Source organism: Pelophylax lessonae (genome assembly GCF_965119305.1).
Source record: "Pelophylax lessonae genome assembly, chromosome: 6".
NCBI classification, from domain to species: domain Eukaryota; kingdom Metazoa; phylum Chordata; class Amphibia; order Anura; family Ranidae; genus Pelophylax; species Pelophylax lessonae.
In genome coordinates this window covers 181,061,394-181,133,482 of record NC_138773.1, presented here as the reverse complement: position 1 = coordinate 181,133,482, position 72,089 = coordinate 181,061,394, and positions in this window count along the sequence as shown.

Sequence of the window (72,089 nt, the reverse complement as noted above, 5' to 3'; positions counted from 1 at the left end):
AAAGTCCAGAACTTAACTCCATAGAGAATCTTTCGGATGTGCTGGAGAAGGCTTTGTGCAGTGGTCTGACTCTCCCATCATCAATACAAGATCTTGGTGAAAAAAGAAATGCAACACTGGACGGAAATAAATCTTGTGACATTGCAGAAGCTTATTGAAACAATGCCACAGTGAATGCGTGCCGTAATCAAAGCCAACAAAATATTAGAGTGTGTGACCTTTTTTTTTTTTTTTTTTGGTGGCGACTTTTTTTTTGGCCAGGCAGTGTATTAGGTTTGTCTGCATGCAGCCTGAAGCAGCACTGATTGTTCAGCTTCTGTTTATGTGCATGCAATGCCCTGTCTTAAGAATGTAGTTCTGGTTGTGTACTTGGAAATGTATCATATAGTCCGTCAGACATGGCAATGTTTGGAGTAGAGCCTATTTTAAAAGAATAAAGTTTTTTTTTTTTCATTTGAAATTTTTATAAAAAAGGATTCTTTATTCATCTCAGGTGTGTGTCCGAGACATATTAAAACTCTTCATGACTAAAGCCCCATACACACGGTCAGATTATCGAAAGATATGTCGTCCGTTTTTTGTGGCATGCTAGTCTGACATGGAAAGTGAAGAGGTTTTTGTCATACGAATTTTCCCGTACGACAGAATTCTACTTCAGAAGTGATGTCATGTGTTGGATTGCTTTGTATGTGTTCTTTCGTCTCTGAGCATGCCTAGTCTTGCTCTTAAGATTTTTTTCCGTCGAAATCTGTACTAATGAGACGAAAATTGGATGTTGTATTACGGACAACAAAAATTTTATAGCCTGCACATCAGGATTTTGTCAGCCAAAAAGTCGGAGTCGGCTGTCGAAAGCACCATATTAACAATCCGAAAATCGGCAGATCGGTCGTCGGACGAAATTTCCCTTCAGATTTTCTTATCGTGTGTATGGGCCTTTACACTATTAGAAACGATAGACAGTCACATCCTGGAAAAAATGAATAGACCTGAAGTTATATAGACATTCTAGACAGATCCGTCTGACACACAGGCAACATCCTGATGAGTTTTACTATAACTAGGGCTTAGTCAAAGGGATAAACTTAGCGAGCATGTTGGCTTTTTTTTTTTTCCATCAATACTTTTTGTTGAATATAAGAAAAAGCCAGAGGAACAATATAGACATCAGTATAAATGATAATACTTCACATCATTAAAAAATGTAGAATCGGGATAACACATAGGACATCTGGACGACACCAATATCTTTCAACAGATAAACTACCGAAGTCTATGAAAGTAAAATGTGGTAAAAGAAAGCTAGACCTCTAGCGTACAAAGTACATATCAACTTGTATTAGGGGAAAATAAACAGAAAGAAAACAGAGGCAACAATATACATTTTCATCGATCAAGGAAAACAGCAAATCCAGTCACTCCAAAGTTTTCATGGCTTTTTAAATCTGGAGAAGGAATTGTTTCTAATGGACAACAGACGTTCAATGTTATATTTGGGTAACCATGGTAGTAAGTTCAGAGATATTAGGAGGTAAATCCTTCCTCCACATCTTAGTACTTAGAGATTTTGCTGCAAGTAACACATGTGAAACAATAGTGCCGTGATGTGTAGGAAAACGCTCAAAACCTATATTGAGCAGTGCTAGAGCTGGGTCAGAGGAGGTCAAAACTCCTGTCACTTTTTAAATCAATCTGAACGTTTGGTGCCAAAAGCTGGTAAGGCTTTTGCATAGTCATGTAGTAAGTTACCCACCTGGCGGCAGCCTCTCTGGGGGGGGGGTGGATGATTAGGGGAAAACCTAGCCAATCTATAAGAGGTATGATACCACAACGATATAATTTTATGGTTCAATACCCACTGGTTAATGCATTGTGAGTTACTATAGGAGTAGTGTATTACTTTAAGCCATTGTGTGTCAGTAAAGACAGATTGTAAGTCAGGTCCCTAGTGTTAGCATGCCTGCTTTGAAGGGGAAGATTTACTAAGCTCAAAACTGTCAGCATGCAGCATAACCTGCTAGCCACCCACAGGTAAACACCACAGAAGCCCGCTGTACAACTGAACATCGACAGTGTGTAAAGCCTAATACTGTACATACTATTCTTTTTTTTTCATTCAACCCAGCTGGCTGAAAAAAACAACTGAAGAGCTCGGGAGGAGCCGCTGTACTAACTATGTGATGTTAGTACAGTTATGTTCTGACAGGGGGGCTGCCTCTGCCAGAGCACACCGGTCAGCGTTCTCAGCTATTGGCTGACAGCGCAGATCAGATTTTGATCGGCAGACCTTTTTTGATCATGTCCCTTCAACAGAAGTTGGCCTGAATGGCTGGCTTCTGTCAAACTGGCTGCCTTACACACGGGCCAAAAATCGGCCAATGCCATCCAATTTTCAGCCATGTGTATGACCCATAATATATGGCCCATGTGTATGGCCCTTAAGGCTGCTTGCTTGCTAAATTAGGTCCTATTTGTAAACAAAATGCATGGCTAAAGTGGCATACCTTGGTGTATAATTGGCATTTTGAAAAGCAGAATGATGAGAGTAAAGAATGTTTTAGAAATATATAATTAAAGTGGAACTAAAGTCTTTTAACAAAACAATGTTTGCAAGTAGGCTTTTAATGCAGAGGAGACATGCAAAGCCAACAATCTTTCTCATGAATGTAGACTATGCTGGGCATGTGCAGCTAAGTATACATTCTTGGCATACCTTGGGTGCCTGGATGAATTAAAGAAGTTTGGGGTTTTCAAAAAAACATTGGCGGGGGGCTAGGGTGAGAGCCTGGTGTGGCGGAACAGAGTTGGCCGAAAAAAAATCCCTGGGTGCGAGGGCCCCGTGAAATGGCCTGGCGGCTTGGGTTCGGCCCATGGGCCATGTGTTTGACACATGCTACGAGATGCCACTGGTGCCACAGATGCCACTAAAGATTCTTGCCAGTTAACAATGCTGCAGGATGTGACTTTTAGGCCTCAATCCTACGGACTATCTTTGGCTCCGGCAAGTAAATAGAGCAATGCTGCAGCCACCTGGCAACTGGTCGCACCGCCCATATTGCCTCCCAGCTGCCTGCCAACTTCCCCTGAAAAGCAATCCACCGTGAACTTCTTTTCAGAAGGGCATCAAGGGCTGCCGCCCCTGTGAACTAGGCCTTATAAAGAGGCAAGTATAAATCGAAGGTGGGTGGTTTTAGTGCAGGTTAGTTCAGGACAAAGAGGGATGGTTTAGAGGTTTTAGGTTAGAAATCTAGCTGTTCTTTAACCACTTCCATTTTGGACTGTTTTACCCCCCTCCAGTCCAGGCAATTTTCCACTCTTCAGCGCTGTCACATTTTTAATGACAATTACTCAGGCATGCAAGATTGTACCCAAATAATTTATTATCTTTTTTTTTTTTTTAGATAGATAGAGCTTTCTTTAGTTGGTTTTTAAATACCACTAGGTTTTTTATTTATTGCTATACAATACATTTTACAATACATTACAATACAATACATTTTGAAAAAAAAAAAAAAAACGTTTTTCTTAGTTTCTGTTATAAAATTTTGCAAAAAAAAAAAATCTTTCTTCATAAATTTGGGCCAAAGTGTATTCTGCTGCATTTCTTTGGTGGTATAGAGTCTACAACCTATTGTACATATATTTGAAAATGTATCGATCCTGCCTAATGAAATAGAAATGTGAAATGCATATGCAAAGTTTTTATTTTTGAAGATATTTTCTTCACACAGCACGGGCATAATTAGAATTACAACCCAAAACACATTATGCTATTCCTCCTGATTATGAAAATACCACATGTGAGACTTTTTCACTATTTGAACTGAATATGTACCGGACATTGTATCTTGTTTATCACACTAAACAACCAATTTTATTTATCAATGTAATGGTCACCTCTGTAAGAGTGATTAGGTAAAATAGCTCAGTGTAGCATCACCTATAGCAGTCTCTGTTCCTGTAAGCCAAGCAAGCCTAGTCTACTAGCACATGGCTGTCCTTAGGAATGCCATGTTTACTGGCCAGGAATTACAGGTGGCTGAAGGAAGAAAAAAATAGTTGCTGGGGTTCCAGAAGTGCAGTTATCTGCAGGGGATGGCTGGACCTGGTATCTCTCAGGAACATAGTCATTTGGACATGCAGATGGGTCAGTTCAGGTGGCAGGCAGAGATAAGCTCAGCAAACATGTAAAGGATCATTCCAGGTAGCTGGCAGAAATGTGGTCAATACACAGGCCAAGGTCAGTAGAGCCAGCAGACAGAGGCAACACTGCAATGTGGCAGTGAACAGGAACATATATTTGAAAATTGATCAATCTTGCCTATCTCATTTCTTGAGACCCTAAAATACTAAGACAGTACAAATACCCCCAAATGACCCACTTTTGGAAAGTAGACAGTCCAATGTGTTTTTTGTAACATGAAGAAACTAAATAAAATGTGTTACAAGTTTTTTCTCACACACAGCCTAAGCATATTTATAATTACCCCCCAAAACAAATTATGCTACTCCTCCTGAGTACTGGGAGATACCAAATGTCTGGGACTTTTTCACAGCCTTGCACTGAGGGACCCAAAATCCAAGGAGCACTTTTGGGCTTTCAAGGAGTATAAATTATGTGTCTAATTTCCTAACTACCTACCGCATTTATGGAGGTTCTGGAGCACCAGCACTGTGGAAACACTCACAAAATAACCATATTTTGGAAAGCAGGCACCCCCAAGGTATTTTCTGAAAAGCATAGTGAGTTTTTTTGAAAATGTAATTTTTTTGTCACAAGTTTTTGGAAAATGCAGGAAAGAAAACGTATTTTATAACACAAAGTTGTCAATTACAGTAAAACCTTGGATTGAGAGTAACTTGGTTTGAAAGCATTTTGCATAACAAGCAAAAATTTCTATAAATGTTGACTTGATAAACAAGCGACGTCTTGAAATAAAAGTAGCGTCATGTCACAACGGAGTATAAAAGAGAAGAGATGCACCTCTAAGTGTAGCAATACGGTTACATATATCGAAGGTGCACCATTTAGCAATTCACATGGTTGATGATTAAAACAGGCACATCTAAGTATGCAGGCATTTGGGGTAAAGCTGTCCCCGTAGACCATCCTCCGCACCGCCATCTGCGTCATCCCTTCCACACTGCGCTCCGCGCCTTGCTTTCAGATCGCTCTAGTGCAGGGTAGTCTTCCCAGTCACGACTACAGACTGCCGGCGGTGAGGAGGATGGTCTAAGTGGACAGCTTTACCCCGGATGCCTGCATTCTTAGATGTGCCTCTTTTAATGATCAACCATGTACATTTCTAAATGTTGAACCTTAATTAAATGTAACCATATTGCTACACTTAGAGGCGTCTCTCTTCTCTTTTATACACTGTAGCTCCTGCTGGATTTTGCTTGTAATCCCCTTGTGGAGGCTGCCATTTGTGGATTGACCTTTTATGGTTACACAACCTATTACATTGCTATGATATTTTTATATGGACTATAAACTGAAGGATTTATGAATAAATGGTTTTGGAACTAATCATCTGAGTTTCCATAATTTCTTATGGGGAAATTCGCATTTATATATGAGTGCTTTGGATTAGAAATGAAATTATGCTTGCAATCCAAGGTTTTACTGTAATAAGATATTTCTCACACACAGTATAGGCATACTTAGAATTTCACTCCAAAACAAATTCAGTGGCTCCTCCTAAAGATTGGCGGTTTCACATGTGTGAGACTTTTTCACAGCCTAACCACATAGAAGGACTCAAAATCCAAGGAACACCTTCCGGCTTTCTAGGGTCATAAATTATGTATTTTATTTCCTGACTACCTACCACATTTTTGGAGGCCCTGGAGCACCAGGACAGTGGAAACACCCAAAAAATGACCACATTTTGGAGAGTAAGCCCCCCAAAGTATTTTCTAAGAGGCATACTGGGTCTTTTGAAGACTTAATTTTTTGCCACAAGTTTTTGGAAAATGCAGAATGAAAATTAAAGTGTATTTTTTTTTTTTTTTTACACAAACTTGTCAATTAATAAGATATTTCTAACACACAGCCTAGGCTTTCTAAGCAGAATTTATCCTCCCTCCACCCTCCCTGCAGTCTTCTGGAACAGATCACAGATCCCAGAAGACTGCGGGACCATTCACAAAGTGCAGCACGGCTCACTTTTGCACAGTGGGCACCTCGCTGTGTAACCGCAAGCTGGATGGAAAGAGGGGCTCGGGTGAGCACATCGCTGGATCCTGAGACAGGCGAGTGTCTGTTACAGTTTTTGTAGCTGCTGACTTTTAATAAACACTAATTTGACTGGAGCTCCACTTTAAATATTCTGAAAGATAACAGAATTTTTTTATTAAGAAGGTAAACTGTGCTGTGTTGTAAGAATACTGGATATGTACAAATAATCTTATAATGAACTGTATGTGAGTAAAAATAGAGATTTATAAAGGAGTGAATTTTTTAATTGGAGTCTTTAGAGATCTCTTCAGAGTTACATTTTAGTTGGGTGTTGCAGCATAGGTAACCGGATTTCAAGTTGTCAATAAAATATATGCACACTCTAACAATAAATGTATCTTATTTTCTCCTTTATGGTCTGTTAAATATACAATTAAAGCATTTTGTTATATTTGTTTACAAGTGCAAATAAAAAAGTTGTTCATCCAGCCAAGAATCGCATGAGCTGACAACTTCCTGTACTTTCTTCCTCTGTGGACAGTCATCAGTTATTGTTCCCAGCTCTCACTGTTAACTAGAAAACACTTTCCCTATGTTATGGAGAGGGAGATGTGCTATACAGTACTAATACACTCCCTTCCTAAGGTGCAGTAAGATTGTCATTCTATCCATACAGTGCTTGTGAAGTGTTCCTTGGTCTATTGGAGGGTTGGATTAGTTGGGTTAGTGAAATGACTGTTTCAGACCTCTGCATGTTGTTTGGGGCTCCTTCATATTCTCAATATATTTATATCCTTTGAAAGCCCTTGTTTATGTGTTATTTTCACTGTTACCTGTGTTGCCTGACGCCATGTGTCAGGCTTGAACTTTTTCAATATCACATTTGGCTATTCACGCAGCATGGTTTCTGGTGCTTCTTGACACCATTTGGTTGCAGTGGTGAGCACTGGGATTTTAGTCTTTTTCTTTTGTTTAACACTCTAAGATGAACTTGCCCAGAGCATGCACAGAAATGTGCCAAGATAGTTATAGCAGTAAAAGCACAAACCCTCATTCAACTCTGTATCTATAAGAATTGTGGAGAAAATCCTTTTTAAATGTCACCAGAGAGGTACAGCTTATTTTCTATGAAAAAAAACACATCTTGGCAGGCTGCAAGCCCTATAATATAAGGTGTTTCTGAGCTGTTAGAAATTACCTGACTTGGGGGCTCATGTACACAGGCACAGGGGGCCGTACAGAGTAAAAACCAGCATTATTTCTGTAGTCGCAAGTGTTTCAAACATCCACCTGTACAAAGCAACAAAAGGATGCAACTGTACACTTATAAATGCAGATCCAAATATATACATCAGCCATCACAACTTCCACTAGCCTGCTCGCATTAGGCAAGTAGAAATAAGCTGAAGGCAAGTGGAGGTAGCAGAGGCAGCCAGGATCCTGCTGAGGGAAGAGAAGAGGCGCCCAGTGGATGCTGAGGGCATACCCCCAAACTGTCCCGGCTTTCCGGCAATCTCTGCCCCCCCTCAATGCAGACATTAGTTGCTAGGACCACTGGCATCCTAGCAACCAATGGCCCAATTTGGCCAGCTCCGCCCTTCCTCTTTCGCTCCCGCTTTCTGCCTCTGAGCAGCTCCTCTGGTAAGGAATCCTGCAGCCCTGCATTGTTTAGCTTGTAACACAGAGGTAGAGGCTTTTGTGTGACAGCTTTTGTGTGCGAGCACCAGCCATCCAGGGCAAATGCCCCACATTTACTTCTTTCCCCACCTGTCAGGAATGTAGCATGGAGCCGAGTGAAGTGCTGTTAAACCCCTCCTCGGCTCTGTGCTAAAGTTCTGGCAGTCGGAGCTGTAAGCGGCACTGTGCTGAAGATAAAAAAAAATCCACATATTTCTAAGGGGTGAAAGAGCTGGGGGCGAAATTAGGGAGAGAACTGGGGGGATGGCATGGGTGTGAAAGCTGGGAGTATTTGTGAGAGGTAAGAGAGTTGGGTGTCATTTGTAAGCGTTGAGAGAGCCGGGGGGCATTTGTGACAGATGAGAGAGTTGGGGGGCATTTATGAGAGCTGGGGGGACCTTTGTAAGAAGTGAGAGCAGGGAGTAATTAGTGTGAGCTGGGGGGGGGGCATTTGTAAGAGGTTAGAGAGCTGGGGAGCATTTGTGAGAGGTGAGAGAACTGGAGGGCATTTGTGAGAGCTGGGGGGGGGATCTGTGTGAGGTAAGAGAGCTGGGGGGCATTTGTAAGAGCTGGGGGAGGGAAATTGTGAGAGGTGGGATGGCTGGGGGGTATTTGTAAGAGCTGGGGTAGGGAAATTGTGAGAGGTGGGAGGGCTGGGGAACATTTGGGAGAGCTGAACGGGGGGGGGGGGGGCATTTGTGAGAGAACTGGGGGCATTTGTGGGAGCTGTACAGGGGGGGCATTTGTGAGAGAACTGGGGGCATTTGTGAGAGATGAGAGAACTGGGGGACATTTTTGAGAGCTGGGGTGGCTTTTGTGAGAAGTGAGAGAGATGGGGGGGCATTTGTGAGACCTACGGGGGGCAATTGTGAGAGCTGTACTGGGGGGGCATTTGTGAGAGGTGAGAGAACCGGGGGACATTTTTGAGAGCTGGGGTGGCTTTTGTGAGAAGTGAGAGAGCTGGGGGGGCATTTGTGAGACCTACGGGGGGCAATTTGTGAGAGCTGTACGGGGGGGGGGGGCATTTGTGAGAGGTGAGAGAACTGGGGGACATTTTTGAGAGCTGGGGTGGCTTTTGTGAGAAGTGAGAGAGCTGGGGGGGCATTTGTGAGACCTACGGGGGGCAATTGTGAGAGGTGAGAGCACTGGGGGACATTTGTGAGAGCTGAGGTGGCATGTGTGGGAAGTGAGGGAACTGGGGGGGGGCATTTGTAAGAGCTGGGGAGCATTTGTGATCATGGCATACCCCTTTATGATTTGGGCATACTCCTGTATGATCTGGATAGAATAAGATAATTCATGTGGGTGTGTTCAGGGGCAGAATTAGGGGCGAGGCAGGGTAGGGGTTCGGGTGGGGCAACTGGTGGCGATTAACTCTTGGCTAGTAGCTCAGGACATTTTGAGCCATGATATACATAGTTATATTATAAGTCAAGTTGAAAAAAGACACAAGTGCATCTAGTTCAAGGAACTTCCATATACAAAATCCTATACCCATAGTTGATCCAGAAGAAGTAAAAAGAAAAAAAACTAATAAAGAATGGTACAATTTGCTCCAGCAGGGGAAAAAAATTCTTCCCTGAACCCCAGAAGTCAATTGGATGTTCCCTGGATTAACAATCACTGGTGGTACCTCCCAACTTTCTACGATAGGAATGAGGGACACCTATTAGCAAAAGTATGCTGGCATAGGACACACCCCCTTAACGGAGAATAGTACAAAAAAACTTTGGTTAAACCCACAAGTGCTTTTTTATCACTACTATTCCTTTATATTGCTTTTTGGAATTTACAAATACAGCAATTTAGAAATTAATTGATGGTTTAGCACTGGGAAACCCTTTTTGATAGATAAATAGTTAATTATTCTTTACAGCTATAAACCTGTAGATCAGACCAAAATGAGGGACAAATGAGGAGGAAAGAGGAGCAGAGGGACTTTGTTCCGAATGAGGGACAGTCCCTAGAAATCAGGGACAGTTGATGTTAATGTTCAGTTATATTTTGTGTATTTAGGAATGCATCCAGGATGTACGCCCTTTGACGCAGACAAAGCAATAACCAGAATCTAAAGTTCAAATCCCAGGCTCTATGATTAGTATATCCATCTGGTCACCAAATAAGTATGTTTTCTAGGAAGACGCAGCTTTATCTAAAATAGTGGGATTATGCTATATGTCTTTTCTGCCTACAAAGAAACCAATCAGATTACAGTTTCCTAAAATCAACAAATTAGAGATTCATTCTGAGTGGTTCCTACTCTTTGCAAATAGCTCTTTGCCTTGCTCACTAATAGGGCTTAGTGGAATTCTATGGAATGACTAATTTGTGCATTGCTTATTAGGCTAGGTTCACACAGTTGCAATCTGATTTTGATCCGATTTTCAGTGTGACAAACTGATGTGCTGCAACTGGGATAACTTGGATGCGATTTGCATGTTCTTTGGGGGCCACAATCGGGCTTGAATCACACCAAAGTAGTTTCCAAAATCGTGCCATGCTGAGCTGCATTGATGTGAACAGGCACCATTGAAAACAATGTGATCGCCATTGTGATGTGAGTCTGTGCATCTCAAGTCGCATATGAAATCGCACTTGTGTGAATGAAGCTTTAATGTGAAAAATCAAAGACCAAACAAATAAGTGTGTTTTCTTTTAAATTAAGTTAGAAAAACATCTGTGCTTGATAAATCCTATTCATCTACCTCCTGCTCTTAAGGTGACATACACTATACAATCTGATTGTACGATCAGAGGATGATTATATTTAAGGATGCACATATCATATCACTTGACGCCCAGGACATGCAGTTCCTGGGTGCAAGGCATGTGGGTTTTTTCACATTTAGCCCTGGTACGAACAAGCAGTCCATTTAGCCTGGGCTCACACATATGCATGCTGAAATCGCAATGCAATTTAGGCTTTTGTTTCTTTATGATTACCATTCTGGTTTGTGGACGATTTCCGCACAGGTGCGATTTTTCAGGCTCTTTTTCTCCACAACTGCCTCCCACTGATTTCAATGCAAAACCATACTCCCATTGACTTTAATGCAAAATTGCCTCCTATTGACTTTAATGCAAAATCGCCTCCCATTGACCTCAATGCGCAATCGCCTCCCATTGACCTCAATGCAAAATCGCCTCCCATTGTCCTCAATGCAAAAACGCCTCCCATTCACTTCAAAACAAAAACGCCTCCCATTAACTTCAATGCAAAAACGCCTCCCATTCACTTCAAAGCAAAAACGCTTCCCATTCACTTCAATGCAAAAATGCCTGTCAATAGCAATCCCATGTAAACACTTATCTCCGCATGCCACTATATTCTATCATTTGTGAGTCTCCAAACTTGCACAGGACCCTTTTTGTATTCTCACTCAAAACACAATGCGCGTGGATCGAATCTATGTGAATCACCTCTATAAGAAAACATAATATCTAGCCTTTCATGCGAATCTGTGCGTTTGAATACACATCAAGATTCGCATATGTGTGAACCAGGGCTTAGGCTCTATTCACACCTGGGCGTTTTGGGATCACAGCAGAATTGCTGCAATTCTGCCCACGATCAGAAAACGAAGCTTCAGCTGCCATTATTTTCCATGGCAGCTAAAACGTGGTACGGTTTTGCCGCGATTGTTGTGTGATTTATTGCGTGGCAAATCACATTGTGTGAAGCTTGTGACGAAAAGAAGCTCCTGCCCTTCTTTGGGTGACAACAAGTTTCAGGAGATGCAATTCCTCTATTGCATTTTTGGTGAAAATAAGGACACTTGAACCTGTGTTTTGTGATTGTAGTGCGGTTTGAGATCGTGGGCAGAATCGCAGCGATTCTGCTGCGATCCCAAATGCCCAGGTGTAAACGGGGTCTAACTGAACAAACACCGGAGCTTGATTTGGCTGCTTAGCATGCGCTTTCATTAGGGCGGGCGCCTCATTTACTCACTCAGCAGATGCACTTCTGCTGAGCATTAAGCGAGCCCGACATTTCCCTTTCCTGAGAAGCACCCAATCGGTGCTCGTCACACTGCAAGGTCTCTCCCCTCCTGAGTAGGAGATAAACAGCGCAATATTAAAAAACATTAAAAGTTTGAATCGCCATTAAGCAGCCATTGTTTTTTGTTTTTTTTTTTTAATTTTAATTTAATTTTAATTTTTATTGGAATTTTTCTTTACCAGAAAAAGCAATAACAAACATAAAATTGATAACATTGTAGGTAGCAAGACAGCGTTCACCATATAAAGTAAAGGAATTGTCCACCAAACTATATGAAGGAGCAAGGCAGCCTACGGGGGGGAGGGGGGATAGTAGGAAGGCAGGATTCTATACCTGGACCCCCGAGGGGCCAAGGGGATGACCTTAAGCTGCGTCTTGTAAAAGGTAATACTCAGAAATCTAAATCCAAATATAAATTTAGCCATGTAAACAAAATAACTGTTTTCTCTCAGAGGAGTCTAAGGGGAGAAAACCTATCAAAACTAAAGACCTTGAAATAGTGCAATTAAAACAACCTATGCTCTAGACATAGAAATATCATATTGAGAAGAATAACAAGGCCTGAAGTCTTCTGACTACTAATGAGTAGTTAGGAGAAAAGGGTAGAAGGGGAGTAGGGAGGAAGGGGTAAAGGGTGGAAGAGATAGGACAAGTCACTCCTCCCAACTCAAGTCGAAGTATGCCAAGAGAATTGAATGTGTCAGCCTTTCGGTACCAGTCCGTATAGCGGAAAGAAGACATAAGTGCAGTTATTTCCATGCTGGAGAAAGAATGCTCAATAAAATTCTGCCAACGAGAAATTTTTTTGGATGGGAGCATAGTTTTGGATTTCGGTGTCCAATTTCTCCTTGAATAGAAAATCTATTAGGTCTTTGCTTACCATGGAAACCGTGGGGGAGGTTAAGACAATCCAAGTTCTCATAATGGCCCACCTGGCAGCAAGTAGGCATATATAAGTCCAAGGTGAGTTAATAGCCGTGTCATGCCGGTCACGGGTATTAGATTGGGGGGGATTTTCACAGCTGAAAAGTTAAAGGAGGGGGGGACTTGGGAGTGTTCTTTCTAGAAATGTTGGTGAGATAGATGGATATTTGGTCCCAAAAGTCCGCAATAGGTGGGCATTCCCAAAGCCTGTGTAGTAAAGAAGGTTTATGAAGGCCCCCTTTATTTTTAAAAGCCCCAGGCATTCCTAAAAGTACCACTTCCTAATAATAAAAACATCAACCCTTCATTTTTTTTTTTTTTCATCAGGACAAGTAGATTGTCATGGGGGCCTCGTAGATTGGGACCCTGATTTAGTCTCTTGCACAGGTAGTTTTTTAAACATTTCCACACCCCAGTATTTTTTGAAAAGATGGTCAGCCACTAGGCACTGGACATAGAAGGTTGCTATCATTGTAAACATGGCGACCACTAAAGTGAGCTGAATCTTCCCCGGTTATCACTCAGGTATTATATATGAATACTAATGGCCATTTTTCACTGCAAGTATCGGCTCGGCTCCACTCGGCACTGCTTGGCCCTGCTTAGCTCGGTTTGCTTTTCCACTGCGTGGTACTAGTCTGCACCTTTCGGCACTGTATAGGCTCTACTCGGCTCGGTTTGCTTTTCCACTAAAGTAGTAAGTGGGTGGGATTACAGGGATTCTCTGACCAATCAGTGGCTAGTAGTGACAAAAAATCAAGGCTGCATGCAAAGGATTGTGGGATATGGTATAGGTACGGAATGCTTGGAACCACAACCGAGGTGGTACTGTTTAAGCAAGCCGTACCGAGCCGTACAATGTAGTGGAAAAGCGCTGCCGTACCAAACCGCACCGAACCGTTCTATCACGTACCATGCGGTACCATGCAGTGGAAAAGCGCCAAAGCGAGCCAAACCGATCCATTCCATGCAGTGGAAAAGCGCCATTACATTGGTCTAAGCTAGACCAATGTAACTGTGCAAGAACATAATACCTATACTTCAGCTTTAACACCTCTATCAATATCAATACAATTATGGATGTGTGCTCACTTTTTAATGCTAAGGCCGGCCATACATAGGACGAATTTAGAAAGAATTTTCTTTCAAAAATCTTATCTAAGAATTTTCATTCTAATTTGGCATCATTAGTGGGCTGCAGCAACGGTCGATTTTCGTGCAGCCACTGAAATTGAGTAATCGAGCATGTTGGAAATTTTTTGAAAAACAAACAATTTTCTAATCAACGATTAGGGAATCGTGTGAGAATTATAATAAAAAAAAGAAATGCACATGAGAACAAGAAAAGACAATTCCTGGAAAGAGAAAAAAAATCCTGGAAAGAAAATTCCAGCCACGAAAATACTTTTCTGTAATCAACATGAGGTAAAATTGAAGGCTTGGTTGGTCAAATGTCGAAATCAATGGTGGCATCATTGAATTACAAAGCTCAAGAAATTTCTGATTTACAAAAGACAATTCGCTCGGAATGCGACCCATGTATGTAGAAAGATGATCCGCACACCGGTAGTTGCCCTTAAAAAGTCTTCATCTTTATTCAGGAACCACAGAACACAACTGCTGATAACATCCGATGACGCGTTTCAGCCTATGAGGCCTTAGTCATACGTTATGACTGAGGCCTCATAGGCTGAAACGCATCAACTGATCTTATCAGTAGTTGTGTTCTGTGGTTCCTGAATAAAGATGAAGATTTTTTAAGAGCAACTACCATTGTGTGGATCATCTTTCTACATATGTACTCAGTTAAACGGCTGTGGATCGGCACTCAGGAGCTCTTTTATTGGTGAGCTGTATAGGTAGTAACACTGCTCCTTCTGTTTGCACTACGACCTATGTATAACCTGCATAAGTGCTTCTTCATTAGCACTTCTCAGGGCCATAACTATGTACGATGGGATCTCATAGCAAAACGTCAAAGGGGCCTCCCTGCCTCTCTAACCTCCTTCTTATAGACAATTCCTACACAATATGAATTGCTTGCATTTCATTTTTATATAGTTTTCCAAATTATATACGTCTTAATTTTATCCAGGTTTATTTTCTAATTGCCAATTTTTCAGTCCCTTCCTAGAAAGGAACGTGGCCGTTCAATTCTGAAAAAATTAAGCCAAGAAATTGGAAAGTAATTGTCTGCTCAGATTCTTGGCAGTAAAAAGTTGTTTAGGGACAGTGGCAGGGTAGATTTGTTTTAACCACTTAAGCCCCGGAGGATTTTCCTGGGCCTATTTTGCGATTCGGCACTGCGTGAATTTAACAGACAATTGCGCGGTCGTGCGGTGCTGTACCCAAATTAAATTGACGTCCTTTCTTTTGGTGGTATTTGATCACCTGTGCGATTTTTACTTTTTTGCGCTATAAACAAAAAAAGAGCGACAATTTTGAAAAAATAACAATATTTTTCACATTTTTTTTATATGAAATTCCCCCCCAAAAAATGTAAAAATCTAAATTTTTTAACATTTTAGGCCAATTTGTTTTCTGCTACATATGTTTGCAAATGCAAAAGAAATTACTACCAAATCTGAAGATACATTATGGGGTACTTTGACGCAGTAGTGGGCTTGAGCACGATATGGCCATATGGTGGGACCAAACCCCCATTTTTATTTATGGACTCTCTTCAGATTTGGTAGTAATTTCTTTTGCATTTGCGCGCCATTCTTTTTTAATATACATGTCTTTTGGTTCATAGCTGCAGCAGCTTTGGAAATACATGGGTATGCTCCCCCAAATTTTTTGCCTGTTTATTATGTATTCGGTCTGACCAGACTATCGAGGTTGAGCAGCCCTCCCCACCCCCCACATACACCTGTACTCAATCAGTGTCCACCATCAAGTGGATATAGGAGGAGTCCCCTGTAGTGCATTTGCACATTTTTTCCCAGCAAGGAGTATTATCTCCAAGGGTTAGAAAGGCTGGATTCATCTCTTTTTCATGGATAGTGTAGGACCCACTGATAATGGGGTACTTTGACGCAGTAGTGGGCTTGAGCACGATATGGCCATATGGTGGGACCAAACCCCCATTTTTATTTATGGACTCTCTTCAGATTTGGTAGTAATTTCTTTTGCATTTGCGCGCTATTCTTTTTTAATATACATGTCTTTTGGTTCATAGCTGCAGCAGCTTTGGAAATACATGGGTATGCTCCCCCAAATTTTTTGCCTGTTTATTATGTATTCGGTCTGACCAGACTATCGAGGTTGAGCAGCCCTCCCCACCCCCCACATACACCTGTACTCAATCAGTGTCCACCATCAAGTGGATATAGGAGGAGTCCCCTGTAGTGCATTTGCACATTTTTTCCCAGCAAGGAGTATTATCTCCAAGGGTTAGAAAGGCTGGATTCATCTCTTTTTCATGGATAGTGTAGGACCCACTGATAATGGGGTACTTTGACGCAGTAGTGGGCTTGAGCACGATATGGCCATATGGTGGGACCAAACCCCCATTTTTATTTATGGACTCTCTTCAGATTTGGTAGTAATTTCTTTTGCATTTGCGCGCTATTCTTTTTTAATATACATGTCTTTTGGTTCATAGCTGCAGCAGCTTTGGAAATACATGGGTATGCTCCCCCAAATTTTTTGCCTGTTTATTATGTATTCGGTCTGACCAGACTATCGAGGTTGAGCAGCCCTCCCCACCCCCCACATACACCTGTACTAAATCAGTGTCCACCATCAAGTGGATATAGGAGGAGTCCCCTGTAGCGCATTTGCACATTTTTTCCCAGCAAGGAGTATTATCTTAAAGGGTTAGAAAGGCTGGATTCATCTCTTTTTCATGGATAGTGTAGGACCCACTGATAATGGGGTACTTTGACGCAGTAGTGGGCTTGAGCACGATATGGCCATATGGTGGGACCAAACCCCCATTTTTATTTATGGACTCTCTTCAGATTTGGTAGTAATTTCTTTTGCATTTGCGCGCTATTCTTTTTTAATATACATGTCTTTTGGTTCATAGCTGCAGCAGCTTTGGAAATACATGGGTATGCTCCCCCAAATTTTTTGCCTGTTTATTATGTATTCGGTCTGACCAGACTATCGAGGTTGAGCAGCCCTCCCCACCCCCCACATACACCTGTACTCAATCAGTGTCCACCATCAAGTGGATATAGGAGGAGTCCCCTGTAGTGCATTTGCACATTTTTTCCCAGCAAGGAGTATTATCTCCAAGGGTTAGAAAGGCTGGATTCATCTCTTTTTCATGGATAGTGTAGGACCCACTGATAATGGGGTACTTTGACGCAGTAGTGGGCTTGAGCACGATATGGCCATATGGTGGGACCAAACCCCCATTTTTATTTATGGACTCTCTTCAGATTTGGTAGTAATTTCTTTTGCATTTGCGCGCTATTCTTTTTTAATATACATGTCTTTTGGTTCATAGCTGCAGCAGCTTTGGAAATACATGGGTATGCTCCCCCAAATTTTTTGCCTGTTTATTATGTATTCGGTCTGACCAGACTATCGAGGTTGAGCAGCCCTCCCCACCCCCCACATACACCTGTACTAAATCAGTGTCCACCATCAAGTGGATATAGGAGGAGTCCCCTGTAGCGCATTTGCACATTTTTTCCCAGCAAGGAGTATTATCTTAAAGGGTTAGAAAGGCTGGATTCATCTCTTTTTCATGGATAGTGTAGGACCCACTGATAATGGGGTACTTTGACGCAGTAGTGGGCTTGAGCACGATATGGCCATATGGTGGGACCAAACCCCCATTTTTATTTATGGACTCTCTTCAGATTTGGTAGTAATTTCTTTTGCATTTGCTCGCTATTCTTTTTTAATATACATGTCTTTTGGTTCATAGCTGCAGCAGCTTTGGAAATACATGGGTATGCTCCCCCAAATTTTTTGCCTGTTTATCTTGCATTGCATTGTATTGTGCCTGCCCTCATGTTGTAAAGTGCTGTGCAAACTGTTGGCGCTATATAAATATTGTAGAATAATAATAATAATAAAGGTACAAACTGTACAGGGTGTATAGGCATATGAGCAGCCGGTGAAGGGTTCAGCTGAGCTATAATGGGAAGTTTAGAAACCCAATGCTAATATTACCCCAAGGAGAGCCATAACCTGCATCACTGTCCCTGGTTATATTGGACCTTCCTAGAATTACAAATATGTACTTCTCTGCAGATACGTTTCGATGATTAAAGCCAAGCTCCAGGTAAACACCTCTTCTTACGCCAACCTACAGCATAATGGATCATAGTCACAGTTTCCTCTATAAGCCAAACTAATCTCTTGCCCTGAGTACCAGACACTTTTCTTTGCTTGTTATCTCTATAGGCACTGGTCTCCTCACTGCCCCCATGAATCTTGTCCAGTCTGTAAAAAAAGAAATAAAAGTCAGTAACTACAAATCCTGTAGTTGCCGACTTTTAATAAATGGACACTTACCTGTCCAATGATCAAGCACCATCCTCACCCGAGCTAGTTCTTCACTAGCCACCCAGGGCCGACATCCTAACTGTGGGCAGCTGTGTGACTTTCGGCTTCACAGCCGGCTGCCCACGTGCGTGTTGCGCTGTGCTTTGTGAAAAGTCCCTTGGTCTTCTGGGGGGAGGAAGGGGGGTTTGAGAACTTCCGTTCTGATCGCCTAGGCAATCAGATCAAAAGTGGGAGTGAGTAACTTTTAACCACTTTACCCCCGCCCACTGTGCATATACTGCGGCACTCTGCCGCTGCTGGGTAAAGGGGCGTATCCGTACGTCGCTTGCTCAGCCGCCTGTGGGGGGCGAGCACGTGCCGCCGCGCTCCCGCCCCCGATTGTTCCCTGGGGAGCTAGCGCGTGTGACCGGCGGCTCCGATGGTCGCCGGTCACTCACGATCTCCCGAAGTAGAGGGAGAAAGACAGATGTGTTTACATCAGCCGTCTGTCATTCTCCCTTAGATCATCACAGAGGCTGCTATAAAGGATCGCACGTCTCTGTGATGATCTAACAAGCCACGCCCCCTGACAGTTAGAATCACGCCCCTAGGGCCACACTTAACCCCTTGATCACCAATAAAGTTAACCCCTTCCCTGCCAGTGTAATTTTTACAGTAACAGTGCATATTTATAGCACTGATTACTGTAGTAATGTCACTGGTACTCCAAAAAGTGTCAAAAATGTCAGTTAGGAGTCCGACCTGTCCACCGCAATGTCGCAGTCCCGCAAAAAAAATCGCAGATCGCCGCCATTACTAGTTAAAAAAAAAAAAAACAATAAAGATGACATAAATCTTCCCCGTAGTTAGTAAACGCAATAACTTTTGCGCAAACCAATCAAAATACGCTTATTGCGCTTTTTTTTGACCAAAAATATGTAGCAGAAAACAAATTGGCCTAAAATGGTAAAGAATTTAGATTTTTACATTTTTTTGGAGAATTTCATATAAAAAAATTTGAAAAATATTGTTATTTTTTCAAAATTGTCGCTCTGTTTTTGTTTATAGCGAAAAAAAATTAAAATCGCACAGGTGATCAAATACCACCAAAAGAAAGCTCTGTTTGTGGGGAAAAAAAGGACATCAATTTTGTTTGGGTGCAGTGTTGCACGACCGCGCAATTATCCGTTAAAGTGACGCAGTGCCGAATCGCAAAATAGGGCCTGGTCTTTGAGCAGCCAAATCTTCCGGGGCTAAAGTGGTTAAAATCAGGACCCCGCACCATCCCCCCCCCCCCCCCCAAATGACATGCCAAGTTAGGCAGAGGGGAGGGGGGAGGGGGAGAGGATGTCTTAAAGCAGAACTTCCCCTTTTGGGTGGAGCTCCGGTTTAAGCACATGCAAGCTTCTGGTTGTGAGGTTAGGTGTGGCCTGACATTGGCCAACACTCGGCTCTGGTGAGTCCGATAAAAAAGAAGCTTTGAGCAGTGTGCACCCCTGTTGTCACAGCCCAGCTTGAGATGTTGCCCATAATAATTAGCTTCTCTCATTTAGTCATTAGGCCTTGCTCACACAAGCACACTTAAAGCGTTTGTTACCCCAACACTTCATATTTTTATTTATTTTTTGCAGGTATTTAAATAGCGCTGTCAATTTATGCAGCGCTTTACATATACATTGTACTTTCACATCAGTCCCTGCCCTCAAGGAGCTTACAATCTAAGGTCCCTGAATCCAATACTAACACACACATAGTAGGGCCAATTTAGACAGGATCTAATTAACCTGCCAGCATGTCTTTGGCGTTTTGGGAGGAGATAGAGTACCCAGAGGAAACCCATGCAGGCACAGGGAGGACATGCAAACTCCAGGCAGGTAGCGTTGTGGTTGGAATTCAAACCAGCAACCCATTTGCTACTAGATGAGAGTGCTAACCACTAGACCACTGTGCCACCATATTCCTGATATATGCCTGCTGTACCATGTACTTGTATGAAAAAGCATCCTGTTCACTTTGTATTGCTTCCTTTGTGTGACATTCCTGGTGTTCCTGTCAGTCCCTCTGCTTTTCTATTAAAACTGACCACACTAAGCAGGAGAACACACTGTGATAAGTTCTCTAGCTATGCTGGGAACTCAGTAAGCTCTCCCCCAATGATCAGACTTGTCCAGATACGCCCCCCCGCTGCACAGCCATTCACTGGGAAGCTAGGTGTGCTGCTGTTTCTCCTCCCTCAGCTCTTATGCAGTTGGGAACAGAGGGAATGTGATCACTTAGGCTGCCCTTACATTATACAATTTTCTTACAATTTTCTGTACAATTTTTTTTAGATTTCCCTTTAACTATGTAGTACAAAGGCCTGCCTTATAGGATAAAATTGAAAGTGTTGTTGAGTTTTCACCCCATATTACATGGTTTTTGGTAAATCTAACAGAAAATTGTACAGCCTTATAAAAAAAAGGAAAAAACAAGGTATTTTTTTAAATCAATACAAAAATGTTTTTAAAACTTTTAAACTGAATGGGCGATTGTTTACAATCACTTTAAGCGTACACCCACGTGAGGCCTGTGCTTTCCCTGCAGGCGATCCCTGTGCAGGCTGTCCCATTCATGTCAAATGGGGCGCGGCGGCTGCACAGACACCCAATCTGGTGGGCGTGCGTTCCTGAACCCACAATAATTACATTCTGGGACACGCACCCCAGAAAATGGTGTAATGTCGAGCCTATACACTTTGCCCCCAAACCTTTCTATAAATCTATAATATATCCCCTTTCTTCCTTGCACTGTCACTGAAAAAAAAAAAAAAAAGAAAAACATAGAAAAAATAAATAAATAAACACATAGTTACTCTAGCTAAAGGAGTTTTTAAAAAGTAACTTGCGATTTTGAATGTTTTGTCTTCTAAAAGTTACAATTCTAACAATGACAATATTGCGGGGTCCTAGGAAACCCCCTCAGCATGTATATGTGTTCCATATCTGGAGTCTCTCACCTGGGGAGGAAACCTGGTGTGCTCTGTGGCAGGAAACTCCCAGTCTGCATCAGTTTGTCTCCTTCTACAGCTGGATCAGCAGGCACACTCACATTTGGGTAGCTGTGGTGCCCCAATCACTTGACTTCCTTTAAGGTGTTCTGGTCAAGTAATTATTTTTGATTGTAGAAAGAAGGGATTGCAAAGCTTGAACCTGAAGAATGAGCTGAGCTTTCTTGCAGCAGTTCTTCCTGTTCTTGCACCTGTGCTGTTCCTCTGCAGATCCTGCTTGGCATGGCTAACAAACAATAAATGTGTTCAATGGATTACCTTCAGAGGTGTAACCAAACGCTTCTGCTTTGCTCTCTTGCCAGAACTGATAGAGCTGCCTGAATTCATTTCCCTGAAAAGTCACATCTTGCACACAGTAAACAGTGATAAGGTTGAAAATTTCAGGGCTGTGATGTGGTCACATCAGAAGCTACATGGAGCCACCTAGTGGTTACACATCATATTGCTAACATTTTTCCTATTGCAAAGTGCTATGTCTAAGAAGGTACTTGATAATGCATGTTAGATTATTCAGGTATGACTAAAAATGATTCACACGCATAAATGTATCATTCTACTTCCTAAAATTAACCTCCTGCTGACTGTGTAACATAGGCGATGGCAAGAAAGGTAGGCTTTAATGCCCCATATGCACCGACAGTGCCATGAAGTTGCATGAGCTCATTCCCTGTGCACTTTCAACACACTCAACAAGCTGTCACTGACAGCTGTCAGTCAAGACTTCTAAATGGGAGTCAGCAGGACAGGCTCCTGATCATAAGACTGCTGTGAGAGTCAATAACAAAGGCATAGCTTTCAACTGTCCCTTATTTCAAGGGACTGTCCCTGATTCGAGACTGTCCCTGATTTTGAGGGACTTTCCTTGATTTGGAACAAAGTTCCTCTGTCCCTCTTTCCTCCTCATTTGTCCCTCCTTTTGGTCTGATCTATATTGTTGTCAATAAAATGCACTGTTTATCTTTCAAAAAGTTCATCCAATTTCTAAATTGCTGCATTTGTAAATTTCAAAAGCCAGTAAAAAGAAAGAGCAGCAATAAAAAAATAAAAATAAAAATTGATGGCTTAACTAATCTTTTTTTTTTAATTGTATAATTCTTCTTTAAGAGGCTGTGATGGGCTTGGGGGGGGGGGGTCCTATGCCTACATCATTTTGCTAATTGGTGTCCCTTGAAGGTATGCAACGGTCAAATGATACAGAAGCTGTGTCACCTGCTGGGCAACAAAGCCCACTTAACTGGGAGTTGGTGTAAAGAAACTAACAACTTCAATACTGGGCACTTTTATCCCCTTCCCCGCTTCTCACACTGTGCATTAGAAGCTGAAGTAGGTCAGATAGAACCTGTCTAGTTTCCTAGCTGTGGAATGTAAAGCATCATCTAGTCCTTTCCTCCTTAGCCTGACTGTCCCTTTCATTCCTTTAATTTCAGTTCTTTCAATTATGGAGGCATCACATGTGGACATTACCCAGGGTGGTCGGCATGAAAATGCAGACTGCCTAGACTAACAATGCCCCTATTAAAATATTTTTATAATTCCATAACTCCTCCAAAGAGTCAATCTACTGCTTGCATCAGAGCTGAGAGGTCCTGAAAGAAGTACTGAGGGAGGGTGCTGGGAAGTTTTCAGTAGTTGTGTACAATATCCTGCCAGATCCACTCAAAATAATCTTAGTCTCAAAGTAGTTTAAAGTCTGATGTCCCTGCCATAGCTATATGTGGGTATCCATACACTATGGCCAAGCTTTATAGAAACCCATTAATCTACAAGAATGTTTCTGAGTAGGAATCTGCTATAAAGTTCAATAAATCTGTGCAAAGTACACAGGTCACCCAGAGGGGAATATTATTTTCTCAATAAAAGTGGAGTTACTCTTTACAGCCTACATCCAAGATGAGCAGTCCCCGACCTCTTTGTAGCACCCCCTTCATTCCTTTGTTAAACAAAGGAATATTTATTGGATCAATTAACACAAAGTTTAACAGAAAAGGCAATAAACGTTCAGCATGTGCAGTGTAAGTAACTCAATATTTCAGCTTTTAACCACCTCAATACTGGGCACTTTCACCCCCTTCCTTCCCAGACCAATTTTCAGCTTTCGGTGCTCTCACACTTTGAATGACAATTACTCAGTCATGCTCCACTGTACCCAAATGAAATTTTTATCATTTTGTTTACAAAAACAGAGCTTTCTTTTGGGGGTATTTATTCAATACTGGGCTTTTTATTTTTTGCGCTATAAGCGAAAAAATAACGGAAATTTTGAAAAAAAAACAATATTTTCTACATTTTGTTTTAAAAGAAATCCAATGAAATCAAAATTGGTCATAATTTTAGGCCAGGATGTATTCTGCTACATGTCTTTGGTAAAAAAAATCCTGATAAGTGTATGATAATAGGTTTCCGTGAAAGTTTTAGAGTCTACAAGCTAGGCTATGTATCATCGAAAATTGATTAATTCTGATGTACTGACTACCTACCTCATTTCTTGAGGCCCTAAAATGTCAGGACAGTACAAATACCCCCCAAATGACCCCTTTTTGTAAATATGACAATCCAAGCTATTTAGTAAGAGGCATAGTGAGTTTTTTGAAGTTGCAATATTTTTTTGCCCACAATAGTTCAATGAAGTTGTAATGAAGATTCCCCCCCCCCCACAAAATTGTCATGTTAACAAGTTATTTCTTACACATGGCATATATAAACGTTCAATTACACCCCAAAATATATTCTGCTACTCCACCTGAGTATGGCGATACCAAATGTGTGAGACTTTTACACAGCCTGTCCACATACAGAGGCCCAACATCCAAGTAGTACCGTCAGGCGTTCTAAAGGCATGAATTACAAATTTCATTTCCTGAGTACCTATCATATTTTTGAAGGCCCTGGAGCACCAGGACAAAAGAATTACCCAAAAAATTACCCCATTTTGGAAACAAAACACCCCAATGTATATTCCTTGAGGCACAATGAGTCTTTTGAACATGTCATTTTTTTCCACAAGTTTTTGGAAGATGTGTAAAGAAAATGAAAACCCTTTTTTTTTTTTACACAAAGTTGTCAATTTATACAATTTTTTTAACACATAGCATGTACATAGCAAAAATGACACCCCAAAATATATTCTGCTACTCCTCCTAAGTATGGCAATACCACATGTGTGAGACCTTTCCTCAACCTTGTCTCATACAGAGGCCCAACATTCAAGTAGCACCGTCAGGCATTCTAGGAGCATAAATTACACATTTCAGTTCCTGAGTACCTATCACATTTTTGAAGGCCCTGGATAATTTTTTAGCCATGTGGACAGATGTGCGCTGATTCCTGGGACAGATGTGTGACAGAGGTTGATCACTGGGATGTGGCAGATGTTCACTTTGACAGATGTGGCATATGATGTGCGCCAGATGACTACAGATGTGATAGATGATGAACAGTGATGGTAGTAACTGCGTTTAAGTAAACGGCGTTACTTAACGCAGTTACTTTTGAGGGTAACGAGTAATCTAACTGAGTACTCGTTCCCTCCTTGTAACGCCGCTGCCGTTACTTTCGGCTGCGTTACCGCAATTACATCTACCGCCACTAGATGGCAGTAGATGTAATTGTAATTCCCCCTCTCCTCTATGACCGCTGTCTGCGGTACAGGAAAGAGAAGAGGAGGAGACTCAGACAAGGTCGGTTGGTAGGACCGTGCCGCAGCCATTATCCTAGCCAATCAGGTGCAGTGCTGTTCAGGTTGCCCTGCCCCCCAGGCTCTGAGTCCTCCGCTCTGAAGGAAGAACGGAAGCAACTTCCAAGTTCTTCCTCTAACCTGCTGCCCGTGCCTGCCATGCCCGCCGCCGGTGTCAGCATAGCACAGTGTGTCCAGCCCGCCCGGGTCCCAGCTGAGTCATGAGAGATGTAAGTCAAATCTTCATTCATTCTGCACTGTGACGTGTGTGTCCTCCTATAACAGCAAAACCAGAACTTTAAAAACGTTCATTAAAGGAGATCTTTGGGGGACTCTGCCTTGTCTGCTCTAAAGTGGGATATATGGGGGACTCTGCCTTGTCTGCTCTAAAGTGGGATATATGGGGGACCCTGCCTTGTCTGCTCTAAAGTGGGATATATGGGGGACCCTGCCTTGCCTGCTCTAAAGTGGGATATATGGGGGACCCTGCCTTGCCTGCTCTAAAGTGAGATATATGGGGGACCCTGCCTTGCCTGCTCTAAAGTGGGATATATGGGGGACTCTGCCTGGCCTGCTCTAAAGTGGGATATATGGGGGACCCTGCCTGGTCTGCTCTAAAGTGGGATATATGGGGGACCCTGCCGGCCTGCTCTAAAGTGAGATATATGGGGGACCCTGCCTTGCCTGCTCTAAAGTGGGATATATGGGGGACTCTGCCTGGCCTGCTCTAAAGTGGGATATATGGGGGACTCTGCCTTGTCTGCTCTAAAGTGGGATATATGGGGGACTCTGCCTGGCCTGCTCTAAAGTGGGATATATGGGGGACCCTGCCTGGCCTGCTCTAAAGTGGGATATATGGGGGACCCTGCCTGGCCTGCTCTAAAGGGGAATCTATGGGGGAGCTTTGGGGACACTGGCCTGCTCTAAAGATGGATCTATGGCGACCCTGTTCTAAAGAGGGATCTGTGCCATAGATCCCCCTTTAGAGCAGGGTCCCTTATAGATCCCCTTTAGAACTCGGTCCCCCCTAGATTCCCTTTAGAACAGGCCCTGGGGCCCTATAGATCCCCCTTAGGAGCAGGTTCCCCCATATATCCCACTTTAGAGCAGGGTCCTCATAAATCCCCCTTTAGAGAAGGGTCCCCATAGATCCACCTTTAGAGCAGGGTCCCCATAGATCCCCCTTTAGAGAAGGGTTCCCATAGATCCCCCTTATAAAGGGTTCCTCATATATCCCCCTTGAGAGCAGGGTCCTCATAAATCCCCCTTTAGAGCAGGGTCCCCATAGATCCCCCTTTAGAGAAGGGTCCCCATATATCCACCCTTAGAAAAGGGTCCTCATAAATCCCCCTTTAGAGCAGGGTCCCTTTAGATCTATGGGGACACTGCTCTAAACAGGGATCTATGGGGACCCCTCCCTAAAGGGGGATCTATGGGGAGCATGGCCTGCTCTAAAGGGTATCTTTGGGGGACCCTGCTCTAAAGGGGGATTTATGGGGACCCTGCTCTAAAGGGGGATTGATGATGACCCTGGCCTGCTCTAAAGTGGGATCTATGGGGACCCTGCTCTACTGTCCCAGTACCAGTGTGCCACACCGCCACCACCAGTGTGCCACACCGCCACCACCACCAGTGTGCCACACTGCCACCACCATTTCAGGCAGCAGGTACCAAAAAACAAAACAAAATACAGTTACTCACAATTAGGAGGACTCAGGACTCAGACCCCCACAGTGTGCCACACCGCCACCACTATTAAAGATCTTATAGAACGTAATTGCATTATAGAATAGTAAAAAAAGTCACAGTTACTTTGCTGAGTAACTAATTACTTTTTCAATGTGGTAACTGAGTCAGTAACTCAATTACTTTTTGGGAGAAGTAATTTGTAACTGTAACTAATTACTTTTTTAAAGTAAGATGAGCAACACTGATGATGAGTGACAGATATGGCCGATGATGTGCGCCAGATGATCACAGACAGCTTTTGCAAATGAGGTGCGCAAGATGTGGCAGATGATGTGCACCAGATGTGGCAGATAATCTGTGCCAGATGTGTGCGAGATGATCACGGACATATGTGGCAGTTGATGTGTACCAGATGTGGCAGACGTGCGCCAGATGTGGCAGATAATCTGCGCCAGATGTGTGCCAGATGATCACGGACATATGTGGCAGATGATGTGCGTCAGATGATCACAGACATGTGGCAGTTTATGTGCACCAGATGTGGCAGATGTGCGCCAGATGTGGAAGATAATCTGCGCCAGATGATCATGGACAGATGTGGCAGATGATGTGCGCCAGATGCGGCAGATGATGTGCACCAGATGTGGCAGATTATGTGCGCCAGATGATCATGGACAGATGGGGCAGATGTGCGCCAAATGATCACAGACAGATGGGGCAGATGTGCGCCAGATGATCACGGACAGATGTGGAAGATGTGCGCCAGATGATTTGCGCCAGATGATCACGAACAGATGTGGAAGATGTTCACTGGGACAGATTTTATAGGGACAGATGTGTGACAGGTGTTTTATTGTGGGGGCACTGTGTTTGGGGAAACTTTTGGGGGCACTGTGGTTGGGGACACTTTTGGGGGCACTAGCACAGGGGATCAGTGAGTAAAGAGCAGTAAAACAGCTCTATACTCACTGATCGCCACCTGCCAGCACCTATCCGCTCTCCTGCTCCTCACTGTGTGAGGAGAAGCAGAGCCGATCACCGTGACAACGTCTCTATTTACATCACATGACGGCTTTGATTGGACACGGCTGTCATGTGATCAGGAGGCCCAATCACAGAGCCCTCCTGTCGAGCGGTGTTGCTCTGTGTCCAGGGGACACAGGCACACCGATATTGCGCAGCTGCACGCGGCTGCGCGATCTCCCTCCTTCTGCAGGACGTTCCTGAACGTCCACTCAGGAGGAGGAAGCTCCCACTCGGCTGTATGTGTACATTGGCCGGGTGGGAGGTGGTTAAAAAACATTTTCTATGCACACCTTTTTTGAAGCCATCTTTGCAGCAGTCACACATGACATCCTGGGGTACATTAGAATGCAGAAAACCCTGATTGAATAAGAAGGGGAAGTTTTAAACTGCAATTTGTGCTTAATTGTACACAGTAAAATAAGGGGGGGGGGGGACAGAAGTATTTAAAAGGTGGAAGTTATAAAGACCAAACTTCTACTTTAAAGTGCACCTGTCATTGCTGATGTTTAGCGTGTTAGTTCCTTGGCTGTCTTACTGAAACTTCAGAGTCCCTTAATTACATAGGTTGTCATGACGGGGACAGGAGGAAAAAGATAGAGGGGTTATGTTAGTGAAAAAAAAATGTCAAGTTTAATTAACCACTTCAATACAGTGCACTTTCACCCACTTCCTGCCCAGGCCAATTTTCAGCTTTCAGTACTCTCACACTTTGAATGACAATTGCGCGATCATGCTACACTGTATCCATATGACATTTTTATCATTTTTTTCAAACAAATAGAGCTTTCTTTTAGTGGTATTTAATCACCACTGAGTTTTTTATTTCTTACAAAAAAAAAAGAAAAATTACAGAAAAATGTAAAAAAAAAAAAGTTTTTCTTATTTTCTGTGAGTAAATTTTGAAAATAAATAATTTTTCTCCTTCACTGATGTGCGCTGATGAGGAAGCACTGATGGACACTGATAGGCTGCACTGATGAACACTGATGAGGTGGCACTTATAGGCACTGATGAGGTGGCACTTATGGACACTGATGAGGAGGTACTAATATGCTGCACTGATGGGCACTGATAGGTGGCACTGATAGGCGGCAATGATGAGTACTGATAGGCGGAACTGATGGGCACTGAGAGGTGGCACTGATGGGCACTGAGAGGCGGCACTGATGGGTGGCACTGATGATCACTGACAGGTGCCACTGATGAGCACTGACGGGTGGCACTGATGGACACTGATGGGCAGCACTATGGGCACTGATTTTGGGCACTGATGGTGGGCACTTTGGGCACTGATGGTGGGCATTGATTGGCACTTTATTTCACTTTTGTGTAATCAGGGCACTGATGATCAGTGCCCTGATTACCTGTCTTTGTCTCCCCTGTGAGGAGGAGCCGCTGATCAGCTCTCCTCGCCTCACACTCTGACAGTGTGAGGCGAGGAGAGCCGAATAACGTCACTTCCTCATTTACATGTGATCGGCTGTGTCATTGACTCTTTACCGAGATTGGGGTCACGCCGTGTCCTAGCAACACAGCACGGCCATGATCCCTGCTCTGCACGCCCCCATGGGCGCGCAAGATAGGCAGTTCTGGTGCACCGTCATATGACGACGTCCCATAAAAACGGATGCACCGCTCCGCCATCATTTGACGGTGGGCGGGTAAGAAGTGGTTAAGTTATATGTGTTGCTGGGCCGGTTTTGAGCCAGTACCCACCGCTTCACCACCCTACGACAACCCAAGGCATTGCAGTCAAAGAAGAAAAATGCATGGCCTGACCACCAAGGTAGCGTAAACCAGGGGACTTCAAAGTTTCTAATTAAAGGGCCCTTTTTTGGTCCTTCAGACTTTAGGGGGGTCGGACTGTGGACAATGGGAATAGAAAATGCATCAAGCTTGGTGGTCAGTGGGAGTAAAATAATTGCATCGCATCCCAGTGGTTAGTAGGAGGAATAGCACCCCATCGTTGGTGTCAGTGGAAGGAATAAGTATGTAATCGGCAGTAATAGGAGAAATAGTGTCCCATCTGTGTCTGTGGGAGGAATAGCATACCCATCTTTTAAAATCAGTGGGAGAAATAGCACCCCATCACTGGCATCAGTGGGAGGAATAGCACCCCATCACTGGCATCAATGGGAGGAATAGCACCCCATTATTGGTGTTAGTGGGAATAATGGTGCCCCATCAGTGGTATCAGTGGGAGGAATGGTGCCCCATATTTGGTATTTATGGAAGGAAATGTGAGGGGTGTACTCACTTTTATGAGAGACTGTAAATCAAATATTACATAGAAGATCTAAATGCATTGTTGTTCCTGTACAGAGTATTTGATCTGGCTATAATATGGGAGGACATTTTGAGGACTGTCACTTGGGAGTTGTTTTATCAAGGTGTGAGAATGGGGGTAAAAAGCATAAGCAATGTCTCCAGCTGTCTTATTCTAACTTACAGAGTGCTAGCAACCATTCTGCCATCTGTTTTAGGGATACATTTACAATAGAGCAATAAATGTTTTCTATAGTGTACCAGTCAGCCACACGACCCTTTCTTAACACCTTCCCAACCGCACGCCACACATTTACTGTGGCAGGCTGGCTCTCCTATGTGCACCGACGTAGCCTTACATTGTTTGCGTGTGTGGTGCTGGGGGGCGAGCGCACGCTGCTGGCGGCACGCTCCCGCCCCCACTAGGCAGCGGGGATACCGATCCACAGGGATAAAATCAAGAGCTGAAACTCACATCAGAAAGTCCGCTGCTCCTTAGCACGGATGCGGCGGACGGACGTCAGTGTGTAGGCTCTTTGCTAGAAAATATCAAATGGAATAGAACCCTGGGAACAACGAACACGGAGGAAAAATGGGAGTGCATCAAGAGCATACTAAACAAAGGGATTGGTCAGTGCATTCCAAAGGGGAATAAATTTAAAAGAGCAAAAGTAAACCCTGGGTGGCTAAACTCCAACATAAGAATGCATATTAATACTAAAGAAAAGGCCTTCAAAAAATACAAGGCTGAGGGGTCATTGACAGCATTTAAGCATTACAAAGAGTGCAATAAGAGATGTAAAGGCGAAATCAAGGCGGCTAAAATTGAACACGAGAGACATATTGCGGAAGAGAGTAAAAAAAACCCCAAGAAATTCTTTCAGTATATAAATAGTAAGAAAGCGAGGCCAGAACACATTGGCCCCATAAAGGATGACGAAGGGAAGCTGGCCACTGAGGACAGAGAGAAGGCGAAAGTGTTAAATAATTTCTTCTCTTCAGTCTTCACAAAAGAATCGGGGGGCTACACTAACCCAACTTGTAATGATAAATTAAATAATACACCTCAGGAAGTACCCCCATGGTTAACAGAAGATAGACTTAGAAGTAAACTAGAGAAACTTAACATAAAAAAATCACCGGGACCGGATGGCTTGCACCCGAGGGTACTTAAGGAACTCAGCCAGGTGATAGCCAGAACATTATTCTTGATCTTTAAGGATAGTCTACAGATGGGTATGGTGACAGCTGATTGGAAAAAAGCCAACGTGGTACCAATATTTAAAAAAGGGCCGAGATATATCCCGGGTAACTATAGACCGGTCAGCCTAACATCTGTAGTCTGCATTTTGGAGGGGATGTTAAGGGACTATATACAAGACTTTAGTAATGAAAACAGTATTATTAGTAGTAACCAGCATGGATTCATGAAAAATCGTTCGTGCCAGACCAATCTATTAACCTTCTACAATGAAGTGAGTTGCCATCTAGACAAAGGAAGGCCTGTAGATGTGGTGTATCTGGACTTTGCAAAGGCATTTGACACAGTCCCCCACAAATGCTCACTGTACAAACTAAGGTACGTAGGTACGGATCATAGGTGAGTACCTGGATAGAGAACAGTCCAGAGGGTGGTGATAAATGGGGAGTACTCGGATTGGGCGGGTGTGGAAAGTGGGGTCCCCCAAGGTTCTGTCCTGGGGCCAATCCTGTTTAATCTATTCATAAATAACCTAGAGGAGGGGATATCCAGCACAATCTCGGTATTTGCGGAGGACATCAGCTATGAGGAAAGACTACAGGCATTGAACTTATTCTCTCTGGAGAAGAGACGCTTGAGAGGGGATATGATATCAATGTACAAATACTGTACTGGTGAGGACCCTAGCATAAGGAACAAACTTTTTAGGGAAAGGGAATACAATAAGACATGTGGCCATTCACTAAAACTAGAGGAAAAACGGTTTAACCTTAAAATACGTAAGGGCTTCTTCACTGTCAGAGCAGTAAGGATGTGGAATTCTCTTCCACAAGCAGTGGTATCAGCAGGGAGCATCGATAGTTTCAAAAAATGAATTAGATGGGCACCTTAAAGACCACAACATAAAGGGGTATACAATGTACGGTTAACAGCAAACACACATCATAGGTTGAACTGGATGGACTGATGTCTTTTTTCAACCTCACAAACTATGTAACTATGTAGTGTCAGTGGGACAAATTCTGCCCCATCATTGGGGTCCATGGGAAAAACTCAGCCCCATGGTCAGTGTCAGTGGGAGGAGTAGTGCCCCATTTTAGTTGCCAGTGGGAGGAATTGTGCCCTTTCGCTGGTGTCAGTGGGAGGAGTAGTGTCTTATTGTTTGTATCAATGGAAGGAATTATGGCCCATTGTCGGTGTCAATGGAGAAAATTTGTGCCCCACCATTGGTGTCAGTGGGAAGAATTGTGCCCTTTTGATGGTGTCAGTGGGAGGAATAATGCCCCATTGTTGGTGTCAGCGACAGGAATTATGTCCCACTTTTGCTGTTAGAGAATGGAATAGTACCCCAAGGGCTGGATAAATGCAAGCATAGGGCCGCAGTTTGGAGACCACTGCCCTATAACATTAGCATTCTCACTCCCCTGTCCTCTTTCACATCACGAGCCCTCACTTTAACCCCCTCACCACTTTCACATCAAAGTCCTCATTCCCCTACTGCCCTCGCCCCACCATTCACACATTAGAGTACCCCCTCTCCCCTCTTTCACATTACAGATTGCAGTGCCCACCCCCCTTCACATCCAGTCTTCAAATCCCCTTATATTCAATATAGAGTCCTCACTCCCGCCCCCACCCCCCAAAACCATGCCATTTTACATTAAAGTCCTCCCTTTCCCACCTCCCATTTCACACTCACTCCCCTGCCCCCTTCACATTGGAGTCCTCATTCCCATTATATTAGTGTTCTGACTTATATTAGTGTTCTGACACCTTGACCTTACACCCCTCTTTCACATTTGAGTCCTCACTCCTCCAATTTAATCACCTTAGTCCCTAATTCCCCCCAATTTTCACATAGAGTCCTCAATCTCCCATTCCTTCTTTCAAATAAAAGACATCAGTCCCTCCCTGATATCTCAGTAGATGAGAAAAGTGGAACTCCACACCAACTTTTTTCTTTTTGGTAGATTTGGAAAGTGTTAGAACTGTTGTCATATCTTAACTACTGTCTGTGGCTCCATTGGAGAGATTTCCCCTCAATTCCTGTCCCAGTATGAACACCAAGTGAAGGGAAACCCTTTCTAATTTGGACAATATTTTTTGTAGAGGAAGGCTAAAACTACCATTAGCTTCTATTACTATCCCTGATCCCATCGGAGAGTTTTCTTCACTTCCCCAATGCTGTCACTAGCACTAATACTATAATAAATGCCATAGAGGATCTTACCTTTCCCCACTCCACCCCACATAAATACGCAAAACCTGATTGGAGTGCTGACCTTTCCTCTCCCATTCTGAGTACAGGGGATTACTGGAGGCTGATTGGGAGGAATCCCTTTGATACCAGGGTACATATTTAAACGGTGAATAAGCAGTCCTTTATTTACCCTTTCAGTAATCCTCAATCCTTTATTTACCCAGTGCTGTTCATTGACAGTGCTGGATAAATAGCCATCCAGTGGCTGATGTGCCCCAATAATTGCTATGTACCGAGATGTCAGTGGGAAACACCTCAACCAATCCAAGGGCCAACACGGGGACCCTTTATTAACCCTTTCATGCCCCCTCCTCTCCTACACTTACAATCCATCTTCATGTGACCTGTATACTAACTCTTTCCCCTCCCCTATCTTGCACATCGGAACATTAACCCCTTCATCTCCCCTTTGCCATTGTATGTAGGGCAGAAACAAACTAATCGATTAATCGACAACTAATCGATTGTGAAAATAGTTGTCAACTATTTTTATATTCGATTAGTTGGTCAGCCGATTAGTTGGCCTGCATACAGAATGCATTATTTGTTTAAATATCAGGAAATACAATGAAGCACACATACATCTCAGTACACCGTGCATACATGTCAGTATACACAGTGCAGCACACATACATCTCAGTATACCATCCATACATGTTAGTATACACAGAGAAGCACACATGGAGCTAAGTACTCCCTCCATATATGGCGGTAAGTGTCTGAGAACTTGTGAATGTGTGAGGACCAATGCCTCATGGGACATGTAGTCCTAGCCAGGAAGTGAGTGGTTCTAAAGGCAGAAGTTTTTTTTAACTTTGCTATAGGGGCACTCAATACAGTACTATACTTTGTGGTTTGCTTTTGTGGCACTCTGAAGGCAGGAGGAGCCATAAGCGTCGGTGGGGGAACCCCAGAATAAGAGAATACGGGCTGCTCTGTGCAAAACTATTACACAGAGCAGGTAAGTATAGCATGTTTGTTGCTTAAAAAAAAAAAAAAATCACTTTAAAGACTGTGCAGGGAAGATCAGCATCCGACCCTAGAGAAGGTGGAGGCTGATAGACTGGAGGTAATATAAGGCATTTTAATTACATTTAAAGTAAACTTTTACCAGTATTGTGCATTATATGTAAAATGATCATATGCATGAAAAAAATAAGTCTCAGCTTTCAGTACTACTTTAACCGCTTGCCGACTGCCTGCCACATATATACTGCGGCAGGCTGGCTCCGCTGTGAGAATCGCGGAACCTGTACGGCAATCTGCATGCGCGCTCTGATTAGCCAGTGGGGAAGCTGATTCATGGGGCCGGCGGGCACCCACGATCACTCCCTGTGGAGAGAGAACAGCGGTCTGCTGTTGTGCTCTTAGGAATCAGCACAGAGCGCCTGTGATCCTCCTATTTAGGATTACAGGTCTCTGTGTTGATTCTACAAGCCCCTAACAGTTAGAAAACACCCCCTAGACATACACTTAACCCTTTGTTCCCCCGAGTTAACCCCTTCCCTGCCAGTGTCATTATTACAGTAACAGTGCATAATTTTAGCACTGATTACTGTAGTAATGTCACTGGTCCCCCAAAAAATGTAAAAAATGTCAGTTAGGGGTCCGATCTGTCTGCCGCAATGTTGCAGTCCAGCTAAAAATCGCTAATCGCAGCCATTACCATTAAAAAATAGATAAATTAAAATTACAAATCTTTCCCCTAGTTTTTAGACTTGATAACTTTTGCGCAAACCATTCAAAATAAGCTTATTGGGATTTTTTTTTACCAAAATCATGTAGCAGAATACAAATTGGCCTAAAATGATGAAAAAATTTGATTTTGCATTTTTTTTGGGGAATGTTAAATAGCAGAATGTGAAAAAACTGGATTTTTGTCTTACTGTAAAATCCTTTTCTCTGAGGTTCACTGGCTCCATTTCTTCTAGACCCTTGGGGCTTACTCTGCTCTCTCTTCAGGAGTAGGACTAGGTGGAAACAATTTTGGCTATGCCCCTGAGGCCGTCCCAGGGGGTATACCATCACTTCCTGCTATATATATACATAACTCAACCCAACAGATGGGCGGGTGCTGTGTCTGTCAGTGAACATCAGAGAAAAGGATTTCACGGTAACACAAAAATCCAGTTTTCTTTTTCGTTCACTGACGGACACAGCTCAATGTCCTCTAGACCCTTGGGATGTCCCAAAGCAGTATCAACATGAGGAGTAGGAAAAAACACAGTAATACATATAATTCCCAACAAGGCTAAACATAGCCAACCAGGTAAAACAGGAGCTCAACCAGGAACAACTGGAGCTCACCACCAGGAAAAAATACCCCTTAAGAGACGGGAGCCTCTGCAAATTTTTGCGGACAAAATCATCATCTGAAGATGCAAGTACATTCACCGTATAAAACTTTGTGAATGTGTGTACAGATGACCACGTAGCTGCCTTGCACACCTGAACCACTGATGCCTGATGACGGAAGGCCCAGGAGGCACTAAACGCCCTGGTTGAATGCACCTTGACAGGGAAAGGAGGAACCTGACCTGTGACGGACCTTGTACTAAAGAAGAGTATGTCTGCCGTAAAAGCTTCGCTTGCCTGATACCAGCACGATCCGAGATGCCTTAGCCGACCCAGTCACTTGTCAAGACATCAGTGTAAGGTGGTAAGAAGCATTCATTTATTCAAACACAGGCACAAAGAGATATACACTCAGAAAACAACCCCCCCCCCCCTTTAGCAGCTAATCCACATAAACATATACATCCCATAATAGGTTGATCCCAAGGCAGACAGAAACAATAGAACAATGGGATTCAATAGCAATCTGAAAAGTAACATTTCTTGAGTGATATTGTTCAGAAATATTATTGTCCCAAGTGAAAGAGCCCCTTCATTATTTCAACACAAACCACACATATAAAACCCAGGATAACATGGGTAAAATGAAATGCTGAATCCAGTGGGGTTGTACAGGGAGTCTGATTAGTCCAGACCCAACTGGGGTTTTTGGTCACCCTGTGCCCCTAATAGACACAGGGTGACTTACACATAAGAGGGGCTGGGGGAAGCTGGACAAGGAGTTTCCTGACCTCTCTAAGGTAATCTGGTTTTCACAAGTCCCCCACTCAAAGTGACTCCTGTCACATATTTCCCCTTTCAGCAGGAGACTGACACAGGAGGAGACCCCAAACTTGTTGACTTTGCAGTTAGGCCATAGTTCCCGTCCCCCCAATGTCTGTACCCACACAGTACCCCAAACAAATTGTCCGGAAAAGAGCGTTACTCACCCGGCCAACCTCTGCCTCTCTCGTAGAATATAACCGCTGATGGGTGACTGGCCCTTTTCCCTTGATTCCTTTTAGCTGCTGGAGAGAAGACAGGGTGGCTGGGCTCACTCCATCATGCTGTTGGGGATCTGAAAATCCCCCTGTGCTTGTACAGCAAGGCTGACATCCTCCTTTCTCAATGCCAGACCTTTTTCTGAGGTTGTGTTGGTGGAAACTAAAGTCCCATCCACTACCACAGGAAATCCATCTACGATTTCTCATTGGACTCGACAGGTTATTATCCAAGTGTATGATTTGAAAGGGAAGGTTCCACCTTTCGTGTGAAGGCACACTCTACCAGAAGAGAAGGTGCCTCTTGGGCAGTTCGCCATCAAGCTTCTATGGTTCAAATTTGCAAAGCCGTGACTTGGTTGTCAGTGCATACGTTTACTCATTTGTATTGAGTGGATGTTAGGACCCAGGAGGAGTCTGCATTTGGCCGCAGTGTTCTGCAGGCATCTGTGTAAATCTTTTGTGGTCTGATGGCAATATTTATGGTGTCCCCTTCTGCTCAGATGCATTGATATGGGACGTTCCATATGGTAATGAATGTGGATCTGTGTTCCGTGGGGTACGAAAAAGAAATATGGATTTTTTACTACAGCTTACCTGTAAAATCCATTTCTTGGAGTACATCACAGGACACAGAGACCCCTCCCCTCTTGTATGGGGTCTTTTTTAATTGCTTGCTACAAAACTGAGGTACCTCCTGTGTAGGGGATTATATAGGGGAACTTCCTGTCTGATTGGTTGCCAGTGTCCATTCACCTGAAGGTGGTGTATAACCCATATGGTAATGAATATGGCTCTGTGTCCCATGATGTACTCCAATAAATGGATTTTACAGGTAAGCTGTAGTAAAAAATCCATATATCTTGGTCTTGTCACTCCAGAGTGCGGAGTGCCAGCAGTCTTCTTCTTTTTTAGCATGGACACTGGAAAATTTTAGATGGGCTTTTTTGTGCATGGGCTTAGGGGAGGCTTTCATCGTGGATCACAACCATGCATTCCATTCCTCTGCAGTGTACGCCGTATTGTGTCATGGGAAACAATCACTCCAATTTGGCTTTCTACCTCTTTGGCTAACTTCAGTGAATTTGCATGGCGATTTTCTTCAACCCTTCTCATCAGAAGATGCTTCTGTCGAGGAGTTAACTTCCTTAGACAGCCTGGATGTCGCTGTGAGATGGTTGCAGTTCCATCTTTGTTACCCTTTTTCTACAGTAGTCTAAATCAGGGTTTCTCAACCAGTGTGCCGCGGCACACTGGTGTGCCGTGAAGGGTCCCCAGGTGTGCCGTGGCAAAATGACCCCCAACCTATGCATTCATATGTAATCTGTTCTTTACTTACTGCAATGATTGCTAGCTGGTCTGCTGGCTGGTCAGTTGTTACAGCGGTCCGCTGTCTGATACTCGCCTTCCGCTGCCACAGGCAGTCGGGAAGCTGTGCGGGCCTCCTGACTCGCGTCCTGCCAACCAATGACGTCATCGGTTGCTATGGGCGGGTCAGGCGCACAAGCAAGGGCTTGCTGGACGTTAGAGCCCGGGAAATGATGGCTGGTGCAAGAGAGGAGAAACCAGGAAGGAGGATCTTCTGTACCTACTCAATAAATGTACTACTTGGGATTTTTGACCTGAACAGTGTTCCTCCCAGCTGTTTTCATTCTGCTTTGTTAGTACACAGGATCACCTTGATGATTGCTTTGTAAATGTAATATATATATATATATATATATATATATATATATATATATATATATATATATATATATATAATTTAAATATATGTGGGTATATAAAAAAAAAAGATAAAGTTGTTTGTTTTAATTACTGTATAACTATATTATACCGTTAATGATAACAGTACTTTTTTATAATATTGTATTCTGCTTACAGATTTTAATTTTTTTTTCCATTTGCACGTCTGCTGCAGTTTTGTCTGTCTGTGTGCATCTATACATGTGTATGTGCATCTATGTATGTGTGTGTTCATATGTGTGTGTATATGTATGTGTGTATGTATGTGTGTATGTATATTACTTTTAATCCTGACCCCCCCCCCCCCCCCATTCCTGTACCATCATAAATGCTTTTTTTAGGGCTTGTTTGTGATAGCAGCAAGGACTGCTGCTCCTCTGAAAAGCAATCCATGCTCAGGTCACTTTACAGCGGCATTGTACAGGTGGTAAAGAGGCATTATGTTCCCTCCTTCCCAACTGTTTTAAGCCTGTAAATGCAACATCACTACACGCTACCGTGCACTGCACACAGTTGCGGGGTAGTTGCAGTGCAGCCCCATTCACCATGGGTATACCTTTAACCCCACCGCATGTGTACACCCCCAGCTGCTGCCTCTGCAGCTAAACGGGGAGAAGTTAGGGGGTGGTAAAAACAGCTCAACCATGTGGTTTTACCACCACTCCAACCTGACATGTGAATGAGCCCTTGGTTCACATCTGCATGGCTGCGTGCTGCCTGTAGGGCAGCCCATTCATTGCAATGGGCTTCCCTACCCACAGAAATGCAGAGAAAGAAGTCCCTGACCCTTTTTTTTTTAAATTACGCCCCACCAAAAGCAACCTATGTTTGCCAATGTGTGGGGTACCATTAGGAATTATTGACAACCCTAAAGAGCAGAGCATTTGTGTGTATGTGTCAAGAACAAGCGCGATTTTGCGCGTGTTCTACAACATACAGTAACGAGAACTGGACCTTAGACAGGGGTGCCTCGGCACTGAATATATTTTTCAAGGGTGCCCCGACTGGAAAAAGGTTGAGAAACACTGGTCTAACTGATAAGTAAAGCTTTGTTGATCTTCTGGTAGCCTTCATCTTCAGCTTCTTGTATCCTTGTTTAATTAATTTCTTTCTAAGGCCTTGTGACATTTCTCTTTTCATGTGGTGCCATTGCTGACAGGATGAAATGGGAAGGGTTTTCTTTGTTAAGTTACGTCCTTTTATAATCAACTGTCTGCTGGACACCTGTTTAATTAATATTTTGACTCACCTGTAGTTGGATTTTTGTTAATTAGGAATTTGTTGACTAAAGTTTAGCTTTGCTCCTAAGAAGACCAACAATTTTGAAAAAAAAAACAATATTTTTTACTTTATGCTATAAAAACATACCCAATAAAAAAAATAAAAAAAATCAAAGCTGCATGCTTTGGTAAAAAAAATCCCAATGTGCATATTGGTTGGTTTGTGCAAAAGTTATAGCATCTACAAACTATGCAATATTTTTATAGAATTGTTTTTATTTTTTTAATGCTTTTCCTAGTAATAGTGGCGATCAGCCATTTCTAGGGTTGACTACGACAATATGGTGGACAAATCTGACACTAAGTGGCCCTTTTTGGGCACCAGTGAGACCAATACAGTGATCAGTGCTAAAAAAATGCACTGTCACTGTACTAATGACACTGGAAGGGAAGTGGTTAACATCATAGTTACATAGTTACATAGTTAGTGAGGTTAAAAAAAGACATCCGTCCATCCAGTTCAACCTATGATGTGCGTGTGTGTTTGCTGTTAACCGTACATTGTATACCCCTGTATGTTGTGGTCTTTAAGGTGCCCATCTAATAGTTTTTTTAAACTATCGATGCTCCCTGCTGATACGACTGCTTGTGGAAGAGAATTCCACATCCTTACTGCTCTTACATCAGGGGCACTCAAAGGGTTAACTGTGCTCATAGGGATTGCATTTGTAACTGTGTGGGCGATGCTTTGACTGGGGGAAGACCAGTGGTGGCTGGTGCTCCACCAGTCGGGGGGGGGGTGGCAGACTGACTTGCCCCCATATCACTCCAGCCTGCACCACCACATCTCTCCTCCCGCCCGCCAGCCAGCCAGTTTAATTACCTTGTTCCTCCAGAATGACAGGTGGCATGGGCGGCTTCCCCCTCAGCCTCCTTCATGTCCCTTCTCAGCGGCCGTCTCCTCCCCCCTTCTTGGCCAATAGCATGCCTTCTCTTTTCAGCCAATCAGGAAACAGGTCTCGGGATCCTCTTCCTGATTGGCCAAGAGGAGAATCATTGTGGCAATAGCGAATTTTCATTCGCTATTGTCACACAACTGGGTGGGCTCAGGGCACAGTGCTCTGCGCCCTGAGCCCACCCTATTTTGAAGCCTATTAGAGCCTCTGGCTCTAATCAGGTGCTTAAAAAAAAAACCCCATTGCAATCCATGCGTCCGGCGCCCTGCATGTAGATTAGGGGGCAGGATGCATAGATGGGGGGGGGGGGCGGCGCCCCTGCACCCTAAATGGACGGGCCGCCACTGGGGAAGACAGAGATCCGAACACAAGATCTCCATTTTCCCCTCTCACAGAATGGCAGTCTGCTTCATATACATAGGCCATAAATGAGGGATGAGAAGCTCTTGGTATTTCCTATAGTAGTGACCCGAAAAGCCATCTGGGCCAGGGGTCTTAAAAGGATGTAGGGATTTTATAGCCATTCTAATTTCTGGCTCAGAAAGTTCCTGGTCCTTAAGTTCAGTATGGATTTGTTAAAGCTGGGGAAATTAAATATCTCAAATAAAGTTCTTTGGAAAATTGAGTCGATTGATGGTACAGGTCCAAATAACATTTATAAAATTCTTGTATAATCAGTTTTGTATTCTGAATTTGTTGCCCATTATGCAATTGTAGTTTGGGCAAAGCTGGAGTATACAGTATCTCACAAAAGTGTGTACGCCCCTCACATTTTTGTAAGTATTTTATTAAATCTTTTCATGTGACAACACTGAGGAAATGACACTTTGCTACAATGTAAAGTAGTGAGTTTACATTTTATGTTACATTGTAGCAAAGTGTAATTTCTTCAGTGTTGTCACGTAAAAAGATATAATAAAATATTTACAAAAATGTGAGGGGTGTACTCACTTTTGTGAGATACTGTATGTCCGGGGGTACTAGTTTCCTGGCTAGCAAAGAAGTAGGTTTGTCACCCATGGCATAGTATTTATGTTTTGACAATCGAATACATTTTTCCACTGGAGTAGTGAGACTCAGATTGAAAGCCAACCTAGCTGAATCTATTTTGTGTCTTATATCAAGCGGGGAGCCACTCGCTGTTCGTCTAAGAGGTTTTGTATATCCTCTTCTTGCTGTTTGATCATGCTTTCCCGATTGCGCTTAGCTCTAGGGATGATCGAACGGTTCGGGTCGACCATCGGTTCGGCCCGAACATTGGGTGTTCGAGGTTCGGCCGAATTTAGAACTTTTTGCCCAAAAAGTTCGGAATTCGGCAACCAGAACCGCCCAAAATGCAATGCTTTAGCAAATGGGCTTTAAAAGCCCGTGATTGGACCAGAACCATTAGCAAAAGCCAATTGAGGGGGCAGGAGAATGCTAGGAATGTGATTGGAGTGACTAGGGGGTCCCTAGACCAATCATTAGTGAATACGCCCCCCAGTATATAAGATCGCCCCCGCCATATTCCTAGCATTGTTATACTGGACATGGAAGAGAGTGGAAGCAGTTCTCTTAATTTTACTTTAAAAGTGTAATTTAGCTATTTATTAGTGTGAGGAAAGGGATATCTAGTGTAGTTAGAGTGCTCCTTTACACTTAAGTTAGCTTAAAAAATTTAGTTTCTGTAGGGAAAGTGTTAAGTGTAAGGGGACCGTAGTGTAGTGTAGGGTTAACTGGCAGTGACTGCTATGGCAGGGTGACAAAACCCTTCCATAGCAGGGTGACCGCAGGGATAGGCACGGACCAAGGCTGTGACGGACATTTTCCGAAGTACAGACCTTAGTGAAGGACACCGAGGTACATTTCAAATTAAAACCATCAAAAAACATTCTGTCTACTCTCTGGCCTAGTTCTACAAGTACAAATACATTTAAAATAACATTTATATAAAGACTTGTGGTATACTGTTCTAAACGGTTTAAAAGATTTTCAAAATTCTTTCTTTATATTTTTTGGCCAGGGCAGGTCCCCCATAGATCCCCCTTTAGCGCAGGCAGATCCCCCATAAATACCTCTTTTGAGCAGGCCAAGCCAGGGTGAGGGTTCCCCATATAGATCCCCCTTTAAAGCAGGCAGGTCCCCCATAGATCCCCCTTTAATGCAGGCAGGTCCCTCATAGATCCCTCTTTAGAGCAGGCAAAGCCAGGGTGAGGGTTCCCCATATAGATTCCCCTTTAGAGCCAGTCAAGGGCAGGCAGGTCCCCCATAGATCCCCCATATATCCCCTTTAGAGCAAGCCAGGCCATGTTGAGGGTCCCCCTCCCATATAGATCCCCCTTTATAGCAAGAAAGGGCAGATAGGTCCCCCATAGATCCCCCTTTAGCACAGGCAGGTCCCCCATAGATCCCCTTTAGAGCAGGCCAGACCAGGGTGAGGGTCCCCCATATGTATACATCCACTTTAGAGCAGGCAGGTCCACCGTCCCCCATAGATCCCCCTTTAGCGCAGGCAAGGGCAGGCAGGTCCCTCATAGATCATCCTTCGAGTAGGCCAGGGTGACAGTCCCCATATAGATCCCCCTTAGAGCAGGCCAGGGTCCCCCTCCTATTATGGATCCCACATAGAGCAGGCCAGGGTTCCCATCCCATTATAGATCCCCCTAGAGTTTGGCAGACACACACACACACACACACAGTATACATACATACACTGTATATACACACGCACACATACACAGTATACACACACACACACACACACACACACACACACACACAAAATATACATACACATGCACACAGTATATACACACACAATATACATACATACACACACAATATACATACATACATACATACATACATACACACACAGTATATACACACACACACAGTATATACACATACACATACACACAGTATATACACATACACACACAGTATACACACACAGTATACACACAGTATATACACATACACACACAGTATATACACATACACACACAGTATATACACATACACACACAGTATATACACATACACACAGTATATACACATACACACAGTATATACACATACACACACAGTATACACACAGTATATACACATACACACAGTATATACACATACACACACAGTATACACACATACACACACAGTATATACACATACACACACAGTATATACACATACACACAAAGTATACACACAGTATATACACATACACACACAGTATATACACATACACACACAGTATATACACATACACACAAAGTATACACACAGTATATACACATACACACACAGTATATACACATACACACAGTATATACACATACACACACAGTATACACACAGTATATACACATACACACACAGTATATACACATACACACAGTATATACACATACACACACAGTATACACACAGTATATACACATACACACACAGTATATACACATACACACACAGTATATACACATACACACACAGTATACACACAGTATATACACATACACACACAGTATATACACATACACACAGTATATACACATACACACAGTATATACACATACACACACAGTATACACACAGTATATACACATACACACACAGTATATACACATACACACACAGTATATACACATACACACACAGTATATACACATACACACAGTATATACACATACACACACAGTATATACACATACACACACAGTATATACACATACACACAAAGTATACACACAGTATATACACATACACACACAGTATATACACATACACACAAAGTATACACACAGTATATACACATACACACAGTATATACACACACACACACACACACCAGCACTTTCCATCTAAATATCAGCCTGATTGAACACACTGCTGCTGCCCCAATTTCCTGGCATGCTGGTACTTGTGGTGCTCCAGCAGCTCACAGACATTGGATGTGGTAATACAGGAGAGGAGGAGGTGGGCAGGTAATGAATAGGGAGGTGTAGCAGAGATTGGGGGAGAAGTTTAGAGGATATCTTCCATCTAGAAGCAGTGCACTGCTCCTCACACAGACAGGAAATGCATCTAACAGCCTCAGAGACAGGAAGAGTCCTGCTAGAAAACACAGCCTCTCCCCTTCCCCCTCCTCAGCAGGAATACATATCGTTTATCTGCCCCAGCTCACCTTCTTTTATGAGGCTGCAGGCTGTGTACTCCTCTCCTCTCCTCCTCTGATGTTAAACAAGGCGCGCTGGGGAAGGGGGCGTGGACACTGTGTTCCCATTGGCTGAGGAGGCAGTGGAGAGGCGGAGCAGCTATAGACTGTTTTTTTTTTTCACTAAAAGAATGTCGGTAACTGACATTTCAGGGAGTCGCAGAGCCTGCAGCGAGACTCCAGTGAAAAAGTCAGTGGCGGACCCGGCAAGGACTGCTCACGGACACCAGTGTCCGTGTGCGGACACCTTGCCGACCCCTGGGTGACCGCTATAGAGAAATGATCATTTCTCTGAATTGCTTCGGCACAGGAATATGACTTCTCACCAGCCAAGCATTTTTTATGCTGCAGGGGCTGCCACTGCCAGTGCTTTTTTGAGGACATGTTTGATGTCAGACATGACATCTGAACATGTGTATAGGGGGTATATATACACATATATGTCTGTATATATACCCCTAGACATATATAGGTGTGATAGTAGCAGAAATAAATGCTTGCGCTAATGAAATCATTTACAGTAATATATTTCTGCTACTATCACACCTATATATGGCTAGGTGTCTATATATATATAATTATGTGTGTATATTTACCACTATACACAAGTTCAGATGTTTTGCCTGCCTCAAAAGAACCCAAAAAAATGCCAAAAAAACGCTAGCGTCAAAAAAAAAAAATGCCCAGGTGTGTTTTTGCTGGCATTTTTTGGGGGTTTTTGGAGGCAGGCAAAACATCAGAACTTGTGCACAGTACCACTACACACAAGTTCAGATGTTTTGCCTGACTGCAAAGAACCCAAAAAAAATGCCTGCTATTAAACCGGCAAGGTGTTACAGCAGCGAAGCCAACCTCCTGTGCTGAAAGTTTTCTAATACAAACAATCTTTTTTTTTATGGTTCTGGACATGCTACAGAGCTGAAACTTCACATGTACACTTTTTCGACCCACCAGATACTAAATCCAAATCAAAAAATCTCTTTTTTTTTTTTTTTTTAATTTTTCAATAATTGGCTTTTTTATCAAAAATGACAATTTTTAAGAACTTTTTTTCGTGTGATTTTGTGTCTGGGGGGTCTAAAAGGTGTACCTGTGAAGTTTCAGCTCTGTAGCATGTCCAGAACCAGAAAAAAAGATCATATAGGTGTTAAAGGAGGGTCCCACATCCCTGTTCTACTGAAAAATTATCTTTTTTTTTTCATGGTTCTTGACATGCTACAGAGCTGAAACTTCACATGTACACTTTTTAGACCCCCCAGATACTAAATCCAAAATCAAAAAATCTCTCTCTTTTTTTCTTTTTTCAATAATTGGCTTTTTTATCAAAAATGACAATTTTTAAGAACTTTTTTTTGTGTGATTAATAGTTAATGGGGCATGACCCAGAACCCTATGGCACTTTTTAGGGGCATTTATTGGGTTTTAGGGCTTAAAAATTGTGTTTTTTGATTACCGAAGTTCGGGTCCCATTGATTTCAATGGGGTTCTGAAATCCGAACCGAACTTTTGGGAAATTCGGGTGTTCTGGTCGAACCGAACTTTTCAAAAGTTCGATCATCCTTACTTAGCTCGAACAGCCAATTGAATACATTTTCCCCGAATAGCAGCCTTATGTGCAACTCAATTTATGGCCAGAGATGTATCCGAAGATAGATTCTCCTGAAAGAACACACGTAGTTCTGTTTCTCTTTCAGTATATAAAATGGGATAGTTTAGCATGGATGCGTTAAGGCGCCGTGGGGAAGGATGCGGTTTCGTCCAAAGGTCCAACAGTAATAATTTGACTGGAGAATGATCTGACCAGGGGACTGTCAGGGTTTTTGTTGATGTCACATAAGGTAAAAGTGCAGTGCATGTGAATATATGATTAATGCGCAAATAGGTGCCAGGTACATGTAAGAAATGAGTATAATCTCGAGTGGAGGGATTGTCACACATTGATTAGACCATATTGGTGTAGTAAACGTGCTATTTTGTTACTATTTTTTGGAACATTTTTGAGAATCGCCCTATCAGGATAAGACTTATCTATTAATCGATCTAGGGGGATGTTACTGTCCCACCCATAACCACCTGGCCCTGTGCTTTAGGCAACAATACCTTGAGCATGGCGCTAAAGAATTCCACTTTTCCCAAGTTGGAGGCATAATAAGAAATAAGGGAAACAGGTTGATCATCAATGCGGTCCACCACCGTAATGTATCTTCCAATTTTATCTTTTATTATTGTAGTAGAAGTAAAAGGAGTCCTATTCGAGAAGCATATCACCACCCCCTGTTTCTTTTTGCGGCCTGATGATAGATAATATTGTGGCTAATTAGCACTAAGGAATCTAGGGGCTGATGTATTAGAAAAATTTGTTTCCTGTAATAACAAAATGTCGGCTCTTTGTTTATGGTAAAATTGGAATGCTTTGGTTCGTTTGATTGGGGAATTAAATCCGTGCACATTATGAATTTAATATATATTGTGGTTTTGAGCACTTTTTAACCATTTGCTGACCGGCAGCAGTGTATTTACTGCAGCAATGTGGCGCTATTGCCCAAAACGACATACCTGTACGTCATTTTGTTCAATAGCCACTCCGCCACGGGGGGCACCATCACACTGTGATTGGCTAGCAGGGATGTCAATCAGCGGGTAAGGTGGACCTGGTGTCCGCCGGCCACCCACGATCATCCCCGGGAGAGGCAAAACTATGTAAAACAGGCAGATTGCCGTTCTGCTAGGGGACAAGGTGGAGATCTTGTGTTCCTGCTAAACAGGAAACTGGATCTCTGTCTTCCCCCAATCAGTGCAACCCCCCACAGTTAGTAAGCACCCCCTAGCAACACACTTAACCCTTTGATCGTCCCTGATGTTAACCCCTTCCCTTTCAGTGTCATTAGTGCAGTGACAGTGCTTTTCTTTTTTTTAGCACTGATCACTATATTAGTGTCACTGGTCCCCAAAACGTGTCAAAAGTGTGTTAGATGTCCCATTTGTCTGTCACAATGTCGCTGTCCTGCTAAAAATCGCTGATCACCCCATTTCTAGTAAATAAATAAATAAAAAAAATCACAAAAATATGGCATCGTTTGTAGATGCTATAACTTTTTCGCAAACCAATCATCATACACCTATTGGGATTTTTTTTACCAAAAATATGTAGCAGAATACATATTGGCCTAAATTGATGAACAAATTAGATTTTTAAATCATTTTTATTGCCTGTGTTTTATAGCAGCTGGTAAAATATATAGTTTTTTTTCGCTCTTTTTATGTTTATAGCACAAAACATAAAAACCGCAGAAGTGAACAAATACCACCAAAAGAAGGCTCTATTTGTGGGGGGAAAAAAAGACATAAATTTTATTTGGGTACAGCGCCGAATGACTGCGCAATTGTCAGTTAAAGTACTACAGTGCTGTATTGCAAAAAATGGCCTGGTCTTTAAGGGAGTAAAACTTTCCAGTCCAGAAGGGGTTAAAGTGATTGTAAACAATCATATTGTAAAATAACCCATTCAGTTTAAAATAGAAATGAAAGGCAAAACACTTTTGTATAGATTTCAAAAAAACATTATAAATACCTTTTTTCAATTGATCACATTCCCTCTGCTCTCAGCTGCATAAGATCTGGGGGGGGGGGGGAGGAAAAGCAGCAGCACACTGAGCTTCCCAGTGAATGGCTGTGCAGTGGGTGCGCGTGAGGACAATTCTGATCATTAGAGGAGAGCAGGCTGAGTTCCCAGCATAGCAAGATGACTGACCCAGTGTGTTCTCCTGCTTAGTGTGGTCAGTTTTTAATAGGAAAGCAAGGGGACTAGCAGGAACACCAGGGATTTCACCTAAAGGAAGCAATACAAAGAGAATGCACATATTAGAAATATGAAGTGTTGGGGTAACAAATCTTGAAGTAGTTAACCCTTGCTGAATGTTACATTTGGAGATCGGTCCTGTGTGGTGGGTCATTGGAGTTTATTGTTATTTCTGTAGATCACGAGACCGCTGTCCATGAGTCCCGGAAAGGACAGGTTATTTTGCTATTCTGCCAGCTGCCGAACTTATTTTAAAACTTCTGTAGATGTACTGTACATGCAATTTTTGAGCTTTGGCAATAAAGGTTTTAAGGATTTTACACTATGTGGGTTTAAATATCATACTCCTCTCCGGACAAATTCTGTGAGAGGACCCTGTGATGATACCAAAGGCCCAGGCTGGGTATAAAGTCACTGACCTTCCGTGATAGGAGGTCTATGGGAGCTGGTAAGTGAGCACTTTTATCTGTGTTGGTGGTGGTGGTGCTTTTTTTTTAACCAGTTCCGGAATGCCCACTGCATATATACTGCGGCAAGGCGACCTGGCTGTGCAAAATCACATACATGTACGTGATTTTGTGCATGAGATGTAGATTTTGTTCATGAGACTAAAGGCCCGTACACACCTAGCGATTGTCGGCCGTAAATATTCGGCCGCCGAACGATTGACCGATTGTCGACTTGTTAGTATGATGCTTCCGACAACCGACTGCGACTTTTCGGCCGAACAGAATCTGATGTGCAGGCTTTAAAATTTTTGTTGGCCAACACCAGAACGGCCGATTGTTCCTCAGTCAGTACAGAATTTTTGCCGACAAACAGCAGATGAACAAGACTGGGCATGCTCAGAGAAGAAAAAACACACGGAAAGTTAACCATCACATGACATCACTTCTGCAGTCGGCTGTTGTTGGCCAACAAAATTCGTGTGCAGTCTTTTGCACTTTTCAACCGACAGGACAGCACCGGACAAAAGACGGCCGATCGTTCGGCCGACATTCGGTACGTGTGTACGGGGCTTTAGAGGGCACGTGGGTCCAAGCACACCGGGCTCGTTGGCTGCTGAGGTATGACTAGACTAAGATCACTGAATCTAGTTCTATATCTGGTTTTGGACCTGATTCTGGTTCTGATTCGCCTGGCAATATCTAGATTAGAGTAGACTGGGGCCTGGCTAGAGGTTTGACTTCGCCATGAGGCCCAGATAGAGTCAAAGCGCTCACGAGTACCCTTGCATGCGGCTACCCATTCCTCTGCTTCCGTAATCTCTGTCACCTTCCCAAGGCAGTCCAGCTTGCTTGAAATGCACTGGCTCTTCAAATGAATTGGTATAAGGCACTTTTCGGCATTGAGGAGGTGAGGGGAAGCCCTAAATTTATAGCGATGGGGGGGGGGGGGGGGATGTAAAGCAAAAAGTGCTTTGGTGAAAAAGGTACATCAATACCAAGACTATCTGATATTTGGACAATGGACACTCCTACCAAATATTCAAGAGTGTTCCACTCTGCCCGCACCCCCTTCTACACAAAACAGAGACTGATGGGTAAATTCTAGCGAGGGATGTGGGCACTCTGTACCACCGTGACAACAGCTTATGCTGATGCAATTGCTCGAAAACGAATAGCAGGATGCTGAGGTCAGTATCAAATAAAATAAGCAGCACACTTAACCGGTTGCCGACCGCCGCACGACTATATACTGCGGCGGTCAGCCCCGGCCAGGCAGAGTGACGTATCGATACGTCACTCGCCTGTCACTGACTTGCGAGCCTATCGCGGGCGGGCGCGCGCGCGCCGAGGCGCGCGCCCGCCGCGGCTCGTTCACAGGCAAGTCAGTGCGTGTGACCGGCGGACTCGATGTCCGCCGGCCACACTACGATCGCTGCTGTGAAGGGAGAAAGACAGAGCAGCTTGTGTAAACAAGCTGCCTGTCAGTTCTCCCTGTGTAAAAGTGAAGATCTGACCGTTCTACTATGTAGAACGGTTGATCTTTGCTTTTACACCAATAGCAATGTCCCTACACAGTAGAAAGCACGCCCCTAGGACACACTTAACCCCTCCCTGTCCAATAAAGTTAACCCCTTCCCTGCCAGTGTCATTTTTGCAGTAACAGTGCATATGTATAGCACTGATTACTGCAGTAATGTCACTGGTAACCCCAAAAGTGTCAAAAATGTCAGTCAAGGGTCCGATCTGTCCGCCGCAATGTCGCAGTACCGAAAAAAAAATCGCAGATCGCCGCCATTATGCGTTAAAAAAAAAAACACCAAAAATGACAAAAATCTTTCTCTTTGTTAGTAAACGCGATAACTTTTGCGCAAACCAATCAAAATACGCTTTTTGCGATTTTTATTTACCAAACATAGGTAGCATAAAACAAATTGGCCGAAAAATGTTAAAAAATTTTGATTTTTACTTTTTTTTTTGGGGAATTTCATATAAAAAAATGTGAAAAATATTGTTATTTTTGCAAAATTTACGCTCTTTTTTTGTTTATAGCGCGTGATCAAAAAATCGCACAGGTGATCAAATACCACCAAAAGAAAGCTCTGTTTGTGGGAAAAAAAGGACGTCAAATTCGTTAAGGTACAGCGTCGCACGACCGCGCAATTGTCCGTTAAAGTCACGCAGTAAAAAATCGCAAAAAAACCCCTGGTCCTTTAGCAGCCAAATCCTCCGGGGCTTAAGTGGTTAAGTTAAAGCATGGACAGGGAACACCTGAGACCGATCACTGTGAGGCTGTAGGCGTCATTGAGTAAACAGAGACCAAGGATGACAGGAAGCCAGCCAGCTCAAAGTATGGATATTAGCGGCGGTGTTCGAGGCTGCACAGGAGGATGACAGCTGTCAAAATGCCTGGTGGATGTCGGTGGAGGGGGTGTGCATGATACATTTCCAGGGATTTTGCCCTCTTCTTCAAATGCATGGACAGTGAAGGAAAGTGATGGGCTTATACAGAGATGTATAGTAACTAAGTAGAACTACTTCACTACTGTACTTAAGTACCGAAAGGTGGTATCTGTACTTTCCTAGAGTAGAATTTTTTTCTCCTACTTCCACTTTTACTTCACTACATTTTTTCGATGATTTCAATACTTCTACTCCAATATTTTTTTTTTTGTGCTGCATAGTTACTCGTTACTATTATGTTTTTGGGGTTAGGTACCTCCGGCCTAAGGATTGGTGGGACTTTATGGGCAAGGTATAAATAGTGACGATGAATACAATAGTAGTAAAATAAGTTTTGTTTACTGTATGGAAAATCTTATATATACAGTGTACAATGGTAATGGTGAGGGGTTGTAGGCCCCTGAGTGAGAAGGGTGAGAAAGATAATGAAATGGTGACAGTGTGTAAATAGTGACTTGGTAAAATAGGAAGCTTCTCTATTTCGTTTAAGAGAGTTTTCCTCTTTTTGCGTCCCAACGCGTTTCGGCTCGATCCTGGAGCCTTTTTCAAGGCTGTAAGTCACATTATATTCCTGAAATGATCATATAGATAATCTAAGTTACATATTGGTGATACCTATTGATTGGTATATCAAACAATGGTATCTCCAAACAATATATTGGTACATACATTTGTTTTGCCGCAAGTGGAGATGATGTTTCCTCAAGAAACAGCGAGAGCGTGAGCCTTGTGAGCCTGCAAGGTATTAGGTGGGTTTAGGAGAATCGTATTTGTCTCAAAGGTACTGAGTGTTGTTTGGGGTGTACAACTTACTGGCTGTGTAGTAGGTCTTTAAGGCCCCTGGATTGCCAAATGGAACATACAGAAAGGTCCCATTCGGGTGATGCTTGAGTGTCTTGCTGGGTTGTGCTCCAGATTGGAGTAATATATCCAGTCAGAGAGGATCTCTATATGAATTAAAATGATTTAAGTAGTTAGGTTAAGTGTGTGGAAATTTTGAATGGAGTACAACCGGCATGTATGACCCTTCAAAGGCTGGTACCTTGTGGGTTCCTTTCTTGCGTTGAGGTCGAGCATCTGATTGAATGCCTGTTGGAGCCTGTTGGGTGATGTGCTCCGATCTGTATATGGCAGTAGAAATGCATGGGTATAATGTATTGTATATATATGGAGGTTGTATAGTATATAATATAATTGGACGGTAAAGCCGTATATCCACTTGTGCTTTTGCACTGTTGTGTTTTGGGATAATATATATGTGTGTGGCCCTGTATGGACCCTAAACTCTGGCTATGTATTCGCCACTTCTTGAATTAGTATATATTGTGCATATACCCGTGCGTCCTTCAGGTGATGCATCCCTCAATCCAAGCGACTGTAAGTCGCTGAATATACTACAATTCCTGGTAAGAGGTCAACAGGGTTGTATGAGAGTTTGCTTCATTTGAAACTCAAATTATATTTGAGGTAAGGTGCCGTCATATACTCGGGAATATATGTGTTGGTGGCTATAAGATGTACATATTGCAGAACCAAAAGGCAAGGTAAACATCACAGTGGGGGTAGAGAACAGTGTAAAAAATTGTAGCTCCTTTAATGGTGTTGAGTGGTTTGGAATGCTGGCCTGTTCAGGCCAGTGACTCACATTTGAAATCGCGGGGATGCCTCTCCGGTGTGCGGGTCTGCAGCGGCTCTGTAAGGTACCTCTCTCCTCTCTGGCTGTGTGAGAGTGAGAGGACCCGATGCTCCCCGGCCTTTTAAAGAGGCTCGCGCATGCGCAGATCGCGCCGCACGTTGCTCTCGCTGATTCCCTTCAGCTGACGCTAGGCTGTGGGGCGCGTGCGCGAGTTGCGCGCGCATCCTCACCTACGTCATCCGGGATATCAGCTGGCGGCCGCCGACAAGGTAGGGCGTGCTTCCACAGATGTGGGAGGGGGCGTGATGACGATAGCCTCATCGCTTCTATGTGCCCCGGCCGGCCTGGTGGGCAGCGACAGGGGCTTACCTTGCCGGGTGTTTGTTGGGGGTAAACCATGTCCTAGCTGTGCGGCTCACATAAAGAAATGGCCAATACAAAACTGGCATATAAATAAGTAAATACTAAAGTGAACTCATATAATCTCTCTAGTAGTCTCATACAAACAAGTATTAACAGCAGTGTGCAATTTGAACCTGGATATCAATGGGATGACAGATGTTCTGGGAGAGGGATGTAGTCCCGGGATGGTTGCCCGTATACTAATCGGATTGGATGTTGGGAAGGCCTGTGCCTGGCTTACTTGGACCACTGGGGGATTCATTTATTGACGTTTTTTGGAAGGGAGGGGGGGGGGAGGGAAAAGAGAATGGGAGAGAGGGAACCAAAAGAAAAGAGGGCGGTTATGTTGATAAACCACCTATATGTATGGGGCTGGGGTTTGGGCTGTGGGGAGGTAAGGGGTCAGAGCATCGATCGGAAAATCAACGATCGTGAAGTTCAAAGGTAGAAATATAAAATCATGTCAAAATGATATAGAAATTGATAGAAATGTGGCACAGGTTTCTAATGTCTTTATAGTGCAGTTATCTCAGTCCGTTTTCCCAGAAGAAAAGCCTTCTAGGAACGGTCTATAACTTTCTGATTCATTTAGTCCTGGTGGTGTGGTGGCCTTGAGGTGTTGGATCCACCTCATCTCAAGTTGTAGTAGGGTCTTGTTCCAGTCACCCCCCCTACTGGGGATGTGTACCCTTTCTAGGGCCATAAAAGTTACATTTGGCATTCTGTGGGCATGTTTGTGGGCCACATGACGTCCTAGAGGTAGATAGAAGTTACATAACTCCATGCTGTTCATGTGCTGGTTTACTCTTTTCCCAAATTCTTGCTTTGTTTTGCCCACGTAAAACGCATTGCAGTCGCATCTCATTAAGTAGACAATGCTCTTAGTACGACAGTTCGCATAGTGCTTAGGTTCAAAGGGCTCTCCATTTGGTAAGGTGGTTTTTGTGCATTTTTTTATTACTTTGCAGTTGTCACATGTTCCACATGGGTAGGTCCCCTTGACTTTGCATGGGTCCTTGCGATTCCCTTCGCAAAATTCGCTTCTGATTAGGTCATTTTTGATTGCTCCTGCTTTCCTGTATGTGATTGGTGGCTTCTCGGTAATGAATCTTTTTACAGTTGGATCCTCGTTGAGGATGGCCCAATGTTTCTTTAGGATGTTACTTATTTTATTGTGTTCGTTCGTATATCTCATGATGAGTCTGGTCTTATGTTCTTTGGGTTCTGAGTCCTTATTCTTTTTCTTAAATAGGATATCTCTTCTGTCTTTTCTCACCACTCTGTTGAACGCCTTCCTAAGGGAGGTCTTAGTGTATTCTCTCTCCATCAATCTACTGGTTAGTGCATCCGCTTCCTTTTTGAAGTCTTCATATTTAGAGCAATTTCGTCTAATCCTTAGGAATTGGCTGTAAGGGATCGCTTGTTTTAAAGGAGTTGGATGAAAGCTGGTTGCATGCAGGATAGAGTTTCCTGCAGTGTCTTTGCGGTATAGAGTAGTTTTTAGTGTTCCATCTGTTTCTTTATAGATCCACGTATCGAGAAACGGGATCTTTTCTTTACTGTAATTTAGCGTAAAAAACATGTTAAAGTTGTTGTCGTTTAGTTTTCGTCTCAGGTCTGGGATGGATTTTTCCGGTCCTGTCCATACAATCAGTATGTCGTCTATAAATCTCTGCCACATCAATATATGGTCTGTGTATGGTCTATTTCGGTCATCCATTAGGAATTCCTGTTCCCAAGTTCCTAAATAGAGGTTTGCATAGCTGGGTGCACAGCTTGTACCCATCGCCACCCCGCATACTTGCAGGTAGTGTGTGCCATCAAACGTGAAATAGTTTCTTCTCAGGATATATTCAAGCATGTTGATGATGAAGTTGTTGAAATTAGTGTCTTCTAGGCTTTGTTCTCTCAGTATTTTACTGATGGTTGCTATTCCTTTGTCATGTGGGATATTGTTATACAGGGCTTCTACGTCCACTGTAATGAGTATCGAATTGTCTGGGATTGTTATGTCCTCCAAGATTTGTAGCAAGTGCATAGTGTCTCTTACATAGGACGTAAGGCTTGTCACGTATGGGCGCAGATAGGTGTCGATAACTTCACTCATACCTTCTGAGATACTCCCATTCCCTGAAACGATCGGTCGCCCTGGAGGATTCTTCTCGTTCTTATGAACTTTGGGTAACGAGTAAAATGTTGGAGTCCGTGGTTATTTAGTCCTTATAAAGTTCCAGAGGGTAGGTGATATTATCCCATCACTTCCTGCCCTGTCGACTTTCTGATAAAATTCTTCTTTGTACCTTTGGATCATAACTGGGGAGATTTTTATATAACATTTTGGGTCATTCAGAATTTTCAAGCACATCTCCTTATATAGTATGTTGTCCATAATTACGACATTTCCGCCTTTGTCGGACGGCTTAATCGTAATGTCTTCTAGCTCCCTTAGTTCTCTTAATGCCTTCTGCTGGGATTTGGTTAGGTTTTGCTTGCATCTTTCTCTGGGCATCTTTTCAATGTCCTTTGTAGTTTCTCGCACAAATAGTGCTATTGCGGGGTTTCGATTAAGAGGTGGAAATTTGTGTGATTTTTTCTTAAATTTCTTCAATATTTCATCCTTGTCTTGTGGTTTGTCAGTATCTTCTTCATCCCCACTGTCTGGGACGTCTGGATTGTCGTCTGTCCACTCATCAAGTCCTCCCTCTTGTAACAGGATATTGAGGTCTCTTAAGGCGCGGAACTCCGCGGCTGATAACTGGGGTTGGGGTTCGCTCACAATCGCTTGCTTGCTGTACATTACTTGCTGGAGGAGTTTCCTAGCAAAAAGGTGAATGTCTTTTATGGCTTCGAACCTATCCACCGGTTTATTGGGGCAAAATGATAAACCCAATGTCAGTACCTCTGTCTGTTCCTTCGTTAGTATGTGTGAGGAAAGATTAATAATGATAAGTCCTTGCTTGGTCATCTCCTTGTTGGTGTTTGGTGTTTCTATTATTTGTTCCCCTTTGTCGATCTCCCTCGCGGCCCTAAAAAAGGTCTTTGTTTCTTTGGGTCTTGTTGGGATCTGGTGAAGATCTGGTGATGCTTGACTGGAGGTGCATTCGCCATTTCATTGCTCTGGTTCTTCTGGTGCGTCGGTGTCCTCCTCATTCCTATCGGTAGTTTCCACGTTAGTTCTTTCCAGTTCTTTCTGTGCTCCCCAATGTGGTTGGCGAGCTTGTGCCCTTTTCCTTTCGTCGCTCTCCCCTCCAGAGGTATATGTGGAAGAGTCGGATGAGTAGTTTCTCGGATTTCTCTGTCCATATTGGGTTCTATTCCTTGATGTCTTATTGTTGGTCCATCTATATGCCCTGTTCTGGCTAAACGCGTTTTTGTCCCTCCAATATTTTTTTTCTTTTTTTCTTAAAATTTCTTTACTATGTTGTTCCAAATGCTCCTGAAGTTTTCTTTCCTGTTCAGAATACAGGGTTACCGATTTTAAGGGGGTTAGTTGTTCTTAGACTCCCTTAATTTCGTCTTCAATGGTCTTAAGTTGTTCTTCATATTCATTCTTAAGAAGGAGCATTAGGTTCTTTGAGCAGATGTTGAGTATTTCTTCCCATTCTTTCTTTAGTTTCGTACTGATATTTTCCATGGTCGGGAATATTTGTACTCTCAGACCTATGGGATTGATGTTTTCTCGTATATAGCGTTCGAAAGATTTTATGTGCCAATATAGCGCGGATTTTCGTTCCAAGTGTCTTCTGAGAGTGTTGAATAGGGCCGTGACGTCCGAGTCCTGTTGTTCTTGTCCCTGGAAGGTCTTATGTATACCTGTCATTAGGTTTTCCCATTCTTTTCCGATTAGTTCTCCGCTTGTGTCCTCCATTTCTTCCAGGTTCATTGATATTGTCCACCACTTCTATTGGTGGTGGAAGGTTAAAGTTGCAATCGGTTATTGGTGTTCCGACCTCCTTGTTTGGTTACCAAGCTCGGTAATCCGTCAGAAGGGGGAAACTGTACTTTTATGCGATTGCCCACAGTATCTTAACCGATAACGTTTATGCTGGAATCCTGCTGATTGATTCCAGTGTTATCAGATAGTATAAAGACGTGTCTTTTGTTCAAAGTGAGGTTGGATGATGATCAGTGAGGTGTGGATGTGTTATCCATCCTAAATTGTGAATTCTGGGGGTTGTTTGATCATTATCCACCTATAAAATAGTGTATGGTTTGCCACCGTCCCTGTCGTAATGTTTTTGGGGTTAGGTACCTCCGGGCCTAAGGATTGGTGGGACTTTATGGGCAAGGTATAAATAGTGACGATGAATACAATAGTAGTAAAATAAGTTTTGTTTACTGTATGGAAAATCTTATATATACAGTGTACAATGGTAATGGTGAGGGGTTGTAGGCCCCTGAGTGAGAAGGGTGAGAAAGATAATGAAATGGTGACAGTGTGTAAATAGTGACTTGGTAAAATAGGAAGCTTCTCTATTTCGTTTAAGAGAGTTTTCCTCTTTTTGCGTCACAACGCGTTTCGGCTCGATCCTGGAGCCTTTTTCAAGGGTGTAAGTCACATTATATTCCTGAAATGATCATATAGATAATCTAAGTTACATATTGGTGATACCTATTGATTGGTATATCAAACAATGGTATCTCCAGACAATATATTGGTACATACATTTGTTTTGCCGCAAGTGGAGATGATGTTCCCTCAAGAAACAGCGAGAGCGTGAGCCTTGTGAGCCTGCAAGGTATTAAGTGGGTTTAGGAGAATCGTATTTGTCTCAAAGGTACTGAGTGTTGTTTGGGGTGTACAACTTACTGGCTGTGTAGTAGGTCTTTAAGGCCCCTGGATTGCCAAATGGAACATACAGAAAGGTCCCATTCGGGTGATGCTTGAGTGTCTTGCTGGGTTGTGCTCCAGATTGGAGTAATATATCCAGTCAGAGAGGATCTCTATATGAATTAAAATGATTTAAGTAGTTAGGTTAAGTGTGTGGAAATTTTGAATGGAGTACAACCGGCATGTATGACCCTTCAAAGGCTGGTACCTTGTGGGTTCCTTTCTTGCGTTGAGGTCGAGCATCTGATTGAATGCCTGTTGGAGCCTGTTGGGTGATGTGCTCCGATCTGTATATGGCAGTAGAAATGCATGGGTATAATGTATTGTATATATATGGAGGTTGTATAGTATATAATATAATTGGACGGTAAAGCCGTATATCCACTTGTGCTTTTGCACTGTTGTGTTTTGGGATAATATATATGTGTGTGTGGCCCTGTATGGGCCCTAAACTCTGGCTATGTATTCGCCACTTCTTGAATTAGTATATATTGTGCATATACCCGTGCGTCCTTCAGGTGATGCATCCCTCAATCCAAGCGACTGTAAGTCGCTGAATATACTACAATTCCTGGTAAGAGGTCAACAGGGTTGTATGAGAGTTTGCTTCATTTGAAACAATTATATTTGAGGTAAGGTGCCTTACTTTGTGTCACTTTTTGATTGAGCACTTCCACTTCTACTCAAGTCACTTTTTGATAGAGCACTTGTACTTTTACTCAAGTATGGGTTTCGAGTACTTTATACAACTCTGGGCTTATAAAGCAAAAATGGCAGCAAGGGGAGGAACATGGGAGGGGAAGGAGGGAGAAAGCTGAGCTAGAAATATGACCGGTAGAAACAGTCTGACGGCATTGGACAGCACAGACTGCTCTCTGACCCACTTTCATTCATTGAGTCCAGTCTTCCTTTCCTGAGTAGATATTAAAAAACTGCGAAACTTTGAAAAATATTTAGTAATTTTTATAGTGAGGTTCCATTTGCCCCCTCGCCCAGAAAAGCTTGGTCATAAAACCCCCAGCTAGCAAATCTCATTCCCTGCCTTGCTGCTAGGCTGCAAAACTGAGATAATGTTAGGGCTGAGTATCCAACAGTTTTTAGTAACTTGGCAGGATGTGAGAATTGCTATCTTGGAGTTTTATGACCAGACTTTGACCCACAGGTTTGACAATAAAACTAATGAATGGTTCGCAACAGCTGCACAGATTTTTCAATATGTACATTGGAACCTTGACTGTATAGGCCAGGGGTGTCAAGCTCAAGTTCCTTGTGGGCTGCATCAGCATTATCTTTACTTTCAAAGGGCCAATTGTATTTGTAAGACTAGATGTCTAGAGCACCCCATCCCCCTTACATCAGATGTCAATAGCCCCACCACCATCAGAATTCAAAAGTCCCCCACCCTCCCTTATATCACAATGCACCCTCCCTTACCTTCTGCTGCTGTGGGAAAGAAGCTGAGGACAAAGCTGGGAAGCAGACAGTGCATGGTCTGGAGTTGAACTGGAGGAGGTCTGGAGTCAGCTGGCAGAGTCTGCTGAATGCTGAGACCAGGAGAGGTGGAGACGAGAGGGTTCTGGGGCAGCACAGAGAGGCGCAGGTTTTGTAGCAGGAATTCTGCCCTCCTCTCTGCTGAGAGGGGGGCAGAGACAAGCCTCTCCGTGGCTGCATAAAGAAGCGCAGAATCTGGCAGAGGAGTTCTGCTACCAACTGCTGAGACAAGGTTGGGACCAGGGGGTTCCTGCAGTTGCAGTAGCGGTGTGAGGGCCACATAATATGGCCTGGAGGGCCGGATTTGGCCCACGGGCCTTGTGTTTGACATATGTGGCATAGGCTATTTTCTGGAAGAGGTAAACTCTGCCTTTAAAGTGAACCTATAGCCAGGCTACCGATTCTTTATAAATTTTAAATCCCTCATGGATCTTTTAAGCTGCAAGATCTGTGGAGCAATTTATCTTAAGTTGTCATAAAGTCGCTTTGGTTGGATTTTAGTCAAATTCTTGGCAGCATTATATCATTTAGTATTCTCTCTCAACAGTGATTTGGAAGCCTTACAATCTGACTAACAGTGTCCCTGTTATTAAACGAATAAATCAGCACACAAGAATCAAGATTCTGTTTTGTAACATGAGCTGTTTGTGAGGCACGCAGCAGCAAGACTCTGGGACTGACTCAGAGAGCTCACAAGATTCTGTTTTGTATCATAAGCTGTATGTGAGCTGTATGTGAGCCAGCATCACTCTGAGTCTCAGAGACCATACAAGAATCAAGATTCTGTTTTGTAACATGCTCAAAGAAAGGCTCCTTTCACACGGCCGCTCCGTGTGTCCGCAAATCATCCAATCCGTTTGCGGATGATTTGCGGACATAATGTAAGTGAATGGCACTGCGGGTGTCAGCGGAATACCACCCGCTGACACCCGATTTTCCTCCATTCAGTTCTGTTCCGTTTTTACAAATGGAACAGAACCCATTTTTTCTTCCGTGTAAACACGGAAAGGAAGGAAAATCGGATGTCAGCTGTGTCATCCGCTGACATCCGCAGTGCCATATACTTACATTATGTCCGCATATCATCCGCAAACGGATGGGATGATATGCGGGCACACGGAGCGGATGACAGAAATGTCATCCGCTCCGTGGTAAAAAAAAAAAAAAAAGTCCCGCAGCGGACCTTTCACACGGAGCGGCCGTGTGAAAGGAGCCAAAGAGTTCTGGCGCTACTCCAACAGGTAGTTTCCTGAAAATATCATGCAAACATGTAAAACACAAATATCCATAAAAACACTGTTCGCCCAATCCTAAGTATTGGATAGCTTGTAGATGTGATGAGGAGAAATTAAAGGATGGCGCTCAGGTGTGTTAATAGCTGATAATTACCCCAAAGGAGACATAGATAAATGATCCAATAAAAGTTTATTCCATGAATCCAAAGATAAAAAGCAATGTGTTAAATGAGTGATTCCTCCTACCAGTCCATGAAGTCTCTGTATATCACTGCTGCCTCAGCACGACTCCCTGATGTGAATCCCAGGGAAAGGAGAAAGCTGGCAGATGGAGATGGCATAGAGAAGCGGGTCCCAGCGGAGATAGGGGCTCACACGGTCCGGTGTGCGGCCGCTTCCTGGACCGGAGCCCACGCTGTGCTACGCTGATGCCCGCTGTGAGCGCCGAGGGATCGCACACTGATGACGTCACCGCTATCAGCGCTGTCAGCCGAGTGTGTGTCCGCGGCCGGCGGGGGAATCACCTGAAGGACGGGGAGCTTGGAGGAAGATGCTCGTTCGCTTCTACAGAGCCTCCTGATTGCCACAACGACATGTTTCGCTACATTGGTAGCTTTGTCAAGTTGTGGCAGGAAGCAATCGGGGGCTCTAAGAAGCCAAATGGTGGGTGGGGTAGGCTAATTAGCCAATGAGAAAAAGCCCCACTATATGTTAATGAAACTACAAAGTGCTGATAGAAAAATGAAACAAAAGAAGAAAGATATATGTAATAATTATAATAATAAATGTGAAAAAAATATGAAAAAAATATATAAAAAAATATATAAAAACAAAAATTATATATAAAAAAAAAAAAAAAAAATTTTTGGAAAATGATGAATAAAAAGTTTTAAATCTTATAAATATTAGTGTTGGGCATGACTCTGGGACTGACTCAGAGAGCTCACAAGATTCTGTTTTGTATCATAAGCTGTATGTGAGCTGTATGTGAGCCAGCATCACTCTGAGTCTCAGAGACCATACAAGAATCAAGATTCTGTTTTGTAACATGAGCTGTGTGTGTGAGGCAGGCAGCAGCGTGGCTCTGAGACTGACTCAGAGAATTCACAAGATTCTGTTTTGTATCATGAACTATGTGTGAGCTAGCATCACTCTGAGTCTGTGAATGACTCAGAGTCACAGAGTCTGTGAATGACTCAGAGATCATACAAGAATCAAGATTCTGTTTTATAACATGAGCTGTTTGTGTGAGGCAGGCAGCAGCATGACTCTTATGCCCCATACACACGTGCAGATTATCTGCAGACTTTTGTCTGCAGACTTACCAAAACCATATAATATGAGGTCAAACCTAAACACTTTCAATTTGTATGCAATCCGGCAGGCCCTTGCACTACATAGAAAAGGTAAGTCTGCAGACAAAAGTCTGCAGATAATCTGCACGTGTGTATGGGGCATTAGACTGACTCAGAGAGCTCACAAGATTCTGTTCTGTACCATGAGCTGTGTGTGAGCCAGCATGACTGAGTCTGTGAATGACTGAGTCTGTGAATGACTTAGAGTCTTAGAGACCATACAAGAATCAAGATTCTGTTTTGTAACATGAGCTGTGTGAGGCAGGCAGCAGCAAGACTCTGAGACTGACTCAGAGAGCTCACAAGATTCTGTTTTGTATCATGAGCTGTGTGTGAGTCAGCAAGACTCTGATTCGGTAAAAGACTCAGAGTCTGTGAATGACTCAGCATCTCAGAGAGCACACAAGAATCAAGATTCTGTTTTATAACATGAGCTGTTTGTGTGAGGCAGGCAGCAGCGTGACTCTGAGTCTGTGAATGACTCAGAGAGCTCACAAAATTCTGTTTTGTATAATGAGCTGTGTGTGAGGCAGTAGCAAAATAATTGTTACAACTGTACATGTAAAACAACTCTGAATCTAAAGAAGTGCTGAATGATCAGTTGTGAGTGATACATTGAGTACTGAGTGTATCACAAGACTGGAGTTTATGATTGTTGCTTGGAGGAAATGAGTCGTGATTTGATTCAGTGATTCGAATCATTTCACTGAACTGATCCAAATGATTTTTAATCACTAAAAAGAATCACTCTCCCCAAGTCTAAATTGAGGGAGGTGCTGGTGACAAAGGTTATTCAAAAATAAGCAGATGTCTACAGGCTCATACACATGGGGGCACAGGCCCATACAGCATTCACCCATCCCTGTGCGCCTGTCAAGCTCGGATGTGCAGGATGTCCTTACAGCCACTTCATCCCTATTGACTAACATAGGCTGCTTGCATGCAACTCCACACTGCTCTAGATGCATAAACAAACTTCTCTTGCATGTATTAGTCTGTGCACCCGTGTGAATGAGCCCTCATTGTATGCAGGAGGTGTGTGATGAGAACATCTGCCTATCTATGACCATTAATCATTCCACTATACATTATACAACTGGTGACTAGAATACAACCACAGTTCACCACTTTCCACTGAAAGGCTCAGGAGAGCGGCCATCTTAGTAAGTGCGGCCGAGAGTTTTCTGTCCCTTTGCATTCTGGATTTTTAATCTTTATTTCTTGTGGCTCTAATTGGTAAGCAAATTATTTGAATAGGGTTTGGCGATTTCCAGCTGCTGTCACTGTAAAGTGGTGAACCGTGGTTGTGCGCTAATAATCTGGTGCCCCTAGTGGAGGAGAAGGAAAAGGGAGACCGAGCCTTTTTACAAGAAATTACAGAGCGGTTACGAGCAGAGGTCTTTGATAACGCCCAAGTGGGAGGGCGAAACGCGTAGACGTACTTCCGGTGCAGCACCTTCTGATGTCACTTCCTGGTTCTCCATGGAACGCACACAGCGGAACCATCTTTGATATACATTATTCTGCCTCTTACAAGTATCATATACTGTGAGTATATTTCTTTTGATATTGCATAATGGGAAATAAAGTTTTTAAACGGGCTTCACTATGTGGATTCCTTAATTTTTTTTGAGCTGCCCAGGGCCATTACACTGAAAGGGCATACATTCCAGCACATTGCACTTTCTATCAAGGAGAGGATTTCCTACGTGTTCTTACTAACCAGGGAGACAGTTTGGAGGAACCCTTTGACCACAAGCGTTTTCTGACCCCTGATAAGGGTCCATCCATTCTGGTGAGTGGGGTTTCTCAAGGGGATCAAGTCACCTGGCACCAGTGATTATCCTTGGAGCACTTCAGCACTTACATAGGAGCACCTTTATCACTATATTTTGAACAATAATCCAGCACTACCAGCACTTTATTCTTAAGTTGCACTTAAGGTTATACCTTGCACTTTTTGCACATGAAATTTGGACTTTTTTAATTTCTTGGACTTTTATTATGAATTTGGATATTAGAGGCACCTTATAATATATTTGCAAGCGCTGTGTTTTTTCTGTTTTACTATTTTGTCTAAGTTTTTACTTGGTGAACAGCAGCTGCATCACATTTATATACCGTATTCACATTTACACTTGATATTTGACAACACATTCATTTAGCGCGGGTTTTTAATCACCAATTCACCAGCAGAAGTGTCTCTATTTTCTGCTGTGAGCCCAATTTTGCTGCTTACGATTGCAGCCACCATGTCTGGTGAGTGTTCGGTGGTGAAGGTGTGGTGACTTACCGTGAATAAAGAAGCTGTATGCTTCTACCATCTTCTTCATCTACTACTTCTACCATCGATGGTGGAATATACACTAAAAGGGCACAATCTTGAAGATTACTATTGCACATACAGCATTTACATTGGACTTAATAATTATGGTTTGTGGACACTATTGATGAATTTATGTATTTATTTGTATATAGCTAGATATGTTTTCCTGTGTCACCACAGGATGGTACTGTGGGCACACCAAAATAAAATTTTGCCACGCCCTATATTATATACTTTATATATAAAGGAAATGCGTGTCACCATTTATTTTTTATGCCCCTTGCAATGACAATGTTAGTGCATATCACAATACAGTGCATTGCGAAAGTATTCGCCCCCCTTGAACTTTTCGACCTTTTGCCACATTTCAGGCTTCAAACATAAAGATATAAAACTGTAATTTTTTGTGAAGAATCAACAACAAGTGGGACACAATCATGAAGTGGAATGAAATTTATTGGATATTTCAAACTTTGTTAACAAATAAAAAACTGAAAAATTGGGCGTGCAAAATTATTCAGCCCCTTTACTTTCAGTGCAGCAAACTCTCTCCAGAAGTTCAGTGAGGATCTCTGAATGATCCAATGTTGACCTAAATGACTAATGATGATAAATAGAATCCACCTGTGTGTAATCAAGTCGCCGTATAAATGCACCTGCACTGTGATAGTCTCAGAGGTCCGTTTAAAGCGCAGAGAGCATCATGAAGAACAAGGAACACACCAGGCAGGTCCGAGATACTGTTGTGGAAAAGTTTAAAGCTGGATTTGGATACAAAAAGATTTCCCAAGCTTTAAACATCCCAAGGAGCAATGTGCAAGCGATAATATTGAAATGGAAGGAGTATCAGACCATGGCAAATCTACGAAGACCTGGCCGTCCCTCTAAACTTTCAGCTCATACAAGGAGAAGACTGATCAGAGATGTAGCCAAGAGGCCCATGATCACTCTGGATAAATTGCAGAGATCTACAGCTGAGGTGGGAGACTCTGTCCATAGGACAAATATCAGTCGTATACTGCACAAATCTGGCCTTTATGGAAGAGTGGCAAGAAGAAAGCCATTTCTTAAAGATATGATCCATAAAAAGTGTCTTTTAAAGTTTGCCACAAGCCACCTGGGTGACACACCAAACATGTGGAAGAAGGTGCTCTGGTCAGATGAAACCAAAATCTAACTTTTTGGCAACAATGCAAAACGTTATGTTTGGCGTAAAAGCAACACAGCTCATCACCCTGAACACACTATCCCCACTGTCAAACATGGTGGTGGCAGCATCATGGTTTGGGCCTGCTTTTCTTCAGCAGGGACAGGGAAGATGGTTAAAAGTGATGGGAAGATGGATGGAGCCAAATACAGGACCATTCTGGAAGAAAACCTGATGGAGTCTGCAAAAGACCTGGGACTGAGATTTGTCTTCCAACAAGACAATGATCCAAAACATAAAGCAAAATCTACAATGGAATGATTCACAAATAAACATATCCAGGTGTTAGAATGGCCAAGTCAAAGTCCAGACCTGAATCCAATCGAGAATCTGTGGAAAGAACTGAAAACTGCTGTTTACAAACGCTCTCCATCCAACCTCACTGAGCTCAAGCTGTTTTGCAAGGAGGAATGGGCAAAAATTTCAGTCTCTCGATGTGCAAAACTGATAGAGACATACCCCAAGCGACTTACAGCTGTAATCGCAGCAAAAGGTGGCACTACAAAGTATTAACTTAAGGGGGCTGAATAATTTTGCATGCCCAATTTTTCAGTTTTTTATTTGTTAAAAAAGTTTGAAATATCCAATAAATTTAGTTCCACTTCATGATTGTGTCCCACTTATTGTTGATTCTTCACAAAAAATTACAGTTTTATATCTTTATGTTTGAAGCCTGAAATGTGGCAAAAGGTCGAAAAGTTCAAGGGGGCCGAATACTTTCGCAATGCACTGTATATGGCACTTTCATCAGTTCTTATAGTTTACTCATTTACCAGTATGTTTTAGCATATGTAAACAACGTTCAAACCACACATGTGAGGTATAGCCACAAACATTAGAGCGAGAGCAATAATTCTAGCACTAGACCTCCTCTGTAACTCTGTAACTCTAAACATGTAACCTGTAAAAATTTTTAAAGCATCGCCTATGGAGATTTTAAAGTACTGAAGTTTGGCGCCATTCCACAAGTGTGCACAATTTTAACACGTGACATGTTAGGTATCTAATTACACAGCGAAACATCATCTTTCACATTATAGAAAAAATTTGGGCTGACCTTGGTGTTTTTTATTTTTTTATTCATGAAACTTTTTTTTTCTAAAAAATAGGTTTTAAAAATATAAAAAGTTGCAATGATCACCATTTAATTCCCTAGGGTGTCTGCTAAATATATATATATGTATATATATATATATATATATATATATATATATATATAATGTTTGGGGGTCTGAGTAATTTTCTAGCGAAAAAATGATGATTTTTACATTGGCCTGGGTGGCAAGTGGTCAATTACCATAAGTAAGTAATATACAAATAATGATTATATATTGTTTTTAAAGTAATTTACAATATTTTAAAAACTGTACTCAAGCAGGTGGCCTAACGGACTTCAAACCAGTAGTTTCTCAGTAAATAGATAAAAAAATTATTATTATGTTATAATAATAATATATTATTTTGCTTGATTAAAAAAGTACATTTTCAGCAGCAGCAGCAGCAGAATCTTCCTCTTAACTGTATAAGAAAAACATGGGATTATGGGTAAACCTTATACACATAAATCCATGTTTTTTCCTTGTAGTTAAGAGGGCTGGGCTAGAAGGGAGCATTTGTCTTTTAGACACATGCCCCCTTCTATGACATTGCAGTGAGAGGAGAGCCTCCACTGCAGCATTTTTATTGGGCAGCTTGGACCAATGGTGTTTTACCATTGGTCCAAGGCTCCAACCAAGCTGTCCATTGCCGGTGCCTCTGGCAAGAAATCAGAGGCACTGTGAGCTCATCCTCTCAATCTGCTGCAAACAGATTCTGACAGGCTGCGCAAGGAGCCCCGTATCTCTGGAACCATTTGTGCTAGGTGACCTCAGGTCACCAAGCTACGGCCCCCGAAGCTCAATCATTTTTATTTATTTTTTTTTTAATTTATGTTAAGGGCAGGTGAGGCTCTGCCTCCCCTGACTACACATCCCTGGAATAGAGGTACATGATATGGGGAAAAATATTTGAAGTTCACAACAAAACATGGTTATCAGTACATTCCTGTAAATATTGGTCATAGTTTAAAGGGGTGTGGTTAGAGTCTGAGCCCACCCACAGTATACACCACACATGTGTGCCTCAGTCCTTGTACCCACAAAATAGTCTGTAATTACTGTGCCATAAACAAGAGTCTTACAAACCCACATAAACCTCAGGATGAAAATATCATTTGTAAAAACTCTTCCTACATCTACTTTCCACCTACCTTATAGGAGAACACTGGGGGTGACTTGGCAATCAGGAGTACGGCTATCAAAACTATATAACATAGGATATACCATATAGAGTGCAGGGGTCAGCTCACCCTTTGACAAATATTAGGCCCCTTTCACACATACGGACCATTCATTTCATCAGTTCAGTCACTTTTTTGTCATCAGTTTTTTCTTAGTCAACTTCAGTTTCACATCCATTTTTTATCCGTTGTCATCCGTTTTTAACAGTTTTCATTCGTTAAATAGTTTCATTTGTTTTGTATCCGTTGTCATCCGTTTTTTGTCCGATCTGTTTTTTTAATGGATGAAAAATAGGGCAAAAAAACGGATGTTGATGGAAGCGGATGAAAACTGAAGTAAATAGATGATCATCCATTTACACCTTTTTTCTATAGGAATGCATTGATGTCCAGTTTTCATCCGTCAACAGATGGATGAAAAATAGACAAATGGTCCATATGTGTGAAAGGGGCCTAGGAGTTCTGATCAGCCTCCTGCTACGAATTACTCCCGCACACCTCAGATCAGCCACCTCAGTGCCAGCAGTCAGTACAGAAGTAATCGTTTTTTAGTTTGTTATTCATGCTGAAACCTCTATGCCAAAACCTGCCAGAGGTAACTTTTCAGCATCCAAAAGAACACATACTAAACCACAGGCCTGTCTTTAAAGGTAGACGCTTATGCCCCGTACACACTATCAGATTATCTGAAGACTTTTTCCTTCAGATTTACCTTTTCTATGTAGTGCAAGGGCCTGCCGGATTGCATACAAATTGAAAGTGTTTAGGTTTGACCTCATATTATATGGTTTTGGTAAGTCTACAGACAAAAGTCTTCAGATAATCTGATAGTGTGTATGGCCCATAAGGCTGGGTACACACTATACAACTTTTGTTGTTAGATTTCCCTTCAACTATGTAGTGCAGGGGCCTGCCTGATTGCATACAAATTGATAGTGTTTGGGTTTGACCTCATATTATATGGTTTTGGTAAATCTAAAGGAAAAAATCTAAAGACAATTGTATAGTGTGTATGCAGCTTTAGGTGTCGATTCACTAAAACTGGAGAGTGCAATATCTGGTGCAACTGTGCATAGAAACCAATCAGTATTTTTTTTGTCAAAGCTTAATTGAAGTTAGAAGCTGACTGGCTACCATGCACAGCTGCACCAGATTTTGCAATCTCCAGTTTTAGTAAATCAACCCCTAAACCCACTGAGATTAGTAACTGGGGGTACCCATACTTCTTGGTCCGTGGTATGGAAACAAATGGTAGGGGTGTGGGACTGGATCTCTCAATAGCAAAAACAAGAAACAGAATATAGCAGAACACAATGCTTGATGGGTGCTCCCATTTCCTAGACATTCCTATATATATATATATATATATACATATATATATATATATATATATATATTTGTGTATATATAAATTGCTTCCTAAAATATAAAGGCATTCATCTCTACGTCAGTTGAGAAGCAGGAGGCACATCCTTCACTACCTGTCTAACAGATAATGAGGGTCCCAGAAAGATTGACTCATTTCCTATAGACACCATTTGGGCTGGGGGTACAGAGGGAGTTCACTGTCCAAATTCATTGCACATTATGAGCCATGAGAGAGTTCAGGGTACCATAAAGTCTACTAAAAAGATATGAATGGATGTGCGACTCGACTTATGAAGCAAGACATAGCCAGTTAACTTGTTCTGTTTTTTTTTTTTCAAAAGGAGTCCACCAATGGCAAACATTATGAGGGAGATATGCTAAAGGCAAATAGACTGTGCACTATGCAATATTAGTTACTCCAGAGCTTAGGCAATGAGGTAAAGCTTTTCTTTGCAAACAATGTCCAATCACATGCAGCGAAAAACAAACAAAAAATATATATATTTTTGCTTGCATACGATTGGATGATGGAAATCAGCAGAGCTCCCCTCATTTACTAAGCTCTGGAGCAAGGACATTTGCAAAGTGCACAGTCTATTTGCCTTTAGTAAATCAACCTCAAATGTCGCTAATGATGGGTGTTGTGAGAAAAATACACTATATTACCAAAAGTATTGGGACACATGCTTTTACACGCACAAGAACTTTAATGGCATCCCAGTCTTAGTCCATAGGGTTCAATATTGAGTTGGCCCACCACAAAGCAAGTTCCATAAAGATGTGAATGAGCGAGTTTGGGGTGGAGGAACTTGACTAGCCTGCACAGAGTCCTGACATCAACCCAAAAGAAGACCTTTGGGATAACTTTGTGGACACTGTGAGCCATGCCTTCTTCTCCACATCAGTGCCTAAACTCACAAATGTGCTTCTGGAAGAATGGTCAGACATTTCCATAGACACACTCCTTAAACCTTGGGGACAGCCTTCCCAGTAGAGTTGAAGCTGTTATAGCTGCAAAGGTGGGCCAACTCAATATTGAACCCTACTGACTAAGACTGGGAGGTCCAGTAGAGTTCATGTGTGTAAAGGCAGGAGTCCCAGTACTTTTGGTAATATAGTGTATGTAGGCTGCCATTGCTGTTGTCTCCTTCTGAAAAAAAGCTAGTTCCTTTGCTGTCGTAATCATTCTTTAGTTTCAACACTCTGTTAAATGGACATAGAACGAGTATAGATAAAAGGATTGCTGCCTCTTTTCTGAGACACCTTTTTGCTGCAAGCCTGTCCATGGTCAATTCAATTGCAACACAGAACCAAGGAAGGAGTGCCAGACCAAATAGTGAAGGATGTGACTATCTATATTGGTGGCACTATTGGTGACTGATGGATTCAGTTATTATTTACCCATACAGATGAACAGAGAATAAATCCCTTGTACTGAGTCCATTCAAGTTCTGACTAGATCCTCTGATGAAGGAGGAGTGTTTTTGTCCACAACATAAGTTGGCTGTTTTAGGTGTAAACTGTTAAACCCATTTAGAACCATTTGGTCTGGCGCTCCTTCTGTGGTTCTTTGTTTTAGGTGACCTTCTGGGTACCCAATGGAGGGTCGTCCTATTCTATGCCAGCTGCCTAACCATAGCCAGTGAACTTTCTGAATGATTACTTTCCTTTCCCTGCTCTGTACAAACAAATCTTCAAGTCCCAGGGAATCGTGGATGTGTCTTTATTTCAGAAGAATTGAAGACAGACACAGCCAGGCACTGAGCACGTTCAGATCAAGGCCCCAAATACAGCCCCATAATTCTATAATGACCGGTGTTCTGTAAGTAAAAGCAAAATGGATGAGCTTTCTAGTAAACAGCCACCCTCTAATGCCAAGAAGAATATAACACTCCATTACACTAAAACCACTTCTGAATTGCATTTATTGTTAGACAACATCTCTTCTTTTTCTCTTTGGTGTTCCATCGCTGACTTAGTTGGACCTGTCCCCATGCAGCATTTCACTTCTGTCCTCAGTCTTCTAATCTAAATGACAGCCAGCAGCATTCAACTACTTTCCAGGCAGGACAGTGATGAGCTCACCTCTCTGTCACTCTGCTTTCTCCTCCTATCAGTACGTTGCATGCCTGCCCCTGAACTGATTGACTGCAAGTGCTGCTTCTGCCTCTCACACTCAGTTCTGCTGTACAGAGCCTGCAAGAGGCTAATATTAGGCCAAAATAGGTACTTACACTGCTTGCATTTTAAGAGTATATTTAATAATGAAGAAAAGATAACACCTAAGTGTATCCCCCGCTCCTAGTGTTGTACAATAATGGGTTCCTAACAAAAACTATGAAAATAGCAGCAGCAGTATAAATAGAGTAATATATCAGAAAAATAGCCCTTGGGTCAGGACTACCTACAG